Source organism: Oxyura jamaicensis, chromosome 6 (assembly GCF_011077185.1).
Source record: "Oxyura jamaicensis isolate SHBP4307 breed ruddy duck chromosome 6, BPBGC_Ojam_1.0, whole genome shotgun sequence".
Taxonomy (NCBI): Eukaryota; Metazoa; Chordata; class Aves; order Anseriformes; family Anatidae; genus Oxyura; species Oxyura jamaicensis.
Genome location: NC_048898.1, coordinates 25,627,870 through 25,698,412, shown reverse-complemented (window position 1 = coordinate 25,698,412; position 70,543 = coordinate 25,627,870). Strand labels below are relative to the sequence as shown.

Sequence of the window (70,543 nt, the reverse complement as noted above, 5' to 3'; positions counted from 1 at the left end):
TGTATGCTTTCCGATCTCGCACACCCCACATCCCCCACACACACACATAAAGAAAGATTGATTCTTCTTTTGGGTATGCCTCCCTCACACTTTGCACTTTCCTGACATCTATGATTAACCTGTCTCAAACACCAGCTTCCCAATAGCAACCCCCAGGCCGTTCAGCATTGTTTCAGCCTGGAAGATTCTTGCAGTGGGGCAGGCTGAAACCCTTCCTGGTCAATTGCACTGCACAGAGAACTTTTCTGTCCTGCAGGGAACGGTGGAAATTGAAACAGTATTGGATAGCAAGCATTCAAATTATTTTGCCAACTTATTCTTGCCGAAATGAGAGCTATCCAAGTGGAGGTCCCCAATACCCTCAGCTGTGTTAGAAGCACCACCTTAAGCAAGATTAGTTGTGCTTTAATGATGGTAGCAGCCTTACAGCCGAAGCCTAGGTAGGGTCCTAAGTTAACACTGCCATGAAAACAACTCTTCTAAACTCTCCTTTTGCCTCCCTCACACATATGCAGAGCAACAATCAGCAGGAGGATCCTAGATTTCTTTGTCTGCTCAACCTTTAATTACAGATTTGCATTAGGCTCTGTGTGTAAACTTGCTGCATGTGTAAATACTGGTCCCTGATTCACTCCAGCTACTCCCATGAATAAGCATTTGCAAGTTTCTTTGCCATGCAGATGCACTGCAAGTTGGTGAAAGCCTACACCACCATCCTGCTGGTCAGCAGCCACTGTGCGTAGACAGACTGCCATCCTAAACTGCAGCCCCTGATCTCAGCAAGCTGTTTGCTCAGAAGCACAGGAGGGCCATGGTGTCCTCTCAATGACCACTTCCCACTCATCCACTTCTTACAATAAAGCAGAGCATAGTTACGCAGGTGAGCCTAAGGAGATATTTCTTTGTACCCACATTCCCAGTATCTTTTGGTTTGAATCTTGAAAGCACTGTATAATTTTCCACAACCCAGCACCATTCCCAAGTCATGTCTGAAATTCCATATTGTTCTGAAAGCTTTTTCCATCATGAGATACAGATGAAGGGCGCTGTCTTTTCTTCCAGCTGGAGCATGCTCTGCATTTCATTTGTACGGATGCAATTAGCTCGTTTATCACTCCAAGCATTTCTAGTTCAATTGTCGGATACCAGAACTGGCCCAGGCATCAACAGCACCCTATCCCTGCCACAGCAGTGTCATTGCACTTGACATCTTGCATCAACTGACATTAAAGCACTTGAAAGTAAGGATTGGAGATGACCAATTTTCTTTTATTGAAGATCTTTAGTCAAAAATACCCCGACAAGAAGGCTGTCAGCTGACATCTTTACTGTCTCCAGCATAAGTTCAACACAAAGTTTGTGGAGCGAGGTCATCACTCACTGTATGGATATTTATAGTCACTTACTCTACCCTTATCCTAACAAGACCCTAATCAACAAAGCTTCTGATTATTTTTGAGGGACCTTTAAATATGAATAAAAGTTTTGTTTGTCTTGCTTTAAAAAGAATTATTTGAAAACTAATTTTTTAAAATTCAACTAATTCTTCTTTCCCTTTTCCTATGTAATTCAGCTAATGCTTCTCTTTCACCTTCCTGTGTAAAGATGGGTTCCAGGGAAGAAAGACTGGTTTTATGTAGCAAAGGATAAAGAGATGCATGACCACGCAGTAACTAATTTATCTTAGCCTCTTCTAGAAAGAGAAAAAATAGCTGTTTGTAAGAGCCCGCCTACGATCGCACCCCTTCCTCCCACACAGCCCCCTTCTCCCTTCAGCAAGGTAACACGCCAGGCTCCACCAAACAGAAAGTGCATCCTTGGCAAAGCAGTTCAGGTTTCCAAAAGAAACACACACAAACTTCATTAACTGCCCAAATTGGAGTTTGTTTCCAGAGCGCCTGCAGAAGGATCCAAATCCAAAGTATGACCAGAACCTCTCCTCTGGCTTTATTAGGCTGCCACGTGGGGCCCACGTGTGTAAGGAGCATTCTTCAGGGCTTAACACAGACAATATAACCATTACAGCACTGGTTTTAAGGTATGTTTATAGAGCCTAAAGTGGTCGTGGTCTCCAAGCCAGGCTTCCAGCTGCTGCAATAGCATCATCACCACCGAAACCCCTTACCCAAACGAAACGCCTGCTGCTCTCACTGCTGCCGCCCATGCTGGAGAAAAGGGTTCTTTTCTTAGCAAGGTGCTTACCCCGAGAACTGCCAGCTTTGCTACAGCTAAATAAATAAAATTACCTCAGAGATTTTAAATTAAGAGCTGTGTCTGTCTCTGACTTACAAGCTACTCTGTCATGTTTAAGCTTGAAGCAGCTTTTTTTCCCACCTCCCTTGGTCGTTCTGTTGTTTCTAACAAGCAGGGGCAAGCAGCAGGGGGTGAGAAGCGATGTACTCCAGGTCTCCATTCCTGAAATGTCTGGTGTCAGAACTGGAGCCCATCTGTCACAAGTCACACCCTTGGGAGCTCTCTGCCTTGTCCACTGGGAGAGCAGCAGCAAGCCCTCCTCCCACACCGTGCTGTTGGCACAAACTGCCACCGTGGAGTAAAACGTAGACACGGAGCTGATAGGGCGGCGTGCTTCTGGTGAGGGCTCCCTGGCATCCAGCTAAGAGGTGAGAAAACTAAATATAACAAACTTAAAACTACAATTATTGTAGGGGAGCCTGCCAGAGCTGCTCTGAAGCTCCTAATGGTCTGTTGGGGATTTATGGATCAGCTGTGAAAATTTACTCACGGCTAAAACTTGCCAGTCAAGTCTTTGGCTTTGGAACGCCGTTACCAACTTCCTCACAATACAGCTTGGAAGTGGAGAAGCAACCAAAGCAAAACCGTCAGTTTTAATGCTTTGAAGAAGGACATACAAAAGAAAAATCCATTATACTACACAGATCAATAAGAAAAGTGGGAGGAATCTCTTCTGCATGTTTCTGTCTTAGTATAAAAGGGCCTTCTATTGTACAGAGCAGGGGAGGACAAACAGCAGTGCCAAGAACTGAGAAATGCACAGTAAGAGGCACTATGCTGCACAGGAAAGGCTCCAAATGGCCCCGACTGCAGCTCGAAAGAGGCTGAGCTGCCACATATGCCCACAGCTGTGAAGTTTTACACTCCAGAATATTGCTCTTTAAACACCTCAGCTCATTAACATGCTATTAGAAAGCATACAGGAGTACAGGTCGATACTCCTCCCTGCACAGCAACATGCTCTCTTTTAGAATAAAGGCTTAAATGCTAGAATATAAGGTATCTATTTTATTTATTTATTGGCTTCCAATGTATTAGGTGTTTCCTATCAGTGCTCATTGTTCTTAATGCTTCTGTGCAAGACTCCCAGAGACCTGGCAAAGGAAAGTGAAGCAGGAAGCATTCATGAAGCCTCGGAGACTTAAATGATAGGATCTGATCCTTCAAAGCCTACACACAAAAATAATCCTCATGTGTACAAATGCTTTGCAAGCCCAGTCTCATAGTATACACACTATGTCCAAAGAGGAATTTAAGTCTTATTTACCTCTGCCAAACAAACTGGATTGGCTGCTTTAGATATTCATGTAATATATAAGATGGGTGTTGCTTTACTTTGCACCACTTAAACAAAATGAAATAAATAGCATCTAGTCCTTGAAAATTTCTATTTTACCTTTTTTATTTGATAAAGGAAATTCAATCCTTTAATACTTCGCAGTATAAAAAAAAAAAAAAAGTGATTCACTTAAATTTTATTGTCAAGTATGAAGTAGTTAGTCAGCACTTTTTACGTCTTCAGAAGCTGGAAAACAAAATATTCAGAAAACATCCCACACAGTATAGAAGACATAAGAGCTGACTTGGATTCAAGTACCGCTGAACTTTTTGCTTGCACCACTTCATCTATGAACCTCTTTGCCCATTGTGCTGACAGAGGTATCTACAAACACCATCCCAGTCAGCCACTGTTTTCCTGCATTACTTACAAATACGTTCACCTCCAGATACATCAGTGACTCTCCCAAGCATAATCCACATCAGGACAACCTGAGGAAAACCTCTTGGGCCATTTCAAGGAGTCAATGGAACGATGTCAGCAAAAGGGTAAGCCCTGCCTGTACAGGGAGGAGGTGTGGCTACAGAATAGAATGGTGACCTTGAATAAAGTGGCAAATACAGAGAAGAGCCCAACATTTGGTTGTTGGTTGGCAGGATGGTAGAAAGCTGTAGGTGACCTTACAAGAATGTGCCATGAGCAGGGCACAAATGGATGGCACAGAGCACATGGACAGCAGGGGTGTGAACATTAAGATGTGTTAATGGAAGAGCTTGGAAGATAACAGGAGCCTGGGGCAGAAAAATACCTCACCCTAGTTTGCTAATAGTTCTGTCTGAGGTTTTAGGAGGCAAGTGCCACATTTTCTTCAAATCCTAACCTCTCACTGAGTTGCACGTAACCTCTGGCAAAGAATTTTTATGTGAGGCAGTAGAGGAGATCCAGAACTACAAACAATGCAGATGGACATAATACAAAAGTGGACATAATACAAAAATACAGATGTCCCCTTTGGGACTGGAGGAAACTCCTCTGTACCAGAAGTTTTCTGCCCCCACTCTAATTCCAGACAGAACAGAAAGCAGGGTGACAAGTGTTCAGGATCCTGTGAGACATGATATGGCATTTTGTTCTCAATAAGTAATTTGCAGATTTTATTTTACATATAAAAAAGAGGCCAAAAAGAGCACAGAAACACTGGTCAGTGTAATGAGCTGTATGTGTCATCAACCTAATAAATTTACTTAGCGCATGTTCCCCTATGTTAATAAGCAAAGACAGAAATAACATTTTTTTACTGCAGAGACAGACTGCGCTCAATTAACTGCTGCTTTCCAATATACAATATGCAAAAGCCCACATAAGAGTATTTATTATCTCAGTAAAGTAAACCTCAGATGTAACCCCTCCTGTCAAGGCACTTGTTGGAGAAGCACTTAAAGCCTATTTCTTAAAACAAATATTCAAATGTAAGTAAAAATACAAGAGCATCTCCTGCACATCTCCAAGGCTGTTTGAGAAGCAGCCCTAGCTCACAGGTGCCATCACCACACACATCCCCCCCCTCCAGGAAAAAAGCCACAAGACATAAACTTTACTTTCTGATTGAACCAAATTCAAAATATTTTACATTGTCTGAATTCCAGTACTTTGCAACCTGCTGTACAGAAAACCAGAGGACTTATGGTAAGCTGAGGAAAGCTAGGACTAGAGAACGTCAACCGCTTCTGGCACCTCAAAAGCCAGCAAACCAGGCAAGGGACCAGGTGATCAGAAGTGGGCCAGGGAACTTACTTGTAGCCTGCCCACAACACATTTTCTCCATCCGTCCTGGCTGGTGGAAGACTCAAGGGGATTACTCGAGGGAACAGGTGTTAAACATTTCCTTTTCCTAACCTTGTCTTTTCCTAGTAGGAAGTATATCCATGACGGTGAAGCAGAATCCCCATTCTTCTTAAAGTAGTCACCATCATTAACATTTCATGTAGCACACTCTAGTTTTAGAGTTAACTCCACGCAGGAGAAGGACTGCACTTCACAACCCTTATAGCTACAGTTTCACATCACCCATGGAGTTAGGCAGGGATCATGGCATCCTTGCAGTCTTCTGCAGCAGCAGGTGAGACACCTGCACGTCTTTAAACTGAGAGGGCAGGTGACAAAACCAAACGGCACCATTTAGTGACACAGAACAACTCCACCCCAGCCCCACTCACTGCCAGTTCAGCTCATCTCCCAACACGGATTTGCAGAAATGAACAAATCTGGCTTCCTTGGAGCTCCTCAGCTGCACAGGATAAAATATACAGTGTGTGGTATCGGGATAGTATCAGTTAAAGTCACATTTCACAAGTTTGTGTTAAGAAATAAATAAAGCAGCAAGCCTGCCACAATAATGAATGCCTCTGTGCACTGATAATGAAACACTGATCCTTTACCAACACGAGCCTCTGCCCCCTTGCAACAGAACACGCAGCGCTTTCATTTTGCATTTGTTCCAAAGAGACAAGATGCATTTGTAAGGTAGGCTAGGCTCGTGTTGCCAGAACAGGACAGATATTAAACTTCTCCAAAAGCCAAAGGCGCAGGTTTTCTGGTTTCACCCAGCGTGTAGTGACAGCTTCGCAGTGACGGGTCATTAGTGTGACAAAGAGAAAGCAGCTGGATACAGAGGGGCAGAGGCTAACAGAGCGATTACATCCTTAAACCAACTGTACTAGGTTACAAAGAATGGGGCGGGGGGTGTATGTGTGCGTGTATGCAGGGGAATAAAGTCAGTCGGGTAATGTGCCTAGCTGCAAATCAGGTCCGAAGACTTGTTTAAAAAAAAAAAAAAAAAAAAAAAATCAAGACAGCATAATCTTCAGGAAGAGCAGTTTCTATTTGAAGAACAGAATTTTAAAGTGACTAAAATTAGTATTTCACACAAATAACCCATTTCTTACCCTCCTAAAGAAATTTCCGCAGCCCTCTATGAAATATAAATATACCTTTAAAGATTTTGTTCCTCCCATTTTGGCAGTCCCCAGAAAGGACCAGAACTAGCACTGAGGCTTTTACCCATCTCCATTCTCCTTTCCTCCAAATGGGCTTTTAGCATGGTGACCACAGAGCAGCATTAGCTCAGTTCCCTGCCTGCAGGTTTGAATAAATAAAGAGGAAAAAATGAAGAAGCCATTTCCCAGTCTTGCCATTGATGGGAGCAGTAGTATTAAGTTTCCAATAAAAGAGCGAGATCCAGGCAACTTAGTTACAGTAAGGAGGACTCCACTGCCATGTGTTGTGTTCCACAAACCGCTTACTACTCTGCTTCTCATCAACTATGGACTATTCCACTTCTTACTTAACTTGGTACTGCTGCTGTTAGCTCATTCTCCACTAAAATATGTGAAATAATTTTGACATTTCTGGGCAAATAAAAAATTATTGATAATTGATAATAAAAGCCAGACTATACAGAAATGTTCACATACAAGGCACTTCTTTCAATTCTTTTATTTTTTTTTCCCTAATCCCTTTCTAATTTGTACCTCTGTGCTCCCTCTTCAATCTTTAAACGCATTTTACTGAGTTCCTCGCCAACAGGCTGTTGGTTTAAAAAAAGATTTTTTAAAAAAATCAAAAGATTTCAAGACAAAAAAAAAAAAAATTTTGATCACTTTTGTTTAAATCGTAATATCTATGGAATTCATTCATCTTTGATCTTTAGGTCACACCTTATATAAGGGATGTGGTGGGGCTGTTACTGGTTCCTCCCCCTACTCCTCCTCCCTCTCCCCTCAAAAAAGGGTATCTTACATGAGAACCAGAAATGTTAAGAAAAATAAATCTGAAGATAAATGAGACATTTTTGTTACCTGACACTGAAGACAGTTACCATCCCTGATGCTACTTGCTACTTTTTGTGAGCAACTGAACCTAGAGGTGCAGCACCTCCAGGTGCCCTCCCCACACACATTTCAAGTCCTGGTTTTAAAGTCAGGTGAAGTATAGGAAGAGTCTCAATAATCACACAGCAAGTAGCCAGAAAATTCAGAGGAAAAACGAGGTTCCCTCGCTGTTTCCTAACATACAGAGGCAATGAATGGGAAATGCCAAGGGAAGTTCAATAACGTGGGTTTTAGTTCCCACATTCTCTAGCGAGTCCCACACCACACATATCGTGCTGGGTGCAGCTCCTTGCCCTTGTTTTGTTAACACCTCTCAGCTCACACAGCTACAGAACTTGGTTTTGTTTTCACTGCCATCCAGAGGAGTTGCAGTCATTACTACACAAACTAGATGAGTTTTCAGGGCTCTGCTGGTCAAGGAAGCAACTCAGATCTTGGAGATGTTCTTTAAAAGGCAAGTAAACATGCAAAGCCTGGATCAGTGAGAGCAAGAAGAGAAACAGTAAAACCAGTGTTTCTCTAATGTCCTCTTGTTAAGCATCCGTTTTGCCTTTGCCATATACGCCAAACTATTTGCCATGACTAATGTATATAATGGTAGTATATTTCATATTTTATCTCTCCTGAGAGAACTTGAGTTGGAAAAAAAAATGAAAACCCCACACTTTACATTAAACAGACAAAGAAAAATCAAAAAGCACCTGCTTAAAAATAATTGAGTTTAAAAAAAAAAAAAAAAGACATTTTTTCCAACAAGTTTCCTCCTTGCTACTACAGGAAATAAAGGACTCAAAGCATTCAGCACCAGCCTGCTTACTTCTGCCTGCCCCCAGAACTGGCACAAACTGATGATGACTCCGGCACAGATGTTGGAAATTCCATCCTGCTTCCAGAGGAGCTCAAAATCTCTGGGGCACAACCCCTTAGGAAAAAAAAAAAAAAAAAAAAAAAAAAAAAAAAAAAAAAGTATATTAACTTTGTTTTCCCCCCACTGTTTTTAGATGCCTTATTCAATGTGTAAAATAAATGTATAGTCCTATATCAACATGGGGAGCTCAGAAGTGCTCCGTTTCGACTGAGCGTGTATTACCCATGACAAATCATTAGAACTGAAATCACGCAGCTAGCCATTAAAACCTACAGAGGGATTGAATTTCAATAGTCAGGCCTCCTATAATTACAGAGGTTGCTTGTGGCATGTTTGAAGCGCGAACTTTCACAGAAAGCACTCGTCATGAAACATCTTTATAGTTAAGACCACAACCACCACTCGGTCTTTTCTCTCCCATTTCCAGACAGCTGCTCCAGCAGCCTGCAGTGAACCACACACCTGGGATTATGGGTGGGGGTGTCCACGCACAGCAGGCAATCCAACAACAGGTGATAAAATTTGTCAGACTGAGATGTCGTGTAAATATTGCATTTAGCAATGCCACCTCCAAATTATAAACAAAACTTTGCTTCTAACTAACAGCACACTTACCTGTAGTGGAAAAAAAACAAACAAAAAAGGCAATAAAACCTTTCTGTGCAGAGCAGGTATTTGAGGACTTCTCAGAGGTTTCCCACACTTGTTTCACTTGCCAGTGCTACAGGCCCTACCCTGCATTTCTACTCCTTCCACACCACTATAGTGGAAATAGATGATGAGCATTAACCAAAACCATTACAATTGTCCTTTTTCTTTCTTCTCAGTCTTCTGCCTTATTTCATATGCGAGCATATGTTTTTATCAGTCACCATCCAGAGTGTGCAAATTCAGGCTTTCACTTCCCCACCAGCTTATCATTCTCAGCCCTACAACATAAGGGCTTTGGAATACTTTTACTTCTGGAAAATTTGAATTATTTTCCCATCAAACAACACAACCACCTACTCAGATAAAAAGTCTTAACTGCTCTATAAATCTTATGATCGGACCTTTATTATCAACCACAATGACATTTTCACTCGGGGGGACAATACATACATACAGCATAGCTCATTTTAGATCTTATTGTATTTGGACAGGACTCAGATAGGAACTTCAAGGGATTCGGTTATATTTTAATATTAAAATTACATTTGAAGCGTTAAAACAACCAGTTGTTTTGCAGTACAATAAAACACCGCACATGCTCTCTGCATTGCGCGAGTTCAGCCAACGGAGCCAAAGACATTTCGGTTCTCCCGTTTTGCTAAATCTCAATCCCTATTCAGCGCTCAGTGTTCACAGTGAAATTTCACCAGCTGCCCACATAAGAAGTCATTTTTTTAAATGACGTAGGTCTTCACCTAACATCTGTAAAAGCTTTTAAAGTTTTCTGGGGGGTGGAGAGAGAAGGAATCCGGGGAGCTTTGTAAGTTTAAGTGGTATAATGAAAAATAGAAGCAGTGAAAGGTTCAGTTAACCAACACGCAGCGTTCTGAACCAGACCACTCAGAATTACCATTCTGTAACTGTACACTTGTTTACCACAGCTCACAAAGCAAAGAGACAACAATTGGGCTTTTGTTTTGTAGGAAAAAAAAAAAAAAAAAGCCATCAAGAAAATCAAAATCCTTGGGAAGACGCTGATATTTTATTTCCTAATAAGGAAACCATTATGTCTTCATTTTGTGCCGAGACAGAAGGATCGCCGCTTCCCTTTGCCTCTTCAAGTATCTTATGGTGCCAGCCATTACAACTACCCCAGCATACTGGAAATCAATTCAGAAGAGCAGTTTAAGACATGCCCTGATGCGTCCCTTCCTAATAACCACCAAATGCACTGAATATCCAATTCGGATTATAAAATACCAAGTTACTACCAGTAAAGTAAAATACAATTTGCTTGCATTTCCAAGTAAAACCAGGGCGGAGACATTATTTTAAGGTAAACAGAGGAGCACGCTGAATTATGTCACGCAGTTACAAAACAGCGTGATCAAGTTGCAGGACCTTAGATGGAGACACTCAACATGTGCCATTCTCTGTCACATCACCACGACAAAGAACAGTTAGGATGTGGGACCCCTCTCCAGTCTTTTCCCTGAAGATAAGCTCAAAAAGAAACCAATTTCAAGTTCCCACTACCTAGAATTAGGCAGTAGGCATGACTGGCGAAAATGGGATGGATGCCTGTGTAGATACCGTGCGCCGAAGGAGAAAATTAATCGTGAAGCAGTCCTGACAGATTCACCTGACCCGCACCCATGTGAAGTCTTGAGAAACATTAAATAAAGAGGGCCGACATTAGAGAGCACAGTTCAAGCTTTCAGGCTGATTTTGCACAAGCACGAGTTACCTTCTAGTTGCACTACAACTCACATGCGGCTCTTCAGCTACCCAGCCGAATTAGGAAGCCACCATTACTGTTTCAGTTTCAATGTGAACTTCCAAGTCTGTATTTCCGAACAGGAATAAAAACACGGATAATGAGGATTGTTAACAGATTAAGTTATAAAACTTGTCTGAAAAACATCCCCCCTAAAACAAAAGGAAAACTAAGCTCCGAGAAACGTAAAGGCCACCCTGCACGGCAACTTTACCCGCGCAGTTCCCTACGTGTTCACAAACGATAACGCAGCTCCCGACTTAAAATAAGCTCGCGGCAAAGCCGAAGCTCTGCGCGCACCGGTATTTATACAGCCGTGTGTTGGGCAAGTCCTCAGGGACGGGGCCGAAAGCGCTCCCTCCAGCCGCTCCATGGCTGCCTTAGCTGCCGGGCCGGCCGGGGAGGCGATCCCGGCCTCCCGGTGCCCCCTCGCAGCCCTCCCGCTCTGCTGGGAGCCTCCTCCGAGGATTTAGGGTTAGGGGGCCGGCACAGCTCGGGTCGCGCCGCCGCTTGTGCTTCCCATGCCCCGATCGGTTTGCCTCCCAGTTCTCCTTTGCCCCAAAAAGCACGGCTCGCCCTCCCCCCAAAAAAGTCCTTTTATTTTCCGTCCGCCTCCGGAGGGAGAAGGGAGCAGCGGGATGCCGCCGGTGCCGTGCCCTCCGAGGAGCGTGGGTTTGGGGACAGCCGGGCAGAGGTGCGGCACAGAGAGACCCCCCGGCCCCCCAGGGACCCGCGGGGGGCGAAGGAAACTTCCCTGAGCGCGCTCCCGCCCCCTCCCCTCCGGGACCCGCAGCGGCTTTGCGGGCGCCGGGCGCCGCTGTGGGAGCGTGGCCGGCGCCGGGCCCTTGAAGGGGGGACACCCCGGAGCGCTGCCATCCCCCGGCCGAGCCGAGCCGGGCCGGGCCGGGGGGCTGAGGCTGGCAGCGGCGGGGCCGGGCCGACCCCCGTCCGGGTGGCTGTCACTCTGGGAACGGAGGGTGGGGGGGGAGGCAAAAAGGAGGGAGGGAGGAAAAGAGGGAGGGAAGGAGAGCGCCCCGTGCCCGCCCTGCCCTCCCGTCCCCTCCCCGGCTCTTACTTGTGGAGGAGCTGGGGCAGGCTGGGCGGCGGCGGCATCCCTCTGCCGGGGCCCCGGCCGGGGGCCGCGCTGCGGGCATCGCTGCGGGCATCGCTCCCCGGCCGGGCGGCGCCGCGGGGGGCCGGGGCCTGGCTCATGGCAGCGGCGGGGACCATGCGGCGGGGGGGGCGCCCGGGAGGCAAGGACGGGGGGCCTGGAGGCGGCCGCTCTCCCCCCGCCGGGCTGCAGGAGGAGGAGGAGGAGGAGGGCCGGGAGCCCCCTGCGGCTGTGCCCGCCCTGCGGGAGGGCTGCCGACAGCGGCCGGGGGCGGCCGGCGCCGTGCGGGGCCTCGGCGGTGCTGGTGGGGCTGGGGGCGGGCGGCGGCGCCCCCTCCCCTGGCCCGGTCCGGCCCGGCCCAGCACGGCCGCGCCCGCCCGCCCCACCTGGGCCCGGCCCCTGCCGCCTCCTCCGTCTGGCTGGCTGGCTGGCTGGCTGGCTGTCCGGCACCTGCCGGGGCCCTAAAGGCAGAGCGCCCCGGAGTTTTACACGCCCCGGTGGGGGTTTTCCTGCGCCACCTCGCTCCCCTTCCTAAGCCGGGGGGGAAAAGTGTGCGTGTCGCGGTAATCCCCCGGCGGTAGCACCTCTGCAGCTATGCCATCAGTCATGTCCCCGACACGGGCTCTGTCAGCCGGCATGGGGCGGGAGGGGAGGCTGTGCCCCAGCCCCGCAGCCGGCCCGGAGCAGAAATTTCGGTGCTGGTGTCAGCTGGGGCTGGAGGTGTCCCCCGGGGTCTCCTCGTCCTGCTCAGGGCTGAGCATTGAGGCTGAGCACCTCGACACCTCCTCCTGCATCGCCTCTGGATGCCGGGCACCCTGCCCCCGGCAGACAGCCACCAGGGGAAAGCAGAAATGTCCAGTTTTTTACTACTGAAAATTTAATCTGAATTGAGGGGAAAGACAGGCGGGGGCCGGGGGCGTTCAGGCCCTCCTCCCCCCTGCACCTGGCGGAGTCACTTACAAGTGCACTGCCTTGTAAATGGGCACAAAATACTGCCACCAAGGACTGGAAAATTTACAGTTCTTCGCATTCAACACGTACTTCACCCTTAGCTCACAGATGGGAAGCACTAACCAGGTGCAAGGCAGTGGAGAACCAGGCTGTATTTCAACGGTTCCATTATTCAGGAGTAACACAACACCCAATGAACCTGCTAAAGAGGAAAGGCGAGCAGCACATGTGTATACACATGGATCTGCACACACAATGCTCTGACAAATACGTTCTGAGTAGTTTTGTAATGTCACTTGTTTTCGGTTCAGCTAGGGCTGAGGGATGGTCAGCACGGTGTAACCAGCAGATCTTCCAGCAAAAGAAAGGTACGGACCTGCAGGCAGGTGAGGCAAGGCATGGGATTCCCTTCTTGCCAGAGCAGCAGAGAAAGCCCTGAAGAGCCCCAGCGACAGCCCCTCTCTGCTGCCTGTAATTATTTGAGGAAGTGAAAGATGGTGACTCATGGCTCAGAGGGCAGCAAGAGCACAGCTATGACACCAATGCACGGCCGTGGATTAGAAGGTGGATAGTCACAAGAACGTGTTACTTCGCACAGACAGTTATATATTACATCACTTGTAAAAATGGATCAAGTGTGTTTTACTAGCACTACTATTCCTGCATTCAATGCGTACAGTGAAGAACCTGGCACTCAGAACGAGCGTTGGGTCTGGAAACTTTGTAAAGATTCGCTCCAGTCACTCTTTAAAGCCACAATCCTCGTTCCTACACGTCTGCTTTTTGTCAGGCTTTTGTCTCTTTTGCTGTCACACCAGGGTGTTTCACTTGGCACAACCTGATTTGGCAGGAGCACAGTCCTCTTGCCCCAGCTGGTCCCTGCTTACCTGAACACAGCTGCACGAGGCTCCCTCGGACACGCAGGGCATTAACTCGTTGTCTTAATTGCAAATAAATGAGAGGGTGTGTTACTGCTCAGGAGCAGGCAGTTACTTTCATGCAGGAAATCAGCATGAACTGTTTCTGTCCAAGCCTTGCAGTATATTAAAAATAAATATCTAATTTTAGATTAAAACTGCTGATTTTGTCAACGTGTGTTAATAAGCACTCAAAAAAAAACCAAAAAAAAAAAACATTGCTAGCTATTAATTTGGGCTGAGATAAAGATAATGACCATGTCCTCAAACGTGACTAAAAGAAAAGCCCCCTTTTACAATGCCTTTTTTGTTTGTTTGTTTGTTTTTTCAGATACAGCACTCTACGCTAAAACTGATCTCCTGATCTAACTGCTGCTCCAACTTGCATTACTATAAATCAGAAGCAGCACTCCAGTATACGTGAACTCACAGTCAGACTATTTTTTAGGAGGGTAGATTAACAAAGGCATGGGTAGGAAAGAGAAAGGGGCCATAAAGTAGAAAATTGATGGAGTCAGGCACACACGGGATACGCTGTCCCCAAATAGTTCAGTGTCAAATAACAAAAATAGCTGTAACTTCATTGCCTTAAGAGCTTGATTAACTGTAGGGTTAGACAGTAGGAAGGAAACACGTCTAAGAATAAAAGATTATATCAAGTCAATGTGCCCATTAGTCTAAGTAAGACCTTTCTTTGCTTCGTGCCTGAACCTGGCTGTATCTTCGCAACCTGCAATTTAATCCCCTGTGACTCTAATACGCTAAATGTAATCCTCTGTGAAATCAATATATAACCAACTCTCCATTATTAGGGGAAGGGGGGCTGGGGGGAATTGGAAAAAATGAATCATACGAGTACTTTGGGGCCTTAGTTGGCTATGGAAGAAACACGGTCCTTTCCGTAAGAGTTGTGCACTAGCAGGTAAGTCCTGCACGGCCAAGCTGGGAAGCACAGAACCAGCTTAGGCAGCACTGCATGCATAGCATGGCTTACTCACAAACTGGGTAATGAAGCTAGAAATAATGGACAATATACCTTTGTTGTTTTTGTTGTTGTTGTTTTTTCTGTTACTACTGAAAAAAAACAAACAAAACAAAACAAACAGTGTTAATTAATGTTTATAAAGTATTTTGAAGTGATCTGGACAGTGTTATTATGGTACCACAAGCAGAAATAAAATCATTATTAAAATGCAAAGATGATTTCATGAAGAATAAGATATTGGTTCTTAAATAGGATTGAAGTAACAGATGTATCCCGTTGCAGGAATAAAAGACTTCATCTAGGAAGAATGGTAACATCGTACTCCTTAACACACTGCGGAGGGAGGCAGGAAGGCACTCTCTTGCTTGACTCCCAAAGCTAATGAAGAAAAGTATCTACAATTTCCAGAAAATGGATGAAAAATTCTTCAGACCTGGCAGATTAAGATTATTAAGACATTATTTTTTTTGTTGTTGAATTACACTGAACTCTATTTTCAGAGCTTGCTGTGCATGTTTGCCTGTTATTCTCTCTGATCATTGTCTGGACAGAGAAGCTGAAGACTGCAGCAGAGCTTTCCAGTGTCTGGCTACGTGAAATCTGCCTTCTGGGTAAGTCACTGTCCAGTTTTATGAGCTTCTGCTATCAGCTTCTCCTGAAAAGGGTTTTAGCCAGTGCCACTTTTCACTTGTTCCTCTTCAGTGATTATTTTCATGGGATGTGAATGGAAACAGGTGGCCACAACTGGCAGCTCTTTTGCAGTAACTCTTGCTTGGCTTTTTCCTGCACCTGCATGGGCTCCACTGCCCATGACAGCATCAGTGGATGGCGATGTTCAGACGTACTCAGGGTACATTTACAAAGGACCAGGTAAAATTTAGCTCAGTACTGCAAGTTGCTGTATAAGCCAACAAACTAGCAACAACTAATCTGACATTTGAAAGCACCAGAAACAGTTTCCTAATGCTTTGAAAAGAAAATATAGGGGAGATCTAGTGCTTAAAAAATAATGGGTTACACAGCTGCTGTTTTTGTAGGTGAACAACATCACCTGAAGCATTTGCCTAAACGTATTAGGTTAGAAGGAGAGTAATCATCCCGTGAACAAGAAGAAAATGAAGCTTGTGACACACTGAGAAAGACGACCTTGTTTCAGATCTGCAAAATAAGAGCTCACGGGCTGGACTGACCACTGAAGTGTGCCTTCAAGATTCAAGAAGGTTAAGATGCAAAAAGATAACCTTTAGAGACAAGCTAGTGGACACTCAACCATGGATAGCTGAGGCTTTTCAACACGCCAGGGGCAGCCAGCTAATGTAAGGCGAATACTGTAGAATTTCAGTCGTGTTGCAGAACAGTGTTCAATAAATTAACATCGTCCTTGGCATTTACTGTGAAAAGCTGAATACCCCCTCAGCACCTCGAGCCAGTGACGGTGCAATCCTCAATTCACATATTGTAAATTTAGAAAAGATTGGAACGTGCAACTGATCATACCTAGGATGTTTACACATGCTGTTTGATCCCAAAATACTGGCTTATGTCATTAATGGCTTGTGTCATGCTCCCTTCTAGCCTGAGAAATGGCAAATGTTTACCATTTTAACTACATTAGCCAAGCGCTTAAAGAAAAGTGAAAAGCAAGCAAAGCAAACATAACGGGCATTGTAAACATGAAATTTAAATTTCTTTGAGGAAAAACTGTGTGCTAAAAAATCCTTTATGCTAGTTTTGGCTCTTGAGATAACCAAAACATGCATATTAATAACCCCACTTACCTTTCAATGCCTTCACTATTACATATTCCATTTCATATCATGACATAACCAGTCTGTTTCCAGTCATCCTCACTTCTCATTCTCATCTAATACAACCCAAGAAGCATGACAGAATTTACGATATTTGCTTATTTATTTGCTTACCCCACCCCTTTTTAATGCACGTGTGCTTATATTGGGGATTTGCTCTTCTCATCCCCAAATCTGTAGACAATAACTAATTTCTAGCACCCCTTTATTATTAATGGATATAGCCATAATGAATATATTTAGTACAGATTGTACTTCAGTCATTTTTACTTTTTTTTTTTTTAAATGTATAAGATTAGAAATAGTAAAGAACCCTCAAAAAGCTTAGTTTTTCAGATCTTTATGTACCAAGAGAGCCTTCTGAAATTTTATATGAAGGCAACCAATGTATAAGAGTAGAAAATAAGTAGTTCTGTACTGAAATATTACTCATCCTATGTGGCCATAACTGATGTTTGGCTGTACTGATTTTATCACTGTCTAGAGATGGACCCTTATTAACCAAGCAAAGGTTCATCATTCTAAGAGTCCTGAATGAATTGTTGTGCAAGTCATTTTAGAATCCAAACCAAATCCATCTCCACTTAGAGAAGAACTTGATTCTTGCTAGTTCTTGTACAATGGTACCGACGCTGAACATTGGCAGGGACTAAGCTGAGCATTTGTTTTTTTAAACATGAAAGAATGACCAGCTATCAAAAACAAAAACAAAAACTCATACACAAAACAACAACAACAAAAAGCTTGTATTTTCTCATGAGTTATGGTCCACGTGGATTTTGTGCGTGGCTTGCAGTCTCCAGTGGAAAAAAAAAAAAAAAAAAAAAAAAAACACTTTTTAAAAATTATTTTTCTGATGGAAATAATTCTCAGATCCACATATAAGAAACATCTGGCAATGGATGTAGTAGTCACAGCTACATTCTGCTTTGGTGTCCTCAAAGCCCAGTATGTGATGGGCAATAGGAAAAGGTACATATCGCCAAATGTAGCCAGGGAAAAGAGACATAACCCTGTCAGAAGGCTGGTCTGGGCTAAGATGACAGACACACACAGTGTTCTGGTCTGTGGCAAGCATCTATTTCTGGGGCTTCTCACTTGCAAAAGATGTTGTGCAGGACTGCGTTTCTGACAGGCCACTTGTCTGAGGCCCGCCTGCTGGTGTGACCTGCCTAAGGTGCTCTGACTCCGGGAAGGTGCAGAGCCGGGGCAGTGCGAACACCAGAGCTGCACTGCCTCCTGACGGACCAAGGGAGAGCTTTTTCCCTCTTGTCTGCTGACAAATTGCACAGCTGTGGTGTTACATGTCAGCACTTGCATTGCGGATCTCCAGAGACAAACCAGGAATGTTCTGCATGCCAGGCAGTGGCGCTGAGCCATTACATTGAGACAACCTTCTTGAGGGAGCCATGGGCCCTGGGTGAAAAAGACAAGTGGGGAATCCACCGATGCTCTGAGCTACAGCCTTGTAAAGAGAGGCAGCCTACTGCAATGAGGCTGGCTATAGAGTTTAAAGAGGAGACATCTTGCAAAAATGTGCTAAATCCATACGCTCTTTGATGTGTTGAAACTGATTTCAGACAACTTGCATGGTGTTCTTTGAAAGATAAGGTAGATGAGACTATAGTCTTTGAAGTCTAAGGCACGTTTACATCAACATTTGTGGTGATCGTGAAGTTGTTTGATGATATTTATCATCATCTGGAATGTTTCCAGTGGAAAACATGATCTTGCTGACCTGGAATCTAACTCAGCTCCTACGACCTATATATTCAGACTAAGAGTCAACAGACAGATTCACATTGATACTCAATGCAGAGAAGCAAAGGGCTGGAGTTACCTGAAATGAGCTGCTCACCCTTTGAGGTCATTTTCTAAAATTAACCTTTCATCAGGATATAAACTGACTTACAGTTCTTGCTTGTTTCACTGAAATACCAGTTGTTTTCCTTTTCCCAAATCCTTCCACTTTAGAAAAGCTAAAAGGGCTTTTAAAGTTATGTTCCTGCTGGGAATCTGGAGAATCTCTGAGAGACTGTAGAAATAAATTTTGTAAATAATTGTTTACTGAAGGAACTGAAAAATCACAAAGTAGTCTTGAGAGACAGACAATTATGGAGAAAAAAATAACCATCACTAAGTTTACATGACAGATTCAGATTCATTTATTGAAACATCTGACATCTGTGATGGGTTAATAATAGCAATAAATTTTTTTGACTTGATTCCTGGAGGATTTCTCTGTTACTTCTCAAGCTAGAAGGAAGTTTACCTTTTTTTTGTGTGTGTGTCAGCATCTTGTGAAAAAGGACGTAGAACACCAAGGACAACTATTGGAATAAAGAGAAACATGAATTGTGGGGTAAGGTGCTATGGGCAAACTGTGGCAGAGAAAGAGTTTTCAGATTGAATCCCATGTTTTCCAGACTCTTTCTTTGATCTCTTCAAATCAATTCAGCAATGACAGGTGCTAAGTCCTACACTTAGGAGAAGAAAATATTGTCTCAGAAAGTACAGAATGGGAATGACTGGAGAGAGAACAGTTGTTTTGATAGTAACCGGTGGAGTATTACAGAGGATCAAAGCTGAACATACGTCTGTTGCAAAGAAGGCATTCATCAGCCTGAGCTGTACAAATGGGAGTTTGGTCTGCCCATGACGTAATCAGCACCAATAAAAATAAGAAAATGTGGCCTCAGTAAGAACACGACATCCAGTCTGGCAGTTGAACTTTAAGTAGCAAGTGGACTGAGCAATTCAGAAAAAAGGACAGGGATAGTTAAAAGCCTACAAAAGGATAGGCACAAAAAAGGATGATGGAAATGGTATTGTTCAGTCTAGAAAGGAGACGACTGAAGACAGACATAAAAATAACCTTTAAAGAAGAATGGGATAAATTGTTTCCTGCATCCAGGATGGAGATGATGGAAAAAAAAGCAGACTTAAATTACACCCTTCAGCCAGGAAATGTCCTTACCTGACAATACTTACGAAATTACTTCTGATTTCCAGAAATAGAATCATAGAGTAGTTTGGGTTGGAAACGGCCTTAAAGATCACCTGGTTCCAAACCCCTTGCCACTTGACCACGTTGCTCAAAGCCCCATCCAGCCTGGCCTTAAACACTTCCAAAAATAGGACATCCACAGCTTCTTTGGGCAACCTGTTCCAGTGCCTCACCACCCTCACAGTAAAGAATTTCTTCCTTGTGTCCAATCTAAATCTACCTTCTGTTATGTGGGACAGTATAAAATGCTTTGGCATTAGAATGCAAAGTTATAAAGCCAAGAAAACTCACAGTAAGTCTCCTTGACCCAAACAACACACCATCCATTTTAGACACTGAAAACCCCTTTAGCTTTAGTAGTTTATAAGGAAATTAATTAGGTTGTATTATGAGTATGTTGACTTTTCCCTTTTTAACTAGACACCTGCAGGAGGAAAAACAATAAAATAAAATTTAAAAGCAGCTTTTAAAATTCTACCTTCCCTCTTCCTTTTCCCCCTTTCCACTTGTTCATACCGAGAGAACTTGACATTTCATATTTTTTTCCATTAAGAAGATCAATTAAAAAAGAACACACAAAAAAGAAGAAAAAAAAACTACTTCAGGCAAACTCATCAACCAGTTCATGTTGAACTTGGCCCATGAGAAAAGTAACATTTCTGACAGAATGATAATTCATCTTCATTTTTCTCAAAGTCACAGTTGTACCCTTACCCTCTCAGTTTCAAAAGAAAAGCTAAAATTTCAAGCAGTGTCAGAGACATTACAAGGAGGTCACATGCTCAAGAGGAGCAACAAAACTGCTCAGGACCACAATGACACAAACAAAAGCCCAATGTTAAGAACACAAACAGAGAAGGTCAGACAGACCCTGAAGGAAAAATTTAATCCTGAATAGTTTCAGTTTGATAAACTTGTAAATAACTAAAAACAGGTTCTTAGTAAAGAGAAACATCAGGAAAATACAAATTCCTCCTCTGTCTCTTCAGAGCATAGATTTGTACTGCATGCTCCCATCTCTCCAGATGAGAGACAGCTCTCTGGGTTTCTAGAACTGGTCTCTTTTTTCACGTTGAAGCTACTTTAGCTAATATAAACACGCAGAAGTCAAAGCAGCATGAATTCAACTCATATACATGTCAACTCTCCCTGGCACTCACTTCTCGTGGTCAGGCCAGAGATTGTTTTTCCTACTCTTTGGTTTGGAATGAATATCTAAGTGTAGCGCAACTTCTTTCAATCCCCCAAATATTCACATACTAGTTGGGTTTTGTGTCAAGGTGACACAACATGGAATTGAATTTTGTTTTGGCCAATGACCAGAAGCAGTTGTTTGGCTGCTGCATCTGCTTCCAGGGGATCTTTTGGAACATCTCCAGCTCAAATGTCTGTCCTTTCCTAGACACAATTACAGGACAATATGTTATTTGGTTCACATTGTGAAAAACAACTTTCTGAACTTGTTATTAAGAAACTCAAGCAGTTCCACACTGTGGAGAAGAGACGTGAAGAAGGCAAAAGATCCAGCTACTCTTCCTGTATTCATTTTTGGAGGGCATATTATGGACTGGGAGAAACAATTAGTAATAATAATAGTAATAACAATTAAAAAGTTCTTCAGTATGTAACCAAGCCTGTGGACCTCTTCAGTATGAATGGGTGATAAATGTCTGCCCAGCATGGCTTATATCACACACCCTACCTGCTTCTGCATCAACAGCAAAGGTGACAAACCAGCCACAGACCCTTCCCAGAAGACCCAGTGTCCAAACGGCACATGGGATTTGTAGACATGAATTAAGGCAGCTCATCTAACGCTGGCTGCAGCACACAAAGCTGCAGGCATCTCATATCCCAGAGAGCTGGGAATGATCTAAGGAGATAAAATCACCATGAATCTTTTTCCTGGCCCAGGTACCTGAGGTTCAGTGGAATCATCACCAGAGACACGTTCAAGTTAGGCAGTGAACTCCCTAGAAATACTGCTACATTGGCACAGATCATGATGTTCAAGCTGTCTATTAAACACTGCTACCTGATAGCATAGATGTTATCCCCTCTTCCTTGACTCTATTAGGAAATCTCCTCTGCTCTGTTTCTGATGGAGGCAGGAAAAGCCAAAAGCCCTAATTAACTTCTGACTGAACTTTCAGTAACTTAAATATCTAGGGCTTGCCGCCATTAACACAGCCTGGAAGCCTGCACTTGTTAGATATGTTAAAGTAAGCTGGCACCAGACTCACTAGAAAGCCTCAGGCAACCCAGGAGAATATCAGTAAACTTTTAGCTAGAAACAAAATCCTCTCTAAAGAGGGAATCAAAAAAATATTCAGAAACGGATAGCTCCATCTCCCTGTCTTTTTTGGCTGAAAGCTTGGAAAACTTTGCAATCTCTATGTTGCATTTCCATAACAGCTTCTTTTTCCTGGTAGTTCTTCTACCTTATTAATCTTATGTAAAATCAGTTTATCACCTGAACACTCTCCTGTGCTTTCACACACAACCTGGCTGAGCCATCAGATTCAGCTGGCAGCAATCGATACCCAGACAAGACACAGCCTATGCTGACTGGGTTCAGCCCAGAGCTGCCGACACTCATCCTGGCTTCCCAAAGCACCGTTGCTGCTGCTGTTCATGCCCAATGCCTCTGCCTGAGCAGCAGCGAAGCATTGCAGCAGAACTGGCACCCTGAATGTGGGATTCAGCAAGGCCTGGCAATTACAGCGATAGATATAAGGATATATATATGTTTTAAACCGGGACGGATGGCTAAAGCCAACAAGGCACTGGCCAGCCCCTGTAGCTTGCAGAGCCTTCTTGACACCACCAAAAGCACTGCCAGAGTTTATGAGTTGGAGCAGCTAGGAGGACCCCAGCCCAGCAGCTCTGAGGGTGCAGCACTCCCCAGGAGCTTCTGTCACTTCAGGGAAGTGGCCCCAGTTACATGGATTACAGACACCTCTGCTATTCCCCAGGCAGTTAGAAGAGACCCCCTTTCCTTAGGGAGCATCCATAGAAAGGTATGGCCAGATGACAACCCATAGTAAACGATACTATAAATTGCTTAACAGTAACATATCGTTCCACTGAGGTATCTGCTTCATTATTCCAGCTGGTGGTGAGTTTATGCTCTGAAACATGAGGATTCGTGGCCCCTGACATTTTATCCAAGCTGGTCTTACCACAGATGCTGTTCTTATAGGCATAAGTGCCTAAATTGACTTGACATCGTCCTAGGATAGGTTAAACATAAGTTATTATTTGTTTTGCATTAGCAGCTCATAACCCACTTCTGAAAAGAGCCCTAAAGTGTGAGGCTGCCTGGACAGCCTTTGGCACTCTCCTCCCTTTGAGCAATCTCATTACAATATCTGGCCCCCGTTCTGCATGGGCCCTGAGTGACTTGCCCTCAGCCATTCAAGAAATTTGTGATAAATCTGGGTATTGAAACTAGCTCTCCCAAGGGCTCACCCAAAGCTTATTTAAGTCAACAGAAGTCTTTCCAATTGATTTCAATTAACTTTTGAGCAGGTTCCGAGTCTCAGGGCACTGCCTTTGCCATGACAGCATGCTTTTTATACCGCTCATTTTATACACCTATCAGATTTCTTCCAACAATTCTTTCCAAATTAAATTGCCTTAGGGTGTAAGGGAACATTTCAGAGAGATGAGGGACTGTAAGCTATCCCATTCTTATTGAAAATCAATGCGGCTTGGATACCTAACGCAAATTTGTGCCATTTAAAATGTTCCCATTAATCAATCCAGTCTGTTCTGTACTGCCTTTCCCTATTTTTCTCTCTTTCCTATCAATCTCTTTTTCTATCTTTTCTGTTGCAGAATGGAAAGATGACAGGAGATCCTAGCACAGCTGGACACTAGGCAAGTCTGAGAGACTGGTACAAATGAGTACCTCAAAGAGTGCAATCCCCCAAAAAGGATTTATTAAAAATAGATGAAATTGGGTATTATCTTAGTTGAGATGTGCTCCTCCATATTTATCCTCTGATTTCGGTAGTACATAAAAAACCTGGAGTGCTGCCATGACAAACTAGGCCTATCATTTTCCAGTGGCTTTAATATGGGTCAAAACATTTAATCAACAAATATTCATTTATTTTAGTATTCTCTGGGGAGTCCCAGGGTGACTTTAACATAGAGCTCCTTCTAGCTGTTTAAACAAAGAAGAAGAAGTGGAAGGACATCCGCTGTGATTTATTTTCTCTGGATGATCAGTGGGGAAATTGGATACGCATGACACACATTCATTTAGTCCTCACTTCCCTTTGATGATTAGGGCTGAATTTTCATTCTGGTGTATGGGGATTTGTGTGTGTCACTCTACACAACAAGTGTCATACATCTAAGTCCAAACTTAACTTTCCAAGAGTGAGATTCAGAGATACAAAACTCTAGTGTAAGTGGCAAAAACAGAATATTATAATTACATGCAAGTCCTATTTCTGTTATAAAGTTGAAGCCTGAGCCTCAAAGAGGCTTAGCTGAGTCTGTGGTTAAGATCTTTGCCCCAGCTTTTACAAAAATAAAAAACAGAATAATAATAATTAAAAAATGAAATATTGAAAAGATGTGGAGGCATCAACTTAATTAAATCTATAACAACTGATTAACCATTTCAAAACATCTGTTACTTGGTCCTTTGTACATTATTGCAAATAACCTCAATAATGAGGTGTGACCAATGGTTTTATTGTGTGAGCATTGCAGCCTCAGCAGAGGAAGGATGAAGAGGCATAGCTGTAGCTCAAACTGACGTCAGTGAAATGCTAGGTCTGTGTAGCCAAACTATGGAAATTAATTTGTTTTTAACCTTTATTTATTAATAAAACTTTTTTGCAGACTATGATAAGACTGAAATGTGAGCAACTCTTTTTCAGAAAAAGCCCTTTTGTCCTTCCACAACTACCAGACATTAACTAGCAGAAATGAGTTCTCCAAGCAAAAGCTAATGGAAGGATGAAATAAAGCTTTGTAATGGATTATGAAGCTTTGCAATCGCTGCTGGCAACCCCAGCGGTGATTTGAAAGGCTACTACTATGGTGTAATATTTTCCAGTTTTCACGTAGTCCCAATGATAAGTGATACAAGCAATAAAGCTCCCCCTTCCCTTCCCCTGTAAGACTATTCCATACATCACATTGTGAGCAAGTTTTATTTTTGGACTGTGATGAACATCTCACAGGATCAGGCCAGTAGCGAGGCCCTGAGCACGTGGTAGTGATAGCATCACATGGATTCAAAAACAACTGCCTTCTGCCACTGCAGCACCTGGCAAACTCATTGAAACGACCACAGAATTAAAACCAAAACAACCAACTAAACAAGTAAAAGAGAACTATCAGACTGCAGTATAAAACCCGAAGAAATATAACCTTGACTAAATAATCAAAGTGCACTCAGATACTAAACATCTGGTGGATCTATTTTAAATACAGACGTGTCACCCCCAGACAGGTCTCGGCACTAGAGTGGGGATTCTGTCCCAAGGAATTGGATACGAGTGTTCACACACACATATGCACTAAGAGAATGGGAAAGACTGACCTTGAATGTGCCGAGCTGCTTCTGGCAAAAGATAAGTGGCAACAGCAAGCAGCTGAGGCTGTACTTCTAGGAGGCAGCAACCTCAGAGCTGCTTCTGCTCCATTTGCAGATAACCATCCTTGATCCATCTCAGGAGGGGGTGCTAGTACACTAGGTATCTGAAACACCTCAGTCTTGTATATACTTATGTTTACACATAAATCTGGAGAAAGATAAAAAAATAAATAAAAATGAAATGTAATTCTTTGTTACCCACGGTTTATATCTGTCCACTTAAGAAAACAGAACAATTCCGAGCTGGAACAATGCCGTGGCTCTTTTTCAACTGGGCAGCTTAAAACAAAATGCTTGAGGGAAGTGAGATAAGAGCAAAGGTTTTAAACAGGCAATGTCATGCATTAGGAGTGAAACTGAGAAAACATTATCTTCTGTTACTCCTCAGCACAGTTCAAATTTCTCTATTTCGGGCATTAGTGTTACAAAACCTTTGGAAGGGAAGCTCCAGAGAATCTCTGTGCCAACAGGAGGCCTGGACTGCCATACACCGAGAAAACATAAGTCCGATAATCCTCACAAAAAATTTCCATGCTGGAGCATTTAATATTGTAATTTCCAGTACACATGGATAAACCCCTGCTGGAAGGATAACACAAAACAAAATCATTCCCACTGGACAGGCTATTTCAGCTCTGATTCCACATAATAGATTGCATAATACACTTGGGGAACTTGTTTTTTCAGCATCTTCACTGAATATTCCAGAAGAACTGAAGTGGAAACCCTAATAATAACAGCACCAAGTGCACAAAAGCAAGAGATGGGCAGGCCTACAAATTCACAGTAAACACACTGTCGAGCTGGAATTCTTCCTCTGAGGCTTTCCTCAACCCATCCTTTCCCTCCCACCTATCCCAGATAGTTTTCTTGACAGACTAGACAGAAGGTGAGTGACCTTTTCCTCTGACCTTTGCTGCTATAAATGGGACTCCAACAGTAAATGACTAGTCTTAAAACCATTTGAAATCATCTATGATAATATTTTTCATTAGGGCACAGATTCTGGTGCTATTATAGGGATGTTGATTTTGGTGGAAATTTTAAAACAAAGAGAATACATAATTCCCAAATCCATAAGTCATCTCAGATATACATCGACAAGAATCCCATCAATGAACATGATTTATGGACTACGGATACGGTTAAACCTTACCATAGAGAGCTATTAACCCCCATGAGTTTTATTGGGCTTCAAAATTATTTTTAAGAGCTGAGCTTTTAGGTCATAGATTATATATGAAATTTTGGAAACAATTTTGGACATTTAACACCCAGTTATTTAACATCTTATACAGTTTTCTTTCTGATTTCTTTCTCTCTTTTTTCTGCAAATCCTACAATTAGATGGGTAAACCAGCACATTTTGAATGGATTATTGCACCGGTTGGGGTTGAAAGCACTTGACCTACAGCCTTGTATCTCATTGCATGCCCAAGACCTCCGATAATCCTTCAGAAATACACTGTCTTGAATCTTGTTGCTTCATTGGAGGCATAGTTTCACTGTCTGCTTTCCAAAAATCTTTCAAGGCATCCAGTAGCTGCATTGTAAGCCACTCAAATCACAGGTGGCGAAGGACGGATAAATCAGCCTTAAGTAAACTTACACATGTTTGCCTGCAGCTTTCTGATTTTTGACTGTAATTACTTTCCTTCTTAGGGGTCCTTCCCCAATGCCTGTGACCCAAATCATTGTATAGAAATTAAAGAAGGGTTGAACGTTCCATAGAACATTAATGAGTTATTAGCATTCAGACACTTCCACAATGTCAGTCTCTGCTCCTTCATCTTGTGTCCACACCTGATTCTATGGAAAGCACATTTCTCCTACCTTCTTAATTTTAAGTAATTGTTAAAATATTTCAATACCATTTTTCCACAGTAGGGTGTAGATCAAGTCTGCAAAAGGTATATAATTAATTTCCTAAGCAAAAATGATTAAAGTTCTCACATCTCTCTGGACTTAAACTGGAAAATGATAGGTAAGCATCCTGAAGAATTTTACTCAAAACTGACTGGTTATAAAACATATTTCAACTTCTTACAACAGCCTCATATCACTGCTCTATATATATCAATCTTACTGAAAGATGAAGCAAAATGAGGGATCAGCTCTTGTGGTAGAGAGAACCCACCATTACAAAGGTCTTTGGAAAAAGGCATGTTTTTAGCAATCTCTGACACCCAGCTCGCACTTAGGTCTCTCATTTCTGAATGAGCACTTGAAGTATTGAATTTCCCAATTCTGTTCTCAAAAATGGGGTTGTAATTTTCCTAGATCCCAAGTTTGCAGAGAGAAAACTCAAAGAGAGAAATAGATGTTTTCTTCAAAGTCTTATTGAAAAAAAAAAAAAAAAAAAAAAAAAGTATTTTTCAAGCTCTTTGTTAGGACAGGATCATTTGCATAAATATCTCATGAGTGGTTTTAAGTAAGATAATGTATTTTAAACTGAGATAAATTTTAAATTCATTTAATTAATTGTAACAGTAATTACGACTACTAAAATCGAGCTCCAACACTTCTAAGCCTGTAACACGTGTAGTACAGACAGTGGAATTAACTTACTGTGTATTCCAGAAAGTTCAACTTACATCTCTGTCACAGTTTACAGCTCCAGCTTTTATACCCTTATCCAGGCATAATGCCACTCTCTTTTGCAGTACAGTGACATGAAGGCAGCTGTTAGCATTATAGCCACGTGACAATTTCCAATAAATTTCCAAATTAAATAAGCCCCTTTCCAGTGATTCTTTGATGTCATCTAATTTTCTGCCAGTTGGTAAAGTCAGAGAGACAGAAGTCTCAAAGTAATCTGAATTTTATGGTTCCCAACTTCAGTTCCCTGCAAGGAGCAAACCATTTTCTGCTTCAGTCTTTGAGGGCTTATTAAGACAGAGGAACTATTATAACAACAACGAAGAGAATGTTTGATTTTTTTGTCAACTCATAAGTCTGTCTCAGTTGTTGAAACCAAGATCCCTTATGCTGTGGTATACACGGAGAACTGAACAAAAGCCACCCAATCTCACAGACTCATTAACACTTCAAGAACAAGAAGAATGTTGTCTTTTCCCTAGGTTACTCCTTACTGAGAACCACCCTGTAAAGTCATACAGGGAGAGGACTGAGGGTTTTTAAATTAAATCCCAGCAGAAGAAACTGAGGCTATGCGTGTGCTGCTTTTGTTTAGAGGAGCAAGGCCCCCCCCATGGCAGATTTACTCACTCTCTGTTACAAGTGCCTCTGAACGTATACTTTGTGCCATGTGTCAGGAGGTAGAATGGCAGTCAACTCACAGTGCAGCTGCTTTGTGTGCCAAGGTGGGCAGGCAAAAGGACTCGCTTGCCTTTGACCACTCTAAGGCCAGCCTTTCAGTGCAGCATAGACAAGGCCTCATCTTAGAGCAGGAATCTCTACTGTCAGCAGGCAACCACAGCTGCGTCTAGGCAGGCTCTGATCCTTAAAGGAAGATGGCCACTTCTGAAGGGCTGAGAGCTGATATTTCTGTTTGTAGTTATTATCCTTGAGCATCAACTTCTTCAGCTGCTTCACCTTAGACAGGACTGCTTGGACCTACAAGACAAACCTCTGAATTCTGCAGGCAAAACAGGTGTGAAAACATGTACTTGAAATTAGCCAAGTGAAAAAGAAAGACTAAATCTAATGACCCTTTGAAGCTAAATAATATTGTGCATAAAACTTCCATAGCACCACTCCTAATATTTCCTGTCAGAGGTAATCCTGATCTACTTCCACAGGAAAGTTACCTGTTCCCAGACATCCTACACCTGCTCTGTTGTCAGATGCTGTGTTTTGCTTTCCATGTGTGGGAATTTTCCCTTCTTCCTCATTGCTGGTCTACTCCATTAAATCTCATTCCATCATCCCTTCCTCTAGCTCAGTATCACCTCTTCCTAAAATGTTAATGCAAATCTCATGATATTCTGTAGCATCTTATAGCCCTATATGATGGAGTCATATCCCTGCATGAGAATTCCAGGTTTAAATTAAGAAGTTCCTAGTCTTCCTGTGTCAACTGCTTCACGGTATGGTTTGCATGCAGCTTTAAAGGCTAAAACAGAGACAGCAAACAAAAAGAGCCCATGGTCTTCAGTTTAAAAATAAACAAAGCTCCATAGTCTTATTTTTTCTTTATTTTTTAATAAACTTGACTCATCATTTTGTAACACAACTGGCAAAACTGCTAAAATCCCTTCCCTGTGGAATGGCATCCCTGTTATGACTGCCAACAGCAGTAAATAAGTCTGCCAGTCTTGCACTCATGCTAAAGACCTAGATGTTTACAAAAAGTTACAAAAAGCTTCTCAAAGATTCCCCAAGTGCTCACAGAGATCTTTACCACCGCAGGCTGCTACATAAAGTCTTTTGTATCTATGCACTTAATCCAAAACCCAATAAAATCAGTAATTCTGAGTTTGAATTCCCATTAATCTCAGAAGACTTTGGATCATGTTCCTCAGTCACTAATGCTACCTCGGTTTATAGGGGTAAATCTTCATATATTTGGCTGCTGATACTTATGTCTCTATCATAGATTTTTGTTTCAGGCAGGGGACAAAATGGGATGAGCCAAGACAAATTTACTCGACATTCTATTTCTGTTCCACCAAAGCTTCCATCTGTCTCAGTGGTATCTTAAATGTGTCTATACTGAACATTTTCAGACCTGTGTTTAATTCATTTGATTTCACGTGTCCTCTGACATTTGTGGTACAAGTTGGCAAGTGTCCCGTTTATGCTTTGAGAAACACCCCTAACTCCCTAATTTTAGGCCTAAATAAAGTACTCTTCAAATATTAACTGCTATTAACTGAAGGAAGTTCCTATCACTGTGTTCCTGATGTTATTGTAAGTGGATCCCTCCTCCTTGCATGGCATCTCAGACCTGTGGGTGCATAACATACTGGAGAATTACCCTAGAAAACAAGGACTGAGCCACCATGGACTGAGCAGTGAAGGTCACAGACCTGGGTTCCAGACCTTGACCTTGACTGACTGAGCGATGGTGCCAACATACCAGAAAAGTGGAGAGTGGAGGGAAGGGTCAGCAGACACTGGAGACTGGAAACAGATGGACTAATTCATCACCCACCAGAAATAAATTAAAAAAAAAAAAAAAAAGCTGTTCCGAGCATTGTAGACAGCGATGATTGTAAATTCCACAACTGTGGAGACCTGCCAAGCCGTTATACACATACCAATACTGCAGCCTCTGTGCATAGCTCCAGAAAGGTGAAGTCAGGAGAAGATACAAAGCATAAAGGGTGTTCAGCTCTCAGGAAATTGGTTCATAAAACGATTATCCAAGCCCTGGTGGAACGAAAAGCATGTAGAAGTGAAGGACTGACAGGATATTACAGTTTATACGTAAACAATGCCTTTATGCAATGCATAATTTAGTTATCCATGGATGTGTTTCTAGATATTATAGCTAATCAGCTTCTTTCAACACCATTTATTTGTTTTTACTCTTAGTAGTTTCCCAGTTGAAGCTGCTAGATTGCGTGTCTTGCTAAATAAAGTTCAGTAGTCACCAAGCAGAGTACCTCACAGGAACTGGCAATGCTCTGCAATGCTGCTCAGAAGGGAGAGCATGCAGACCAAAAAGAGTTTTTCCCCAGACAGCATTATTTGGTTTCTCTGCAAAGAGAAACAAGGACCAGACTGGATGCTACCTTGGATTTTTTAGCACCTGAAAGTTCACAGGGAGCAAGGAAACAGTTGCAACAGTGGCATGGTTAGTAGCAGAGGCTGAGTGCTTTAAGTGGCCTTGTGAGTACAACTTGCCCAGATTTTAAGACAATAGCAGCCATTGAATTGCTGAATGTCACCAAGCAAGTGCCAGAGAGCTTGATCATGGCCTTTGTCCAGCCCTTTCGCTCTCTTTCCACACAGGCCAACATCTATGCGCTACACAACAAAGAGTTACTAATTCCATCTCCACAGTCAGGCAGTGAATAAACCCACATGGAGACCCTAGGGCTCCACTCAGGGTTTTATTAGGAGGATAATGGTGTAGACAACTTCATTTATTGTGTCACTGATCAGAAATTGCAATCTACTGAGCAGCCCTTTTTGTTTTGCTGCCAGGTGACCTTGAAAGGATGAGACAGGAGAAGGGATATGCTCTGTGTAAGCAGATTCAATAAGCAAACACACTTGACAATCAAAGCGTCCTTATCAGACTGCCAGCGTCTGAGTGATCCTGGGTTGCTCACTAGAAGCTGGTGGCATGTCAAGAGAACCAGCACAACACACCCTACCGCCACCTCAGAGCCCCTGTGGGCTTCCCACAATGAAGCCATCCATGTCTGTTGAACTCTGATGGAGTTGAGATAAAAAGAACACCCTGAAAGTGCTGGGAACCTCCTCTTGTTTTATCACACCAGCTGTTTCCATCCATGCTTTGCCCTTGCCTCACTGCACATTCCAGAGATCATCCCAAGCGGCCTCACTCACCAGCTCAAAAGCAGGGAGGACTCAGACAACAAAGCAGAAACTGTGCTGAATATCATTAGCCAACCCCTGTTCTAACGGGATGTTATACTCACTGAAGAACTACCCTGCATCCAGAGTGTCACAGCCTCCTGAGGAAGGGGGAGAAGAGGAGGGAGGGAGAGAGGACTCTCATCTTCCCTTGCTTATTCCAGCTACCCACCTTGAACATGTAATCTAGGTGTGATTCTCTTACAGTTCTTATGTAGAAGATGGAGATAGGCTGGTTCCTGCCCCAAGAGGGAACTCCACATGTGACTCACAGTAGTACAGCCCCAGTTATTTTACTTCCCCAACTCTTTTGAATTAAGGAGCAACACTGTGTTAGTTCCCTTCATTTATCCTGAAATTTACAAGAGACTTTTTACAGATTTAATCTAGAAACAGACCTTTGTGCATATCTTTTTCATATATTTTGTAAATACAGTAAGTAGCCACCAAGCAATGGGAACACAATTTATTCCCAAGTAACCAGTGTTGCAACCTACAGCTATGCCTGAGAGATCTGGCTACAGAGTTCGGAAGTTGGAATTCTAAAACTAATCACACATGCACTTATACGCACAGACCCCCCCACCCCAAGTTTGTGCAATACTACAGCTCTGTGAGGGTCTGCATCCAGCTGGGAGGACTTTGTTGGGGTGATCTGAACAACGAAAGTCAAGGATACATTTTTGTTCTTAGTTAAAAAAAAAAAAGTCTGAGTTGTTTTGGATAGAGGCAGAATTTCATTGTGTTCCAAGCTCCAGCAGCATCTGCCTACAACCTTAAATGGGATCAGCTGCAACTAAAAGTACTTCAACTCAAACACACACTCTGCCTGGAACGGTTATTTATGTAAAGCACAGTATAGACAGATGCTGTAATACCCAGGGCCATGCAACAAGCGTCTTGCTGATACCTCCTTGAGGACATGGTTGCAGAAGTGGATTCTAAATGCTGATCCTGCCTGCTGTAAATCTTATTTCTAGACTGGTGGGAACTGTCAGGCATCAGAATGTGAGAATGTGCATGTCATTTCTCACATCTTTACATTTCTACCCAGAGAAAGAAAGCTATTCCAAGTGCAAGACATAGCTATAAGAAACTGAGTTCTTTGCTTGACGGAATAAAAATTTTGAGGTATTTCTGAAAAATAATTTAGTTCTCCTATAAGTGAAGTGCAACATGAAGCAGCTGCTGATTCAATAGCACTGAAAACTGATGCTAGCTCAGCATGATGATAAAAAGTCACAGGCTAGATGTATCATGTTTGAACACAGTTAACACTTAGCTCAAACTGCAGCAACAGAGGAATCCAAGGACTACTGAACAATGGCTTTAACTATTACTGCTGCATTAACAAGAAATACCTGGGCAAAATAAGCAGGGAGAGGAGATACTAAAATTAAAAAGCTGAACTTGAGACAATCAAGGTTAACAATAGCCACATGAAATGCCCCCTCGTGGTTACAGTCAAAATGTAGCAAAAAAGAGACAATGGGGAAGGAAAGAGAAAAAACGAGTGAAGGAAGAGCTATGCAGAATAACTGGAAATTAGGATCTCAGCCAAACTAGCTTCTCTACATTTCATCTCACTGTAACAGGGAGAAAAGAGAAATCGTGCCAGAACTGAGGTGAAAAATGCTTCCAATTAAAACAATCCCCAAATGTAGTCATTCTTGTACTAAAACAAAATATGCTTTTGCTTTTCTATAAGACCAAATCCACTCTTTCATAAGCTTCTTTGAAAAATAAGATAGTATCAGTAGTGAAATAAATTTAAGTGCACATGTGAAAAGATCTAGATTTTGTTACTCGGAATGCTTTCATTGCCAGTTAGGGAGATAGTAAAAAGCATCCATTGTGTCTAATGAGGAATGAAAGCAGATGCTGGAAATAAAGTCCTTTCCAGGGTCTAAGGTTACCTTTCCCTAGGAAAATATTTTGAAACAGTATCTGAAGACTCTCAGCTTGTAAAATCAGCAGGTCTCCATTAACCGTCAATGAAAAAAAAAAAAAAGTGCTTTCCCAGGTTAAAAGCTGTTATCTATTACAACCTGGTGCTCTACAGTCAGAGTTGTTTCAGATGTGTTCTTGCATGCCTATCAATAAACATGCTCAGGTGGGAACAACTGAGGGGATCCCAGCAGTCACCAACTTGAGCAGTCAGGGTTACTCCCTCCATCCATACCTCCAGTCTGACAGATGAATTGACAGAATCATTGTCCCCTCTGTTCATCCTTGCCTCAGGGATGATCACCTTCTGTGCTCACAGGTTCAGCTACAAGGAGAGAATGATTACTCCACCAGAAGTTTTCTAAAAACAATTATTAGTCATTTCTCATGGCATATTTTTACACTTCCGTGACAGTTTTTCAGAACTTTTTACTGCACCTGTACAGTGCTGAGGGGTATTTTTTGTTTGTTTCTTGTTGGTGGTGGTTGTTTTGACTTTTTTTTAGATAAATTTATTCATAATTCTACCTATCGGTAACATTTTAGCAAATTACACGTGTTTAACTAAAATTGTGATTTATTCCCATTTTCCTACATTCTTCTGTATATAAAACCACTTTTTGTATTTCTCTACTTGTTCAGGGTCCTTGTGACCAATAAAATAATCTCTGAAATTCAGAAAACTTCATAAAAAATACTGAATTCTGCCCTCAACTTCAGTACGAGGGCAAATTTCATTTTGTTATTTGGTCCAGTTTGACTCCATCTGCTGTCCAAAGCTAGAAACTACATCTTGTAAACTTTACCTAAGATACTAAAAATATGAAACTCAAAAGCATTAAATTTTGCAAAGCACTTGAACATTTGCTAGAGATCAGAACTCTCCTAAGATACTAGAAATGATCAGATTCAGCTGAAGAAGAAATTTCACATATTGGCAATTAAGAAAATGAGCAGCCAAACACATATATACTGGAGTTATTCAGCAATTACATTACAGCGCTGGTATTTCCCAGATGACTTTCAAGTTTGTAGTAAGGGACACAGTCCCAGTTAGACATTCAGGCAACAACAGCTGTTTTATTGGAAGGACTAATATAACCAGGGGGGAAAAAAAAAAAAAAAAAAAAAAAAGCAATGTTTAAATTTTCTGGATTTTCATCAGTAATTTCCTCCAGCACATATAAAACAGAAGCTGCTCTCCTGATACTGACACAGAAGACAACCAGGAGCCCTATGATGCCGTGTTACTGAGATGCATCTACCAGAGCTACCACATAGATCCTGCAGCCAACATACCTGAGCCCAGGCTCCCTGGGCACAAAGAGTAGGTGCACGATACGGCATCCAGATATTCTACAAGTTCTGCGATGCACTACAGTCCAGAGCAGATAAACAGTTTCACTGAACTTTGCCTTTCCAGACAGAAAACCTGGACCCATTTGAAGAAACTGATGGATACAGTAATGTTGACCAAAGGTTACTTTTCAGACCCCAGGATTTATAGCATGAGACAACAGAAAACACAACCATGAATTACAGTATTAAGCAGAACAGATGTGAGCCACCAAAAACAGAACACAAGTGCATGTACCTTGGAAGCCTATCACTTTGATGTTACATCTCCAAGTTTATGTAGCAAGCGGAAACAAGTCATTACAGGAAGAGAGTAAACTTATTTTTCTGCCACTCCTGACCTCAACTACAGCCCAAAACAGGCTGGGAAATCCAAAATCCCCCTTCGCATTGTGTGTACTGGAAAGGTATCAGACAATTCTTCCTCCTTTATTTAAGGACTTCCCTTTAAAAATACAGCAAGGGATAAGGGTCTGTTCTTTCACAGTTCTCTCATGCCAGTTTTTTCCAATGCAGCGAGCTCATACATATTTTGCCTACCTTATGAGTCTCTTTTTGAAACCCTTCAGTTCTAACTTCAGTTTTATATACACTCAGCAACCCAAGCTCACTGTAGGATGTTAGTATCTGGAAGGAGGTGTTTTTTTTTCCAGCATTTCCTATTCTACTTCTGTGCATAGTGGCATTACTAGTAACACTCAGTGAAGTCTCAAATCTCCCGTTACGTGCAAGCAGTAGTTCTAAACCTTAGTCTTTAGCGTGTAACAATTTGAGGCCATAGCTACAGGCTTGTCTAGTCTTATCTCACATAGTGTCAACCCACTATGTTTTCACCAGCTTGCCAATTACCCATTTTCCTACTGTGCTTGATAACAAACTTGGTTGATAGACAACCCCATGGTAAACTTCTAACATAGCTGAAGCTACTGAGGTTATTCAGTTACATTTAGGCTCTATGACACTGAACAGCATGCAGTGAACAGAAGCTCTACTAATCTATTTCCCCTTTAATGAGATTATAATTTGATAAACTTCTTGATCAGAGGGATTTAGGCTGACACTTTTTTAATAAGCACAGCAATTAGAGTCATTACCTGTGAACTGCATATCTTCCAAAATTCAAACAACTGTCAAGCCATTGCACTGGCAAGCCTAACAAGAGAGAGCAGCCTGCTACCACCACAGGAAAGTTCTGTACCTGCTGGTCATAGGTCACAGGTATTTAACATATAGGCACATGCAATAGACAAAATAGCATGCAATCACTAACTTTAGTTAAAAATCTGTTTGACCTGCCTCTTTAAGTACCGCTCAAGATTTTGAGTTCACTTGTTTCACCTGCAAGCACATTTAAGAATGCTCTGTTCTGTAATCAATATAAACACATAGTAAGAGCTCTCTACATTGAGGATTAATTTCAAATTCTTCAGGGTTATCAAACAGAAGCCCAGTTATATGCTAAAAGCATAAGGAGGCTGGGTAAAAGTTACTTTGGCTTCAAGAGTTTGTTTCAGGTTTTGTACCCTCTATCCTCTTTTCACTGGAAGGTATCTACTATGCAGCTAATGATTCCACAGCAAAGCTTTCCCTAGATCCTGTGTCAGGTACAATCTACTCCACCTTCTGGCTTCTGAAATTTACTGCCAGTAGTGATTTCCTACTGGATTATCAGTCCCAGGGAGAAGTTACTCCACACCAACTTTTCTACTCTTACCCTGCTTTGTAGTGTAAGTATATGCTTTCCAGCTCCGGAAACTTGCATTCAGTTCACACACTCCTCTCCTGCACTTCATGTAGAGGAAGCAGCATCAACTGGTTCTCAGTGGGCAGCAGGGACACCAAGCAGCTGATGAAAACCTATCAGACAGCTTTAGTCTTCTGTTTCACTGAAGTGCCCTACAGAGTAAGTGCAGTATTACAAGTTCACAGTTCCTCAGTGTACTATTTATATGCCATTCAAGGTATTTTATTTATATGTGAATAGAGCTATGTTATTGCAACTTTTCCCCAGTACAAGTACTTGGTAATTTTAAATAAGAAATACATGGCTCACAGAAAAGCCTCAAGTTTTCCAGAACAGCACAGCAAGTTATACAACAACCCTTTGTCAGAAGTCTCTTGGTTTGATTTGGGACTGACAGGCTAGCTCAGGTTATGCTGGTCCTTCAGGTTGACAGAATGTGGAAGAACTGTTACAGGGATGAAAGAATGGGGTGGAGCAGTGTCTTGGTATTATTCTAGGGTCTTTTCAGACTTCAATATCTTCTGATACTGAGCTTTTTCAGTTCAATAACCAGAACACTATGAATTTGAACAAAGATCAGGGGTGAGTTTCTGCTGGCACTTGCAGTGTGAAGAAAATGGAAGAAGTACAGATCACCTGAAAAAAAGGTTTTGGCTTGTACTTCTGAAATGAACAGCTCCAATATGACCAACAGTATTTACTTTGTCTCAGCAGAATTCTATGAAGACAGACGACATACACCATACACTTGGCATACAAGTTACAGCAATAAAACCCATCATTTTAATTGAAGGCATTAAAAAAAACAGGTGAGGCAGTATAAATGATAAAGTTATACTTAGGAAGGAAGAGCTAGCACTTTCTAGAAAGCTTTAAAACAGCAACAGCCACTTTACAAAAGATTTCAGGGAAGAGAAAGTTTTGTAAACTACAGGTACTGTATAAAGGTAACATTAACAATTATCTTATAAAATACAGCAACAGGGACAAAATGGATACTCTAGCTCCTTTGAAACTAAGCCTTCTGGGGTCTTGGTTAAAACGTATGTTCAAAAACTGTTTTAAACAAGGACTAAATGCTTCATATTTTTAATTTACAGTTCCGTGGCATAAACATCGCACTATACACATCTTCCAAACAAGCAGTAAATACAATTTTGTTTAACCATGCGTGGTGTCATCTTCTACAAAGTCTTTGGCCATTTCTGCTGTGATCACATCAATATGACTAACCTGGTGGAACAAGAAGAAATACAATTATAAGTAGCTGCCTACAGAATAAAACAGCCTTATTTACAAAAGCTTCAGTCGACTCAGCAATAAGCTTACAATGAATTTATAGTCTCCTTTTAAAGAGAAGAGACGATTGCAGATATTTAAACTTGGAAGGAGAAAACTCCAACACTAGACTGTAATATTTCAGTGTTGCATTTCTAGTTATTAGACAGATTCCCTTCCAACTCTTTTGGTAATGCACAAATGCAAGGGTTAGTAGCATTCTCAGTAAACACCGTAACTAAAAATTGTTTACCTTGTTTCTGAATTTTACACCATAGAACTTGTCAGCTGACTCCAGCAGTTCAGGCCTAAAAGTTGTTGTAATAAACTGAGCGTGTTCAGCGAGTTCCATAATCATATCTAAAAAAGAACATAAGATTCTTTATTAAATGTCATATTTCTACTAAAGTAGGGTATGTCTTAATACGAGACAAGCAGAAGGTTGCTATTCCTTATTTAAAATGAATATTTGGTTAACATGAAAAACAGTCAAGAAAGGACCAATGCCAAATTTAAGTATTATCATTAATTCCAGTCTTAACTCTGATAGATTCAACCATTCAGCAAGAACCACTGGGTATCAAACTTTATAATAGAAAACAGATAAAGCACATTTCCAAATTAAAGTGGTGAGCTAGAAGTTCACTTTTCAAGCTACTTTATTTCAAAACCAGGACTATTTCTACCATGCTAAAGCATAGTAAGGAGACTCTTTAGAAGCTGTAATGCCATTACAGAGCTTCTACCCAAAACCTGAGTCCACAAAGTTTTGGAAAGCACAAAGTTAAATTCTAATGTGCTGGGATATTTGAAAGTGTGCCTTCGTGATTAAAGCAGCTCTCACCTGAGATAGCAAGTATTAGAAGACAGATTAATGTGTCATTTCAAACTCACAAAAGATGAGTGCAAGGTAGATAGTTACCTGAAACAGCTTTTCTGTGCTGAGCATCCAGGGCTTGGTCAATTTCATCAAACAAGTAAAATGGAGCTGGATCACATTTCTGGATAGCAAATATCAAGGCTAGAGCTACTAAGGATTTCTGTCCACCTGAAAGTTGCTGCATTTCTCTCATTTCACCCTGCTTCCCTGTGAACGATACCTAGAGGAAAACAATGCAACAGGAAGAGGATTTCAAAATACTAAACCACACTATCACTTGCTATTATACTGAACAAACAGCACTAATTATTACTTTTTTTTTAAATGGGGAAAGTGTCATTTAAAAGAATACTCACACTATTGAAACACAAATACTTCTCCTTACCCTTATGCCAACTCCAGTGAACTGGTCTACAGATGGAACGCTGCTCTGTGATCCAGATCCCCTTTCACTCTCCGTACTGCCTTCGCCTTCATCCTGGGACTGACTGCCTTCCACATCTCCTTTCTTCATCACTAATGTGGCCTTGCCACCAGGGACTAACTTCTGGAATACTTCACTGAAATTTTTTGACACCTTCAAGGAGACATTCGTTTTTATATCATGAAATCAAGTGCAAACAACAGCTGTTTTTACATGCGCTCTCACACTATTTGTTTAAAAAATTGGAAGATCCACATTCAAACTTAAGCACTAGTTAACAGGACACAACACTTGGTCTAAAAACATGGCCTAAGCCAACTGCTTTTGTAGTACAACATTTTTCACCATTTTTCCCTTCAACAAAATGGTAGAATTCAAATGGAAAACCCCCAAAGCTGTTTGATAAGTGATTTACTTCAGTAAGCTTTAGATAAGATGTCAGTTAGGCAAATGATGTGTAGGAAAAGCCTTCACACACTTTGCACTTATGATCCTTTAATAGCGTTAGGAAAGGTTTCACTAAAATCTAGAGAATGCATCACCAGACCTTCCCCAGCAAGGGCCGTACACAGTGAACAGAAAGGAAGCATTTAAAAAGTTTAAAAAGCAGCTAGAATGTCAACAGTCAACACGAGCAGCTACTTAAAATGCCAGCTTTTTGCTTTTTTCAGCATTAAACCCACAAAACAAGTTACACGATGCTGTCTTCTATTACTACGTAACAGCCACACTTTGTGTATGTTTCTTCTCATATAGCTATGGGGACTATTTGATTTCAACTAGTTTCTACTACAGTTGTCATTTTGTTACCTGTTTGAAAGTCAGCTGAATAGCCTCATATTTCCTAAGCTCTAGCACATTCATCAGCTCCATGATGGATTTGTAGCCCCTGTCCAGTTCCTCTTGTCTTTTTATCAGTTTTTCCTTCTGCTCTGAGAAATTTACAAACTGGTCTAAAGCTTTTTTATTAACATGACTGTACTTCTTCAGTTCTGTATTGCACTGCTCCAGCTTGCGGAATAACTGTGTATAGAAAAACAGTAACAAAGTTATTTGCAATTCTAGCCACATTTGACACTCAAGATGTAGGTGAAACTAGTATTTTCCATCAGTATATTTTTTGCCTTTTCCCCCCCCTCAATAGCATGAAACCAACCACATTTCTTACCTGCTTTAAACTTAGAGTCTGATATTTTTCAAAAGCCTCCTGTGGAAGTGAACCCAGTTCTCGGATTTTCTTCATGCATTCTTCCTTCTTCTTGAGGAGCATGCCTTGCCTGTTAGTCATTTTTTCAAGTTCTTTTGTGTCATGGTTAATGGCATCCATATGCTCCTTTTCCATGTTCTTCCAGCGCTCCATGCTCTTTTGCAGCTCTTTAATTCCTGCTTCTGTTTTATCAATTGAATTATCCAGATCTGAGATATTGGGGAAAAGCACAAAGTGGTAAGTCTACATAAAATCCACATAAATCTCTGCATAAAATCCGCAATTACCCATCCAACAGTTTATGAAAAAGAAACAATTTAAAGAAAGATCTATTATGAAATGAACAGAAAATTAACTTCAAGACAAAAAGGCAAGATTCCCTCTTCTCTTCCACCGTAAGTATATAGCTTAAAAACAAAGATTGTCATTGTTAAAAGTCTAGAAATTCTAGACAAGCAAAAATGAGCATGAACCTCACAGATACTATTTCCCATTTGATAGTAACTTAGTTTTAGACTGATAAGGCAAAATTCAAAAATAACTGTACAAAATCATGACTTGTACAAAGGTTGCCTCATAAGCACTACACCCTGGAGCCAAAATTCTGTTATCACTAACACCTACTTGTTGGTATTACAGTGTGCAATTGCAGACACTCTCACTTGTTTGATTTGCACAAAATGTTGCTTCATTTATCTTTAGAATCATGTTCCAAAAAGTCTGTTGCACATTATGCAATTACTATAGCATACTCAAAATTTATCATTACTTCTCATATTACAATATGTATGAACTTTCAAAACACTGGAGATTTTTCTTTGAGTAAGCAGTGTTACTAACCATCTGACCGTGCCAGTGTATCTTTCACTCGTTTGTTGATAGCCTCAAGTTCTGATGTTGTGGCTGTAAGAACTGTGCCTCCTTCTGTTTCTCGTAGTTCATTCAGTTCCTATAGAACAAAGTAAATGCCATCAAGCTTCCACATTGGAAGAGAACAGAAGTGTAAACCAGATAACCAGCTTATCTTCCACTATTCTACATGTAGCTCAAAATATTTTAGTACCATTTTAGAGAATAGTTAATTCTTTATACTTCAATCAAATCATCATTATGATAGCTCTGTTCTATATATACTGTGCCTACACATATGCAGTATATATAGACAGGATTTTTTTGGTGAGTATCTCACATGTTCCTCAAATAGTATGATGAGATTTAAGTAAAACACACAACTCAGCTTGGATTAAGGGTAGCAAGAAATACTGCCGATTACAGAGAAAGATGAATACATACTTGTCAAATCATTAATATATCGAAGCTCTGGTAATAAAAAATAGACTGCAAAGATGCACTGAAAACAAAATCCTTACTTGTTCCACTTGGTCTAAGCGTTTTCTCAGATTTTCATTGAGATATGTTTCAACTCTTGTGATAATGCCTTCTAGTTTAATCCTCTCATTCAAAAGCTGTCTGTTTTCCTGTAAAAAAAAGGAAGTATATTCATTGTCTCAACTGACTCTTAATTAATTTTCCCCTTGTTAAAAATTAAAATAAACCCCTTCTTCACAGAATTCTGCATATGAGAATATTGCACATCTCTGGATTCTCACTCTAATTTTAGCAGGTAGAAATAATCAAAACTGTATGTTGTAAAATTCACCCAGCATTTAAGAAAATCATATAAATATACTTAGCAGATGAGAGAACTCCAGATGTACCAACCCCCACCTGGCAGAATACTACTCATTCAGCACTAGTGACTTTTCACACAAAAGGACCAAAATAAGTTTTTACTGGGAAGGTACCACAGTCAATGACAAGACATTTTCATTTCTCCTCTTACTTGCTGTAGTTGTCGAATTTCATCATTAAGAGCATCCACACGTTTCTGATCTTCAAGACTGAGTTGAGACAACAAATCGGTCCCCAGTTCTGCTTTTAGTGATTCTCTAGTTGATTCCATAGCGTGTAAACTTGCTTCCAAGCTCTGTAAGCTGCGTTGCTATGGAACAGGCATTAGACAGAATAATTCCTCAGAGCAGCCCACAAATTTATGAACTTTACTTTTCTATTTATGTAAATATTTACTGTGACTGATCTCTAATCATCTTTTCATATTTCAATTATGAAGTTAACCAGAAAGGAATGCAAATTTATCAATCACATCAATGAAACAGTAATACAAAAACTATAATGACATTCAGTATTATCTTCCTGTACCTTAGGCATAAATGTCTTTTCAGACTGTTGCCTCTTCTCCTTCAGCATTTTCATTTCTGACAAAATACTGTCTCGAGAGGCTTTGAACTTTCTCTGCTGCGTTTCAATTTGCTGCATTTGGTTCATTAGCTGGTCAATTTCATTATTAATCCATACTGTGGGCTAAGGAAAATTCCATCTTAAAGGCATTTCATATCTACTAATAACTTTAGTTTTTACTCCCTTTGCCATATTCATCTGAACTCACAAAAGAAATCAAAATATTCAGTTGCACAGAATAAATCAAGAACTATCAGCAAAAATATCTTCATGACCATTATCAACACCAAGAACAAAGCGTAAGGCTTGATTTTCACGTTACTTTTCCAGCACAGCACTCAGAATATAGACACATTTAAACTTGTAAGAAAAACCTTGGATCTTGCAAAATATATAACTATAGATATAACAATGCAATTAACCCGTACTCAAATCTGAGGCAAAGAGTAATTTTTATGCTAACTGTCATACAGGTCAAAAAGGACTTAATGACCTCAATAACAGAAAATTGCATAAACCACTTCTGCCCCCAAATTCTAGATACTAGACCTCAAGATGATGCTACAGCATTAAAGAGCTTCCAGAAAAAGGTGACAGCTATTTGATTTTTCATACAAAGAGGCTAAATGACCAGGACTGTCAAACAACTCTCAGCTTGATTATAGTATAGTGCTCTCCACCACCATCCCCAGCATACGCTGGCTATGTAATGTATGTAATTCAGGACACAAGTACTAAAAATATAGCACAAGTCTGAAGAGGCAGTGAAGGTTACTACAGGTAACAAGAATACCTGGTTATAGTAGTTACTGTAACAAACAAGTAGAAAGCATCATAGTGTTTAACCTCATCTCTAAGCTTGAAAGACCAAGACCAAACATTAACGGTGACCTATTTACAAAGCTCCCTTGTTCTGAAGCCTACAGCGACCAGCCTCTCAGAAGCAAAATATTGGACAATATGCATTACAGGCACTCTGCATCAAATCCACATGTGCTCCTATTTTCTTCAAAGCAAGCAAGGTAAAGTCCTGATTGTATTAAGGTCAGTTAGTATTACTGAGTCACGGATGACAGCTTAGAAGCACTCAATGCTTCAATTACTATGTTTCAGTTATATTTCCCTAGTACAGAAATGTTATCAACAGCAGTTGTATAAAAAACTATTTCTTAACTATTTGCATCGATTTAATGATTAGTTTAAAAAAATGCAATTCTGAAATGAAAATAATGTACTTTAGAATCTGTTATTTTCACTGGTGATACCAATTTCCACATGCAGGGTTTCTGTTTGTTTCTACTTTGACTTTTGTTATTAAAATCCATACAATAACACAGAGAACCAGGCTGCACAAGCAGTCATACCAAATGCCACCACTAATGCGTAACATTTACAAAAGTCAATCTGTTTCTCATCCATTACTGCAACTGCAAAATGAAAGCAGTCATCACACAACCTTTCCCAAGAAAAAAAGAAAGGATATTTTCAATGTTTCTACGCAAGTTTTCATTGAGTTTTGCTTCAAGTTCACCAAGTTCTTCTTCTGCCTTTCTAACATCTTTTTGCAATTCTAGCCGAGACTTTCTTGTGTCATAATAACCTCCAGTCAAAGCACCACGATGGCTGACTTGATCACCTAAACAACATAACAGAATGAGACTATAAATTGCACATCATGTATTCTCCATAATATTTAGAGTTTTTATAATACAACTTTGCAGAAAAACTGGAACATTTCAACCAACCTGAAGAAATGCTGCATTAGTGTCATGCATCAGTGTCACAGATCACATTAGTTAAAAATAAATATATAAAGCATTTATTATAAGTTAAACGTGTGTTTTTGTATTCAACTGAAAGTATTTCATTCCTCAAGACCAATAGATTGCTATTACTGCCTTTTTAAAAAAGGCTAACGCTTAAAATTAAAAAAGAAACTATGCAGCTTACAAGAAAGTGTTTCTATAAGGAGAAAATGTAAATGCCTAGAACTACCAGCTTTAAAAGTCTTAGACTTATGGGCAGGGGAGACAAACAATACGAGTCCATGGAATCTGCCCTCCAGGAGTAGGCAATTACCAAGAGGTATAAATAATTTTAGAGAACATAACATGCACCTGGCATGTGGAATAGTCCACCTTGCACTTAACAGTAATTAAAACCATGCATTCACACCCTCAAAGCTATTTCAAGTTGGTGGAATACACCAGAAATATTCCAGGGAACACATGCCTGCTACACTTGAAAGAAGATGCCTATAAACCTAACCTGCTTTGCAATTCTCGGGATGGAAATACATAGCTACTAACTTTTAGATCATAAGATAATTCAGGGACTTGTGAAGATATTCTGTATTTTTAGTACTCTGCCAAGTGCAGCCTTGTATATCTCAGTCAGGTATATTATTTAAAACAACCTTATTTCAACAACACTAATAGACCATGCTTAATGAACCTCAACACTTGCATTTTTCCAATAAGTAATTTATAAAATTGCAACATTTACCTTCCAGAGTAATACAGTCCATGGTGAAAGCTCTGGCCAGCTGGGTAGATACTTCCATGCTACGGCAAATTAGAGTCTTTCCAAATACATGTTTGAAAGCTTTGTCAAATCTTGGATTGTATCTCAGTTTACTGATCATAGGAATGGCATCCTGAAATTACAGTGATTTTAATGAGAAGAGTGTAGTAATATAAATATGGCAAGCATATTGCAACTAATTAAACACATTTCAAAAGAGCCCTAGAAACAAAAGCTACATCATGAGTAAAAATGCAATACAATCTGCCTTATAACACTACTCTTTAAAGTTAAGTGTATCTCTAAATCACTGAAGATGAACATTTGTCTTCACAGATTTCTAGAATGAAGACTTCTGGAGCTCTGCATATCATGATATAGAGAACTGTCAAACCCCGAACTCAAAGCACAATATTGTGAATGATTGTTTTGGAAATAGGTAACAGGATGACATACTGACTGAACATTCAAGACAAACACCGTATAGAAATCAAGTGCAAGATTTTGCAATTTTAGTCTTCAACAGCTGGGCTCGAGCATTAAGTCAACTATGAGTCTGCTGGGAATCTCATCTAAGTATTAAATTACTACAGAAACAAGTTTAATATGTATCATTTATTGGCAACAAAAAAATCCTACTCCAAAAAGAGACCTTTCTGTAGGGAACAAATTACAAACATTAATAGTTAATTATTACTAATAAAGTCCTCCCAAAATAAACACACTAGAAATCTGATTGCTTTGTTTGCTTTTTCCTACATTTATCCAAGGAAAAAATGAAAGTAGCAATTTTTAAATAACTCACTCTACCATGATTATTGTAGGAAGTCATTGTATTTAAATAATTAATTCACTAAGTTTTGAATATGAGCATATCATTTCTTGAAATATGTTTGAGCTACTTTTTAAATAGTTGTCACTGAAGATTTTTTTTTTTTAATATAAAAGGACAATTCATTTCAAATAACTTTGAGAAAGTATCCACGGCTGTGACAGGACACGATCATTCTATTCACCTTTCATCCATGGCAGGCTTTCAGATTAAAGAATTAAAATTTAATAGTCTGTGCAATTAGTTGTCAGGTTATAGGAAAACTCTTCCTTTAATTAACACCTATGTACTCAGAAAGTGAAGTTCAACTTTGAAGAAGAAATACCTGGTAAAAAACAGTGTTTTGCTATCAAAGGGTTTTCAATATTGGGAAGTGATACATTAGTTGCAGTATTTAATTGCAAACATTCAACAGCAAAGAATATAATGGACAACAGGCACACACAGTTCAAACAACAAAGGCTTGTATTTACAGAAAAAATAGAGGAAGGCTCACAATGAACACTCACATTAGTTTCAGGATAAGCAGTATCTCGAACATCCAGCTTGTTCAAAGGGAGGAAAGTAACTTCTCCAGGAAGGTTCATTTTGTTAAATTCCATTAAGATTTTTGTACTGACTTCATCAGAATCCACAATGTGATAAAACAACCTAATTTACAAGTCCAAGAAACAAGCAAAAGTATTATGGTGCTAGAAGCACAAATATATTTATTTGTATGTGAACATTAAGCATGCAGGTAATGTCACATATCACTAACTGTACAGCCACACTGCATTTGCTCCAGTTCATTTTTGTGCCTTAAGATTAAGTAAGCAGATGGTATTAGTCTTATTAGAACAAGATCACTGAAGATTTTTACATTCTACTATTCAGTCACAAAAGCAGCTCACTACATGCACAGTTTCAACGTGTACACAGCCTTTTTTGGTCCAACTGTTAGCCTCCATCCTCCATACCACTTCAACTCACCCACTGTTCAGCTTTCTTTGCATGAGTTTACAGAGTTTGTCTCAACCCTCAGTACACAAACATGAGAAAAGACGACTACATCTATAACCCTGTGCATGACAGACTAGCATCAGAAGGACTGAAATGTGATCTCTCCTTTGCAAGTTGAATTAGTTTGCTTATTATTGCTTTTTTCCAAACCACAGGTGACAAAAGGATTCAGGAAGAGCCATGAAGTACTTTAAAAAATAAAAACTTTCACATACACAGGTGTTTCAGATGAGGGGCAGCATTTCAAATTTTTGAACAAGTGTTAGCATGAACTGGACCAGGGACTGATTACATACACAAAAAGAGACTAATTAATTCAGAACTTCAGATGGTGCCAATGGACACTCCTGGAATATATTACTTAAAGACTCATTGAACACACCTTTTTTTCCGGTGTCTAAACTGGCAACTGCTCCTTCAAAGCTATGCTAGAAAATCGCATGGGCAAGGATAAGTGAAATAACTCCTATCGTCATCAGTGAAACATCAGTATTACTTACTGTAGAATGTTCTACCATAGACAGCTTCTGGAAAGTTTCTGGAGCATGGGTCTTGGGCCTTGCCTCCCTGCTCCCCCCAGGCCCCTTCCCACCCTGGAACAAGTTTAAGAGAGGCTAGGACCAAGTTTTTAAAACAGGAAGAGCTCTTCTTAGTTCCTTTTTGAAGTTTTAATGATGCTACCTAACAGTGTTTGACAAGAGGAGGACCAAAGCTCGAGATTACAAGGAGAGCAAAAAAAAAAATAATTAAAAAATAGCAGGAAGGAGTACCAGATTTGACTGCAACACTGCAGCTGCATCTATGTAAGTAACACTGAAGAGTAATTACCTGTTCCCCGCAGTAACTTCAACACAAGTATAGAAAGCTGGTTCACATTCAAAGTTGTTCATCACAATGCCGTGATAGCCATTTAGAACATGCTGGTTTATGCCTTTTCGGCGGAAGTGCTCCAAAACCTTGTTGATGCTGTCTATACCATTCAAAATGGCCTGTTAAAGCATAATTCATTATTGCACTGCAATTATAAATGCTAGAAAACACATCCATTTTATCTTCAACTTCTAGAAAGAGGTAACCTTTCTCAAACTCCTGCTAATCAGGAGTTGCTGCTTTAAAGTAAGATACCTAAATAGTTAAGCATACCAACCACATACATCTTAGGGTCTGTTTCTCTTTTTTTTTTTAAAGAAAAAACATATCACAAGTATTGAGAAGTATTCCATTTCTACCTGGTCTCCTCACCTCTCCTCTATTATCTTAAGCTTACAAAACTAATTTCAAAATACTTCTAGAGCTAGAAATATTTTAAAAACTCAGCCTACATATACAATTTATCCATCTTAGTTACTTGGTTATTCTTACCATCATAGCTATCTTTAGGAAATTACTCTGACTTTTCTTTCCCATCAGAATGGGAAAGAAAAGCTTCCACATGGAATTATCACAAGGCATCTTACCTTTCCTGTTGCTGCTCTGAGAAGCTGCTGTTTCTTTTCTAAGTCCTCCCGCTTTGCAGCAAGAGCTTGTTGCTCTGCATTCTCCTCTCTCCATAGATAACTGCATACATAAAGCATAAGTATTTTAAAGGTGAATAAAATCTATTATTTTTCTGTATTTTTTTTTTTAATCTAAAGACTGCTAATTGAATGGGAAGGCTAAGTGCAGAAGTTCAGACATGGCTATACTTAAAAACATACCTACATGCCATGTTAATAACTACACAGTTGGGGTCCTTCACATTAAGTGAGGTTCAGACATATTTCAATTAATTACTAACTTTCTTTCGCTCTGTAGTTCATCCTTTTTATTTTTCACTTCATAGTACTTTCTGTCCAGTTCTTCAACACGAGCCTTCACTTCATTAAGATCCTGGTCCAGTTTCTAACACAAAGAAAAGATCACTATGAAACTACAGCTCTTTTCAGGTAAAATTCCACCCCCATCCCCCATCAAATTCAATACTAAGAATTACTATTTAGAATTCAGAAACAATTCTTACAAAGCTTTTCACAAAATACATAGTTACAAACTATAAAAGCACTAAGAATAAAAGCATCTTTGGCAGGAAGGAAGCAGTAGCAAGTTGAAGTGATCAGACTGCAAAGGAGGCACAGCTCACTAGGTCACTGTAAGAAACTATATCAAAATAGTAACTATCATAAACAACCAGTGTGCCATGTTCTGAAGTAACACGTCTGATAAGAACATACACACCAGTCTTGTGTATCATGCCATACTGCTATTAGTCCAAATTTTAGCCTGCTTTCCAGCAGTATTTGCGCTTTATCACAGCTGCTATCAAAAGCATGCTGTTGAAGCAAATGCACGGACCTCTCCCCTTCCTCATTGTAACACCTGCCATTCTCAAAGCAGCTCGGGGCTAGCATTCAGATTACATTTTCAGTTATCTACATCCAGGAGGACCAGCTACTCTCTCAAGTAACAGAAGTTTTTCCAACCCAACTTTGCAAGTTCCCCATGGAGTTTCACCCAAGACACCTTATGTAACTCCTTTACCTTAAGCATAAATCAACCTTCCTTCAGGAGAAGAAAGGTGAGATATTTTAATTAAAGGAATCAAATTTAACATTTTCAGTTCTATCTAATAATTCCTATCGAGCCATACAACAACATCACAGTCCGTGGTAAATGTTACTTGTTTCAAAAATCAACTCAGAATCATTACTTACGCTACATGGGTGAGGCCTACATCAGCTATTTTACCAGAACACCATTCTTTTTAAATTGCATTCCTAGATTTTTTCCCCAGACTGATCCTTGATTTCAGTAGATATATTACACAAAGACAACAAATGTTGTCCATCAGCACACGCAGGGTAACAGCATTAGCTCTTCTACCCTAAGTGAAAGATTACCCCAAGTTTTACTCCTACAGCTCCTAGCAAAAGTGATGTTTTTGGAGTGCACTGCTGTATGTGAAGTTAGAGCTGTTTCTGAATGCACGGGAACTAAAATCTAAAAGTTATGCAAATAATACTGAAAGCTTAACCTTCTGCCACTGATAGGGATCCAACCGCTAACCAGCTGCAGTTGTGGTACAAAGGTAAAGAAAGCATTGGCAGCAGAGTTTGAAAGATACTGTTCTCTTGCCTTCCCTGAAGAGAGGGAAAGCACCCAACATTCACCTCTATAAAAACATAACAAATTGTTATCCACATGGAATGGCCACATTCATCATAAACAAGGGCAAAGCAGATTATGTCTCTTTCAGAAAAACTTAGTCCAAACACCTTTTTGGAAAAAAAACAACAACAACAAAAAAGTAAATATAAACAAAGTTTGAGGCAGTGTTGAGGGGATTTCAGAGTTTATCTGCAGGCATTTCCAAAAACAGATTTTTTAAAAGACTACACCCCATCAGAAAATCCTGTATTCATTATAGTTATACTTACACTATACTGTTCCAAATTTTTCTCCTTATTTGCCTCTGTATCCTCCAAATCCTTGTGTATAGCTGCAATCTGCCGCTTCTTGTCATTGATGGCTTGATCTAGAGACTTCAGTTCTTTCTTTATCCACTTATCCCTTTCTTCTTTGGATGTGAACTGGCTTCCCCGACCTTGTTTTGCATAAAGATCTGTTCTTTCCTGCGTAGCCTGTGCAAGTCTATTTTGAGAAGAGGAACACATGCTGTATTATGAAGAACTCTTGAATATATGAAGAAAAAGCACTGAGAATTACCATAAGAAATTTCCAGAACTGTCAAACCATGCTCTAAAGATTAAGCACCAAATCAGTAACAAAAAGAGAAGGATCACACTATAAACAATAAAACCACCCAAAAAAACTTCATAAACAGTAAGCCCATAAAATTCCACAAAATGGTGAAGACTGAAAATTAAGTTCACTGAATACTCACTTCCCCCAACCTTAACACCCAACACTAAAGGAGGCTTATTTACAGGAGGACATACAGACACCCCTTTCTGAAATACTAAGTACAACTCTGAACATATCACACACGTGGCTGTTCTGCTAGTTATCTTGGTTCTTTCTAAAATGCTTTGAGTTCCCATTATAGAGCACCACAGACCTAGCAATTCCTCTCTCTTCTTTTTCTTTTACACTGTTGAATTTTGGCTCCGTTTCTGCTAGTTCTTTCTGTTTCTCCTCAATTTTCTCAAGAAGCTTTTGCCTCTCTTTTAACAGTCTTTTCTGAAAGTGAAACAAAGCGTATTTAAAGTGAGGTAGTATCAAACACTCTGTATCATTAGAAAAATATGTAATACTGAAGAATACTTCAAGCAATGGAGTTTTACAGTCTTACAATTATCTGATACTACATTGTTTCAACGCTTAAGTGAATTCAGTTACAATTAGGACTAAGACATGCCAAAAACTTAAGATACCTGTTCTGCAAAGCTTACAGAGTAATGAAAAGCTACAGCTGAAAAACAAAACTTAGAATTTAGAGCTGAAATGTCTTCAAGGTACAGATATACTACCTTGCACCAACCACCTTTTATCACTCATAGTTACGTACCCTTTGTTCACTGTTGCCAGCTAATTCATCCTGCAGGTCTTTAGCCTTAAGCTCTAGTTTAGTCCTCTGTTTAATCTGCTCCTGTCTTTCAGCACTAAGTTGTTCTTTCTCTTCTTTCATTGCAGAAATCTTTGTCTTCAGCTCACGAACTTGCCGTTCTATTTCCTATGCAAATTTAAGTATGCAGAATTTTAAACACTGTATGCACATTTTAGTATCTAAGTCACGAGCATTACGTAGATCAAGATACACCAAGAAATACAATAAATTACTCCCATTTCCAGGCAGGATGAACGCATAGGTTAGAAATTAACTTTTAATTTTATTGGTTCAAGCTCTGAGCGTAAGAGCTCTTTTCATTTGGAGTCAAATAACTCTGGAGTCTGTGTCTAAATTCAGACTTAGATAAAATGTTCACATACAAGAAAAATACACACAATAAAAATAAAGCAATCTAACAGAAAGGAAAAAGACATCCCTCATTTTAAGTATTTTTACCTCCATTTTATCTCTAGCATCTTGCTGTGCATCTCTCAGCTGCCTGGACTTCTCTCCACTTGTCTCTCTTTTGGCAGAAAGCTGCAGAGAAAGTAGCTTAATTATCAAAACTGTTTTAGTAAACTTCTGGTTTCATAAAGACAAGCATAATTTGCTTAATTAGCAAAGGACATGGACAGGATTTTATTGAGGAACATAAGTAGGTATCAGCAAAAAGCAAAACAGCTCACATTAAATTTTGTAATAGAGAATATATTTTACCTCATCAAGCTTAGCTCGGGTTTCATTAAGCTCCTGATTATAAATTGTATATTCTAATGCTCTCCTCATTTTATCCCATTTCTGGTACTGAGCCAACTCTTCTTTCTCCTCCTCAAGGGTATGAAGTCGTTCTTCAATGTATTTCAACAACTCATTGATCTTCTCTCGCTTACCCTCTTTAGAAAACACAAGACAGAAGTTCAGTTAAACACTTCATCCTCCTCCAGTGATTGACTATTTGTCAGCAGTTATGAGAACAAAGGAGAACCAGTGTCCAGAAGATTTTTACCTGTTTCTTTCATTAGTGAAATACTCTCTTCTTTACGTTCATCATACACTCTGGTACCAGCTACTTCTCTTAGTAACTTCAGTCTTTGAGAGTCAGGAGCTGTGGCCATCTGGTTGATCTGAAAATTCAAGATCTGTAATTTCAATATCCTGCTCTAGAGATATGGCTTAGTACAACAGATCAAAGATTGTACTTTGTTTTTTTGCTGTGCCTGCTTGCATAAGGTTTTGGGAAGATCTCTACCATGCTGCTTTCCTTAAAAGGAAATTACTTCAGAATTGCTAGTATCCCGTTTGTAATTCATTTTGTTATTTTTCAAATGCTACCAGTTCTTAATAGAACTCAGGAGCTCCTATGTTATGTAAACCACAAAAACTTTTACCACCTCAAAAACATATTTAGAAGAGCTAAAGTTCGGGCCACCTTTATTCCTGCTACTAAATCAGCTAGTTTAAGCACCTCCATAAAAAAACACACTAAAAACATTACACTTAAAACAGGAAGGGGGAGAGGCTGTTAAATGTTAAAACAATTCAGTTCAAGGAACACTCATTACAGCCAAAACACACAAAGCTAAGGTAGAACTCATTTTCCTTTAATACAGTTTGAGAAGTTGCATTATTTCAAAAGTAGTTAACTGTTTCCAATTTGCATTATGCTAAAATCTAATACTAGTATTTTGACTTTGTGCTTGCTCTAAGTGTCACAGGCACCAATCTCCACTACAAAACAGCGATTTTCCAGCGGAAGGCTATCATTTTTTTAAAATATACATTCAGCCGTGTTGAAGGATTTGTTACTAAACATTTGAGAGGCTGTACTGGGTCAGCGTTTTTGCCATCCAGTCTTCCTCAAAGTCTCCTGTATTCCCCTTTTGAGTAGGCTTTTCAGTAATCTCTTGGAGCTGGATATAATCAGTGTCTCCATCAAGTCCCACTGATATGAGCCATTAGAAGTCATTCCTGTCCTTTGTCTCTAGATCTGATATTCTTTGCTACACTCTTGGGTCCTGAAAGACATCTAATCTGGGTGCCATTAACACAGGTCACACTGTGAGCCCTTTCCAGTTCCAAACATTTCCATTCATCCACTATTCATAGTGGTTTTAGCTTAATAAACAGTTTTCTACAGTCAGCATCTCATCTTGAAGCCCGGAAATGCATTAATTTAAACCAAAATAGTCATATGAATTAAGTTTATTTTGCATGCAATTGCAAAGGTGATTGTATCATTTCTAAATATCAACATTAACTGCATTAAAGCATTTTTTTTAATTTTAAAGTCAACATGCACTACTCCAACACCTGCAATGATGCATCTACAAGAATTGTTTCAAACTAAAACAGATTTAAGTTTTGGTTTACTGCTGTAATAACTAACATTTGCCAACCAGGATACATAGTATTTTTGATAGTAATTTCTTTCACTTTCTGAAAACGAATCTTACCTTTCCTTGTTTGACAATATAGTACGGGTTACTGCGAGAAAATCCAGCACTTTCCAGAAGATTCATTACATCATTTTTCCTGAAACATTATTGTGAATTTATTAAAAACACAGCAAAAGTGACAGTGAAGTATCACAACAATGTATCACATACTATGATCACTGTATGCAATGCATGCTCTTTTCAAAAAACTGTAAGATAATACCTAATTCTAAAGTGAAATAGGGAAAGAAAAGGAAACCAGCTAAAATCCTACAGCTTTGGAAAAAAAGATGAAGAAACAAACACCTCGCAGCACAGAGGTGGCAAATACAGGTATGTATCATACAGAAGGATAAGAAACAACCTTAAGTCTAGTGGCTCTTATTTTAAAAAAATAAGAAAAAGACAGGCCTGAAAAATACTATATAAGCAGTTAAACAGGATATTAATGAACGGATTAAAATGTAATTCAAAGAAGTCTGCTGTCTATTACACAAGGACTGATGTCCTTAATGTCAAACTACTAGTACTCTGTATTACACAACTAAATCAGTATTGCTCATAGAACTCATGAGAAATTGTTTCAGACTAGAGATCCAAGTGTTTACTATGACTATGTAATTTTACAGAAATACTGCTCAGCTCATTCAGCTAAGGAAAAGTACCACCTACGTCACCATTTTCTTGTCTAAGAAATATTGGTCCTTCTTGGCTCCAATGACTCTGCGAAGTGAGACTTCCTCTTTATCAATCTTAAGAAAAGAAAGACAAGTAAATTTAACTGTTTGCAGTAGGTATAACTAATCCAAATGTTTACTGCACTTTTTACAGGAAAAAATCAAAAGCAGCTCCCATACTATTTTTAATAATACTGAGAACTGGAGTCCAAAATAATCATCTATTTCTGAAGCATTTGACTTACCGGTAATCTGTTGTCTGAATTGTCAAATATAATTTCCACAAAAGCTGAAATAACACGAGGGCCCGTACCTTCCTACAAAAGGAGAGCATCTATGTAAGTTCCTGTATATATATTTTTAGTTCTGAAAATCTTGGATAGATATCCACAGGCATGCATTAACTACCAATATATAAATAGCATTTATATATATATAATGCATTTGTTCTGATGTCTTATTATCATACACCTCACTTACATGCAACAAAGCCAACCTCTGCTCTGGGCGAAGATGACTGAACTCATCACTGAGGACAAACTGAATTGCTGTAATAAAAAAAACAGAGGATTTGTTCTGTCCTTTAGAGAGAGATGCAGCAGTTCCTAATGTAAAACAAACCATTGTGCATTAGTGTCATACCACTACTACTATCTTGGTGTTCTTTTCACAAAAAAAAAAAAAAACCTTAACACTCAGCCTGCTGTACACTAGAATTTCTCAGAAGAAATTTAATTGTCGCCATCATACTAGTTCATTGCATAAGCAATTAACAATGCTGAACGACCTAGGATTCACATGCTTTTCTCTACAAATACATAGTACACAAGCCTGGGTAAAAACACTAAACTGCAAATATTACAATCAGTTTTCAAGGTGGTGATGCTTAGAAGCATTTTCCTCCCGTAAATACTTTTTTGCCATTTAAAAAAAATCTTAGAAGACTCTTAAGAGAAACTGAATAGTGATGATAAACCTGAAGGTAACTAGTAAGTGCATTAAGATCTTTCTTTTCATCACTGTCATATAATGATCTATCTGCTGGTACCATAAAGGCTGGTCAAAGAAACTCTCTAAGATTCAATTTGGAGTTTTAGAAAGCAGGCCTTTTTAAATTGTGGCGCCGGATGCATGGGGGATCGCTCTACCTGAACTGTCCAGGCTACAGGGGTTATATAATCAATCAAAACATACATATCAGGTTTCCGAGAAATAATTCTCACATTCATACTATTTCCCATAATTTATTAAAATATGGAAACGTTCCTGACATATGCGCATGTTTCCACTGGTGGTCGTCAGCAGTCTTCCTCACTATGTTTGCTGCTTGAACCCAGTTCTTGTGCTCGCTCCAACCATCTCCTTCTTTCTTGTCTTGTTGTTCCAACTTAGCCATGTATACTAAACTAAGTCATTGACGTATCCAAAGATGTACCTTGAGTTCCGCACCTATTCTTTACAGGCACATCCTCCGGGCCTAGGTTATCTTGCCCTCTTCTCTTCCCCTGTCCTGTGTTACAATTATGTATGGCTTTACAGATAAGGCTGATCTCCTTTAGTAAGGTAGCATTAAACATAAAAAGTTTCTAGTCTTCTTTCTAACTGAACACAGTAAAATATTTCAAATTTTGTTCTGTTATTCTGTCAGGGAGAGAACCATATGTCCTTCTGACTCGCTATCATGCCACTCCTTGTTAAGGAAGAACATATGGTAAACCAATTTATGGAAAAAGAAAAAAACACAAACACCCTTGTATCACCACCATCCCAATGATATTACATAAAGTTCATCCTTACCATAAAAGAAGTTGCTTTTTCCAGATCCATTTCTTCCCACTGAAGATTAAAACACAAAGTTTATTACTACAAACTGAAATCAATTAACGTGGCAACATATGTTAAATTTTGCACATAAAAATTCAAGAACAGAACCCAAACAAAACAGAAATCTCAAGGGAATGAGATAAATTTAGTAGATGGATCACTTTGTTACTCTCTACAAACAGGACTGAGCAATCCTTTCCCCATTCAAATGACAAATTACAACACTATTCTATACAAGTAGAATAATGGTTAAACCAATCCTATGTAACCCCATCCTTTTATTTTTTTAATACTGGTTTCCTGGTGGAATCAACCAGTAGATGCTGGTCCCAACATCAATCTTTTATATTTAACAAGAAAAATTACATTCTTGCACACTCAGGTTGACTTGGGTTGGGTTAGGCATTCCCCACTTGCTAATTCAGCAACATTTTGTTTTTAAAAGATTGGAAGTACCATTTATATTTCAAAGCAAAAGTTTCAAACACATTCTGAAGTGCTTTAGCAAGGGTCAGTATCGGCATCTACTGTATCAACTTCAAAACCACTCGCCTTCCAGCAACAAGCATCCTAGGCTTTTCATCCCTTCCTGCCTGCATGACCTCTGCATTAACTACCACACTGCCTCCAAAGCCCTCTGGATTCACCTCTTCCACAAAATTATTTGCCTTTTTTTTTTTTTTTTTTTTTTTTAAGTCAAGCAATAGTGAAGAGCTAGATTCTCCAGCACTCCTCCCCCCCTTTTTTTTAAGAAAAAACTTCATCCTATCTGAATTAAGTTTTAGCTCCTGCTGAAGTAACATTACTTAATACAACACGCTATTCAAGTCATATCTAGTTTACCAGTTCTCAGAGCAAAGCCTACCTACTACATTTCTATGTCCAAAATTAACTTTTTTATTGGGTCAGCAGAATCAAAGTTGCTGCACAATCACTAAATTCAGTAAAAATGAGAAAGCAGGAGCAGACGTCCATGTACAAAAATAGGAAGAGACATGAGAATCGAGCAGAACAACATGCTCTTAAATTAGATACTATATAAAAAAAACATTTTGAAGCTTGCGTCACACTTTTTGAAGATCCACGTTGCAGAAATTCAACCATCCAAAGCTGGAAAAAAGATTATCTTTACTGTTTTTTCTCTTCAGCAGTTTATGGTAGCTAGTGTGCTTGCTTAAAAATTATCACACATACACACAAAAAAAGTATCCCATACAAGGTCTCTGCTCTTGGTCCTAGCAAATACAGCCTTTACAAGAGGACTGTATATGCCTGAATGAACGATTCACTCAGTTACTAAAGACCTATACTGTTGCCACAGCAAAAACTGAATGCTTGAATTCTTTGCTGTAAATTGAACCCTCCTTGTGACAGACTACAGATAAATGTAAACAAGTTTCCAATACAGAAAATATAAATAAATTAATCAAGGTGGGAAGAATATTTAAAACTGTTAGGGACTAATTTGATCATCATCTGAAACAGCAGTACAACTTGAGTTAATGTTAGAAGAGAGGCATCAGAACTTACCAATGACATTATGCTTTGAGCTGAATGGATCCACAATGGTTTGGTCCCTGTAGCTTCGGAAGCCTTGAATGATTACCTAACGAGAAAAATGAGAGACTTACTTCTGTTCTTAAGGACTTTTAAAACTACAAGATTTCAGAATGTTTACATCAATATTGATAATACACTTGATTCCTCTCCCTTTCCCTGGCCTCCCCTTTAACTTTCCAGCTCCAGATCAGCATCTTGCAACAGAAGACTTGTCCCTCACCTAAATATTACTTTATGATGTAGGAAAAAAAAAACCTGTCCCTAGGAGATGCTGGCACCTATCTAGGTCAAAGCGCAGCAAATAAAAGAGTTCTAAGAGTATTTTTGTAACAGTCTGAAACTACACAAGAAAATGTATTTGGATCAAATATCACATACAGGAAAGAAACCCCCAGCATATCAAGTACTTATTGTACCAGGGCCAGATTTACAGTTAATTTTATAACACTATCCACATACAGCATAAGAACTCTACCTGCAAGTTCTTCAAGTACGGGAATTAGAGACTGTAAACACTATATCGGATTCTCCCTATTTCATACGCAAGACAGTCTTATCTTTGTTTTATTGTGCCTAAAGACAGAAAAGTAAAACAAAGAAGTCTTGGTTCTGGGTAATTCACTTCCTAAATAAACATATACGACCTACACAACCAATTTAGCCAGGGAGCTACACAGCAAGCAGGGATCTAGAAGCACATTAAATTTCAACCATTCTAGTAGTGATTTGAGTTTGTCAGTCCAGATATACACAGTGCAGTGTCAGCATCTCTACTTCGATCCCCCATAGCAGCAAAACTGATCCAGCTTCCAGCACAACTCAGCATTAATTAACCCTTCCCAAACATCAAAAGCTGTGCTAGAAGACTATACGCAGGCTTTCTTCTGCTCAATAAGACATCAGAAAGACACCAAACACCTGAAAAGTTTTGACACTTGCTGATCTTTTAGCAATAACCTTTACAGAAGAACCAGAACTGACATTTAATCTCTTATGCCTTTCCCCCAGCTTTTTCCCACCAGAAGCAAGATATTGTTAAAAACAATGCCATCGATGTTTCATCATCATAACTAATACAAAGGAGGAATTAGTTGTTGGGAAGACAGCAGGATATGTTAGAAGGTATTTCTCAACAGTGTAACTGCTGCAGTTTAGAAAGCAAAGTGAAATTTTGTACATGCATTGCATTCAGATCTAAATCTGAAGTAGCTGCATTGGAAGCAACTAAGGATTTCAGAATTTAATGGATCAAACTACAGAAAGCAAGTTGAAGACGATGTACTAGGTGAAGACTTCCCAATCACAGCATCTGTTAACATGGGACCCAACCCCTCACCCTACGAAAACCAGTCCATCCCATCTACCGAACAGGACATTTTCACAAGAGTAAGCTCTGCCTTATGGCTTTCAACAAGGAAAGCAGCCACAGAAAATCCTATTCAGATCTGGGCCCGGTCTAGGCCAAAGCAACTACATTCACTCATTCTGGTTTATAACTAAAAATAAAATTAAAAGTTTGTAAATGATGTTGCTTACCAGTTCACCAAACTTCAGGGAAAAACAGAATGAGCAAAAGTTTGGTCTCTAGTATTTTTCCAGCTTCTCCTATACTACCATAAAAATGCCCCAACTGGAATAATTCATCTTTATTCTCATAAAAACTTGAAAGCCTCTACAAAGAGCTAAAAACCACCCATCATTATTTCTTGGACGTTACTACAGAGGTACAAACTTTTCCCACCCACATACCCAGGCAACACTTCAAATACAGGTGGGCTCTGAATATCATTTTCCCCTACTACACAGCTTTTTTTCTAGATAGCTTCTCACTTTATCCACCCTACACATCCTGAAGTCTCAGAACTTCCTCACTGCCTTGCATAGCCTCACTTTGAGACCTCAATCACTTGAATCTTTAGAGCCAATGATGTTGGGAAGCAGTAAGATAAGGGTTATTGGCAAAGTCACCCCTCAATGGCTTCACACTCAACACGTTGTTATACATCTCTTCTATGGCTGCTAGGACACTTGCTAACAGGCCACCTAAAATTCTCCCTCCCAATGAAATTCCTTTCCCCTGCTTTGACTTAACTTGGACTTCTTACTACAACTCTAGGTACTTTCACTACTGTTTACTTCTTTGCAGTTTAAGTCTGTAGAACAAGAATTCTTATTCAAAGTCTTTAAAACAACGTGTATCATATACCTAGTGTTCATTTAAAAAAATGTTAATTTAAATGAATATATATACAGATAGATAGATACGTATAGTAGCAGTAAGTAATCGGCCAAAAAAGTCAACCATGATATGCAACGTTACGTATTAGTGCAGGTATCTACCAACTACAGTAACCTTAGCTGTAACCATAACCTTACAAAGTAGAAAAGGTACACGTGAGAACGTTCTTGTTATCTGAACTTTAGCTGCAGATGGCTCTTCAAGGCTGATGCACACAGGTAAAGTGGTCCATGCCCGGGGGTCCAGGGCTCCTCCCCAGTTCAAGGAGTAACTATTGTTCCTCCCAGGGGAAGGGGCAGAGAAGCACTTGGAATTCAGCCACATTTTCTCAGTGCACCCACAGCAGATTTTAAAAAATAAAGAGCTAATGGCTGAAGGACTCCTGACAGCCTTTCGTGTCCGTGCCCGGGGTGGGTGCAAGCCCACGGCCCGAGGCCGCCCGCAGGGCCGGCACACCGATGCTGCCCGGCCGCAGGGTCCCCAAGGAGCCCTCAGGCCGGTCCCGGGCCCAGCCCGTCCCCGGCACCGAGCGAAGCGGCAAGGGTAGAGCCCGCAGCGCCCGAGCCAGGCCCTGGCGGGCGTTTTGAACGCCACAGCCTTACCTGCTTGATGTACATGGCCGCGGAGGGTGCGGGAGGCGCCCGCCCGGCTGCCCACACCGCCTCGAACCGGCACAAGCGCCCGGCGCCTCCCCGCACCGCCGCCGCCCCTCAGCCCCCAGCCGCCCCTCTGCGCGTAGCGCCCCGCTCCCCGCACACAAACAAAATGGCGGCGGGGCCTCCCCCGGCCCGGCCCGGCGCGAACCACTGGGCACCAGAGGAAGGGGGTGAGAGGGGAGGGGAGCGCTCCGCTGGGCGGCCGAAGAAGGGACCGCGCAAGGCACACCGAAAGAACAGCTTTTAAATCCTACATAAATATCTTCTTGGCCTTTTAAGTGCTTTATGGCGGAGAAGGAGTCCGATACCGTCCCCCTCACCCTAAGGGTCTCCCCCGGAGAGTTGGGAAAAATGGTTCCTCTCGCCGGGGGGCGGGTTGGGCGCCAAAGGCAAGTGTGAGCGAGCGGCCGAGCGCGGCACGGCGGGGGGGGGGGGGGGGGCTGCGGGGGAGGCGCCTGAAGGGGGGACTGGGGCCAAGGCCAAGTGTCCGCACAAGGCGTAAAATAAATGCTTGAGCTTCAGCCGCGCCTTGTTATCCAAACACCTCACACACCATCCCACCCAAACCTCGGCACCCCCCGCAGGGAGCTTTGCCCGTTTTCCCGTTGTTGCCACTCACTTTTTTCACCCCGTGCCCCCAGGGAGCTGTGAGCCCGCAGCGGTGGCATGGCTGCCCCAAGAGACGGCAGCTTCAGCTCCCTCGGAGCCGCGGAATTCCTGTGCTCGTCCTCTTCACGCTAATAAAAATCATTTAAGCCGGACGGCCTGGTTCCTGCCTCTCCCAGAGCAATAGGAGGACGGATTGCTTCCCCCGGGGAACACGACAATCTGCCCGTCCCGGCCATCCGTAACGGCCACCTAATGAAATGCCCCTAAGAAAGGCCCATCAGGAGGCTGTTGGAATGGATTTCAGCAGCACGTTTAAAGAAATGGCTCGCTGCTTCCTCCACAAATACAGTGCTTAAAAACCTAAAGCCCGTAGATGGGTCTGCAAAGAAAATCCCCATCCAACTGTTCTGCCTTTACTACCAAACAGCTTGGTTCAGTGGCACCTGGGGGAAAAGATTTCGCGCTATTTGCATTCCCCAAATTCCCATTGCTTTAGGATTTCACAGAGTTTGCCATCCCTCATGAGTCCTACCACACGTTTTGGGGCTGCTTCGCACAGGAGCATTTTCCCAGGAGCAGTGAGGTGCAGGACGGCAGGGAGGAGGCCTACAGGGCCCCATTTTGTCCCACACTGCCCATCCACCTGGTTCAAACACCTCCTCCAAGCCATTTTTGTGTTAATATTTGCATGTAAATATTGTGTGAGGGTTCACTCATTCCAGATGGACTCGTAACTATAAAACCAACAGAGTGAGATACCCAGGCAGATCTGTTTTAGAGGCATAGGATGCCTTGAGTCATGCTTTCCAGCTGCCTTTTGCAGTTTAGAAACTTATTTTCACTCAATCTTAGACTCCCAGAGCTCAGACTTATTCTTTCCCCCCTAAAGAGGGGATTCAGGACCACCCAGTGGCCACAAGCTAAGGGAGATTTTGCCTTTTGTCTTGCTTGATGCATTGATGTTATTGTGACTGCCGACACCAAGTCCTCCTGAAAACCCTGGCTCCAGTCAGAGCCCCAGGAGCCAGCCTCCTGCGACCCCCTGGGCTGCTTCGAGTGCCCCAAAAACGTGCTCTTGGCACGGTGCAACAAGTGCACCAGCCTCTGTGTTAAGAGCAGACACAAAGACCCCAGATCTTTATTATCCGTGTGTTCATTTCCTCTGTGCAACATCCTCCTGCAGTCTGGAGGTGATTTGTGTGTGTAAGATGTGCGCAGACACCAGGTTATGTTTATTTAAAGGAATAAAATCAAATCTCACTGATATTTCATCAAAAGATGCCCCCAATAATGTGGCATTGGAAAAATAATGATTTTATTCATTAAGGGTTAAGCAGTAAATAGTAGCTTAGTTCTCAGACCGCTTCAAATCCACCTGTTGGCCCCTGCATACAGGTTCTGCCACGTACCTTTTGTCTCTGTACAGATTTGCATTTGAGGCAGGATAGCGGTGGGGTGGGATGGGGTGGAGGAGGCATTATTTTTTGTTGTTGTTGTTCTTTTGGTTTTGTACCCCATGCTGAAAATAAGCACCCAACCCAAGGGCAGTGCAGGTTTGTCTTTATCCTGCCAAACTGCTGCTGCTGTAGGAGTGCTGGAAGCTGGCAGCCAGGAAAACAGCACACTTTGTTCAGTACCTGCAAACACAATCAGCGCTTGCTACGCGTGGATTTCACCTCGCATCAATAGGTTCCTCAGAGCTTTTCTCTATGGCCCTGTTTTATAAGCAGTGTTTTTTAATAAATATGCCAGAACTAAACATTAGCATTAGAAAGGGGAATAGTGGGAACAAGCTTTAATTCATTCAGGCTTCATCAGCATAAAATGTACGTCAGGTATTTCTTTCATGAGGCTTAATAGAACATGTAGATGGAATTTCAAGTCTATAGAACTTCTATATTTTTTTCCATCTTCTCAAATAGCTAGATTTCTTTTAAAAATATTCTAAAGGGAATGTGGGGGGTGGGAGGGGAGGAAGATTAAACTCTCCTGTTAAAGTTGCAGTTGTGAACCAACACATCTATAGACTGCTTTCATTCATTACAGAGGTTTTTATTGCCAGGTTTAGGTGACTGGAGGAACTGGTAGGCGCATCCATCACTTGTGCTTCATCACGCAGAGTCAGCAGCGAGTGGCAGGGAAGGCAGCAGAGCACTCCCAGGGCCACTTCTCACCACTGCTGCTGCAGCAGCATCTTGTGGGCAAACTGGAACCCGGGTCTGGTTGTGTTAGACACTGCAGAGCCGTGTCCCAAAGATCTTTTTCTCGCTCTTTTTTTTTTTTTTTTGTCTCTGGTGCTGATGTTGTGGCAAGGCAGTGGACATATTGGCCAGAAAGCATCACAGCTATATGTGACAGCAGTGACAGCAGTGTCACCGGCACCCAGTTCTGGGCTGCTGCTGGGTCTCTGCTGAGCAGTGCTACCCAGGCTGACCGCTGCTTGCTGCCCACACAGACAGTGCAGGGAGTGGCAGTAATGCTACCTAGGACTCGGGAGCACCCAAGTGCCACCAGCCATCACTCCTGCAGGAGCACAGAACAGGACCAGCTCATTCACCCCTCCCGCTCTGGGTCAGCGTGCATTCGTCTATTTCTCTTCACTTTAAACCACTCACAGCAGTCAGGCAATTTCTTTTTGAAGAAGAATGTTTCTCTTGCTCTTTATGGTCTGTTCAATGCTTAAAGGTAAATAATTGTAGTTGACTATTGAGTATTGATCCATAAAGTAATTCATCCGACAACCTTTTTACAAAGCTAACACTCTTCAGGAAGAGTGGCAGGGTACAGAGCTGTGGTAGGGCCACATGGGACAGACGGCGGATGCCTTGGGGGCTGCAGGGAGAGACGAGGCTGCCTCAGGAGATGAGCCCAGAGGCATGGAGAAGTGTGGAGTACTGGGAAGTTGAGCTGTGGGGCAAGGGGGACCTGGTGACCTGCACCACCTCTCTCCCAAGCAGCTTTTGCAGCCCCATGACAGCATTAGGTTTTGCAGCCCCGTTACAGACAACATGAGGTTTTGCACGATTTTAGCTGACCGCTCTGTCCACACGCAGCAAAGCGGTGCACATCCAAACAGACATGGTGTATGTTATCCCCCGGCCGGGATGTCACTCCTCCTTTTCCCAGGAGTGAGCCGCTGTCCTCACGCCTGTGACCGACCTCCACGAGCTGCAGCAGCCTCACCCTGCACCAGGGGGCCTCCTACAAGTGTGACATTCCTCCCGTCCTTTGCAATCGAAGGAAAGCAAAGATAACTTCCCGCTTCATCACACACGCAAGCTGGAGGGTTTCACCGCTGCGGCTTTTCACAGCCTGGTCTACTTACTGGGCATCTTTTAATTTGTTTTCCAGCTCTCCCAGCTCTCACACCACGACCTCCCCGGCCCCTGTCAGAGGCAAAGAGTGCATCCTTGTCTTGTACGAGTCCCTCGGCTGTGCTGCTCAAATTTAGCTGACATAAAACTCCTGGTGGCAGCAGGTTGCACAAAACCGATGGCACCTCACCTGGACTGCTTCAGTCTGCAGAGGCTTCTGTGGCAGGGGCTGCGGAAAGGGGCCACACAAAGGGCTCATTTGTATGCTCCTTCCCAGAGGGGTCTAAAGAGAAGGAAATGAGAAGAGAAAGCAAGTGATCGAGATGGGAACACTGAAGGGAAAGGCTCAGCAGCTCCTCCTGCTGCCTGAGATCCCCACTTGACCAGATGACCTTCCCCAGGGTGCCACAAGCTTCCAGCAGCAGGGCAGTGGCCAGCTATGCGGAGCCTTCTGCTTTCCCCTTCCTCCAGATTTCCCCACACACATGTAGCTGGAGCATCTCCCTATCAGATGTCACACAAATCCAGAAAAGCAATCGCCCCTCGCAGCTGGGTTTGGTAATCCCAGCTGTCAGGAGCCACTTTGGCACTTGGTAGCACACAGGAGAGCACACTGCCCTTCTCCCTGCTCCCCACCGGCGGCCCCTGATCAATTCTCTCCACCATATCCACCCGCGTATGTCGAGCTGCCGGCCAGAAGACCAGCTGCTCTTCACAGCTGGATTTAGGAAGCTGAGCCATGGCAATGCTTTAGCACTCGGTAGCACAGTGCAGATTTCTCGCCACCCACCTGGGGCTGCCATTGTCCGCTTCCTGGCAGAGCGGCGGGCACACCCCGTGGTGGTGGTCTGACAGCGCTGCCTGCTCCCTTTTGGTTTTAACCACGTACAACATTATAGCCTGGGGGGAAACAAAAGCAAACTCTCTCCTGTGATATGGAACATACGGCCCCACAACCACAGAGTACAATAAATACATCACGGTAACAAGATTTTGTGCTCAGGACATCCTTTGTCGGGGGTCTAATGCGCACTGCAAACACGTGAAAAAAGCCTTGTGCCTTTCTCAGAATGAGATCAATATCATTATCCCTGGTGCGAGGCAGGATGCAGAGACATACGGATAAGCCTGCAAGAAATGCTTAGGGAGAAATTCAGGTCCACTCTAGCAGCAAAATGCTCCTTGCGTGAGCAGAGCCACATCAGCAAGGCTCTGCTTTGTACCAGCAGAGCAGAAATATCCTCTGCAGGACAAATGAGCTGTGCTGGGGAAAACACAGTTTTGCTGCTACAGTCCTTTTATGTACACTCAAGGGATCCATCTGGTCAGCTCGGTCACTTCAGGTCTCACTTACTTCCTTTACGCCTCTGACAAATGTAAGAAGTGCACAGTGCACTCTACATCACTTGCCCTCAAAGCTGGGGGCAGAGCCCACAACCCACCCCGGAGCGCCTTGCCCCCAGGCTCCCGTTAGCCGCAGTAATTATGCAGGGCAGCAACAGCACCAGGGAGACCACAGGCTGGAAGCATCTCTAGGAGATGTGGTGCATGGATCTGCTCTGTCCCTGTTAGAAATCTGCTTCATCTTGGCAAGCCTCTGTGGGCTCAGTCGGATAGCAGCTCCCAGTCATGCTGGCACTCCTGTCGATTGATTTTCCGGCTAACTTGACTTAATTTGACCGGAGGCATTAGAGCAGATAGCATACACCCGTTGTTCCACTTTGAGTCCTGGAGACCTCATATTCCATTTCAGCACAGCAGCAATTTTAGTTCCAATTAGAACAAACAGTTCCTTAAAATACAGACTTAAAGATTCACCCAGAGCCCGACCCAACACCCTTCATGTCCAGGAGCCATCCTCCCCACTGAAGTCAGTAGGCGCTGGATCGGGGCCTGCAGGCAGCTCGCAATGTATGGGCAATTTAATAACGAGAGATGACTCACTATCAAACGCCGTCTGCTTTACAAAGGAGTCTCAGAAATGGAGTATCTGTGCGCCAGAAATAAACCCGTATTCATAAAGGGAGAGAAGAGAGAGCGTGCCCAAGAACAACTACATTATCAGTTCACTTGGGAGAATTAAGCCTGGTCTAATGAATACTTACTCATGTGAGTAACTTTACTAACATGAGTAACTCGACAAAACCCAGTCTGGAAAATTGTTGTGCCAAAGATGTCTGAGGTCCTTACCACTTTGGCTACCATTTCTGGCCATCCAAGAGTCCCAACAGGGTCCCTGTGTCACCAGCTGAGTGTGGCCCTGGGCTGCCAGCCACTGTTGGATTTACACCTCAAGTGTTTCCCACTTCTGCTCATGTACAGCAGATCCACTGGGTCCCATGAATCCCAAGCACACTCATCTCCTACAGATGCTTTTCCTAGCCTGGGACCCATTGTGATATATGCAGCAATCCATGGCACAGACACAAGTGTCCTTATGGCAATGCTGTCCCCTTGCATCTTTGTGCTTCTTCCTCCCCTTTCATGTACCACAATCACTCCTGGACTCAAAGTGCTCTCTCTGATTTTGTGTGCTGTTGGTACAGCTCCCAGTACAACCGGTCCTGCTAGGATTCCCAGGAGCTACAAATAATAGCCAGGGACTTCCACAGGGGAAGCTAGTACTTGAAAGGGATATCTAGGGGCCATAAATCCTCCTTAATAGCTAGACGATGCTAAAAGAAGTGCTGAGCATTTCAACTCTAGCCACAGAGGACATTTCTCTTGGTAACCTTTACATTCCCTGTGAGTGCTCATGGGCAGGAGGGATGCAGCATGAGTGCTAGCAGAAAAATGGATCCATTTGGGAAGCCTTAAAATCACCTAGATGGCAGAGTACTTGGAATTTATAAGCTGAAATAATCAGATTGAAGAGACCCTGTAGTTTATAATGTGACTGTAAAACAAAGTAGGACTTTACAACTGAGGCCCCGGTATCAGAGCTTCATTTGATTTTCTCTGATGACTCAACCTATTTCACAAGCTATTTTCATATTCCTTATTTAGAGAACTTACTCATGTCTCGGTAAAAGCCTATGATGTGATAAAGCCGAGGAACCATAATGTGTGGTGCTGGTAACACCTCCCACGCCAAAAAAAATCCTACTTCCATATTTATGTGGCTCTTCAAATTGGTTCCTGCAGTTTTCTCCCCAGAGAGTGAGCTGGCATCACATCTCCTCTGCAATTAGCACAAAGCCGTGAAAAGTGGAGCCGGGGGGTCAGACCCATCCCGCCTTACTTTTGCCGCATTGCCGGTCACATTTGGTCCTCTGACTTCCCAGCAAGGGAAGTGTTGTTTTTAACATACAAACAACAACGCTTTGCAGAATGCCCTGTTCGTTCAGGCTCTGTCTCCTGAAAAAGCAGCTTGTCGCCACAAAGGATGGGGGTCAGAGCAGTGCTGGCATCAGGGATGCATGGGCACCCTGGTACACGCTGGGCAGGTGAGCCTGATCCATCACAGCCCGGTACAAGCCGGTGCTGTACCCTCAGTCTGCACGGCCAGGGGTGAAGGACAGCCACAAACGCTGCGTTTTGGTGCTTTGGAAGGACAGACACTGCCTTGAGGCAGCCTTTTGGAGGGTTCTCTGTAAGCAGCACAGGCTGCAAATCCCACCAGCAAATGCCTGGCTTAAAAGAAGATTCAGGGACACTTAAGGACAGCGCCCACCCACCCACCCCCGCCCCAGATCTCTTCACAATCTGATTTGCAGCCACGTAAAGACATTTATTCTTCGTGGCAGCTTTTTGAGGGGTTGGTTTGTCTCGGAGGCAGAAAGGAGAGGCAGCCTGTGCAAAGCAGAAACAGGGGCTGAGCAACGGCACTCGTGCCTGCAACATGACTGCTCACTGCCAGGCTGAAAACACGGCACCAAAAGCTGCGTGGCACAAATGTTGATTACATACCCACACCAGGAGCTCAGACAGCCCCCAGCTGGTGCTGAGGGGCGCAGGACCATCAGGAACATCAGTGGCGTGAGACACTTGCATCCTAGCACAGCCCTGGCCCAGCACTTCTGTGGGCAGCAGATCCCACAAAACCCCTCTTTCTATGTCATTTCCTTTCATCTTCTTTGGATTCAGGTGTTGTAAAATACAAGCTTTTATCAAAGCTTTGCCTGAGGGCGCAGCATTTGTGGCATCTTCCCCTCACATACATTTTCCAGTGTCTAAAATCACCCTGCTTTGGCCTCCCCCTTGCTGCTACAGCTACTCAGGTCCCTATTTTCCATCAAAACCACCAGAGGTTTATCTGTGAGATCCACACGCCCGCCGAGCTGGCTGGCAGAGGGCACAGGCACCCTGAACCAGCCGGTTCAGCCACAACCACTATCAGCCCCCATCCTTCAGCTCGGGCGCTTCCCACACACCTGGGCTTGTGCCCATCAGACTGATCTGAGCTTCCACACGTGGGAGCGAGCTACCTGAACCACAGGCCCACACGGGCTACAAAAGCCCCCGGATCTCTCCATCCTATTCACCCCGGTGAACTTGCCCAGCATAAACCCCCATCAGGGCCGTTTCTTTCCCTAAGGGTGGTGGGAGCTGTTGGGTGCTGGTTTCCAGGACGTGGAAAACTACCCTGCCTGTGCAGGTTCAGCCACACATCTCACCTCCCAGGTAGGAGCCATCCTGCTTTGTCAGCTGTGCCCAGGCACAACGACGGCCCTGCTTCAGGCTCCTGCAGGGCTCTGACTCCCCATCGCTGCTGAAGCACAGCCGAGCGGCTCCCTCTGCCAACAACATCCACCAACACACTGCGTACAGCCCAGGATCACAGCCCCTCTCCAAAACCAGAGCAGCTGCCTCCACTCCCTGCTAAATACCTGGCTCCTCCGCCAGGCCCTGATCTCCTCCAGCTGCTGTGCTCAGCTCCGCCAGGCAGCAGACCCCGGTTAACCCCATCAGCCCTGCCTGGGCAGAACATCATCAGCTCTGTGGAGGGCTTGCTGCTCCTCAGAAACAGCCTGGTCCCACCACAGAAGATATCTTATGCTGGTTTATTGAGAGTTGGTTGCTCTGTTTCCATCAAGGTTGCAGGTCTCCTCCTTGCTCAGGATACGGCCCCCTTTGCCAGGCCTTGTGGTCTTTCTGCTCCAAAGCTCGTGCCTTTGCACTGCAACTGGCCCTGGTGTTTCCTGAGAGCACTTTCCCCAGCTCCCCAAAGGAGGCAATCAGCTCTCTGAGAGAATTAATTGATCTGCTCTTCCTACATTACCTCACCCCTCTCACCTCCCCAGCTGCTGGCTCCCGTGCTCCGGTTTCCCAAGGAAACAGAAAGGAAAGCCAAGGCTCCTCTCCGGGGACAGCTTCTCACCTGAGATTTGGTTCCCAAGGAGGATGTTACAAATGGGTTAACCCCACAGGGAACAGGTGATTTATGACCCACCCAAAGCTTTGGCATTCTCAGCCCAATAACCTGAAAACACAACTCTTAGATGTGCCACAGCAACAAGCCAGAGAGAGCTGAAGAGCTTCCAGCTGAGGCGAGGTGTGAAATGGCTTGGAGATGTTGGCACACCTTTTTATTAATAAAAAACACACCAAACACCTCCTGCAGTGGGTGAGTCCTGCAGGCTGCCCACATGCCCTATGCCTGGT

General features: G+C 41.8%; 2 protein-coding genes and 2 long non-coding RNA genes across 8 annotated transcripts in view; 1 reads left to right on the top strand and 3 right to left on the bottom strand.

Moving 5' to 3' along the window:
• The window catches only part of RBM20 (RNA binding motif protein 20), a 103,943-nt gene extending 91,868 nt beyond the window's left edge, over positions 1-12,075 (bottom strand). For 2 of the 3 annotated variants that reach the window (XM_035330365.1, XM_035330366.1), the window contains exon 1: positions 11,794-12,061. In XM_035330365.1, coding sequence (XP_035186256.1) covers positions 11,794-11,948 — 155 coding nt within the window. In that variant the 5' untranslated portion in view covers positions 11,949-12,061. Of the gene's footprint in view, positions 1-11,793 lie in introns of all 3 variants that reach the window. The other variant, XM_035330369.1, reaches the window with a different exon arrangement.
• Positions 12,076-14,086: 2,011 nt separating this feature from the next.
• LOC118169241 lies at positions 14,087-24,650 on the top strand. Of its 3 annotated transcripts, XR_004751974.1 has the most exons (4): positions 14,087-14,598; positions 14,965-15,293; positions 17,364-17,462; positions 24,358-24,650. It is a non-coding gene; the product is annotated as an uncharacterized LOC118169241 (long non-coding RNA). The 3 variants fall into 3 exon arrangements; XR_004751971.1 differs by lacking the exon at positions 14,087-14,598 and having other exon boundaries at positions 14,689-15,293; XR_004751972.1 differs by lacking the exons at positions 14,087-14,598; positions 24,358-24,650 and adding an exon at positions 17,626-18,850 and having other exon boundaries at positions 14,689-15,293.
• A 3,862-nt stretch (positions 24,651-28,512) lies between these two features.
• LOC118169243 lies at positions 28,513-31,508 on the bottom strand. Its single transcript, XR_004751976.1, has 3 exons — positions 30,688-31,508; positions 30,340-30,451; positions 28,513-28,715 (listed from the first exon to the last, which is right to left on the bottom strand). It is a non-coding gene; the product is annotated as an uncharacterized LOC118169243 (long non-coding RNA).
• Positions 31,509-37,356: 5,848 nt separating this feature from the next.
• SMC3 (structural maintenance of chromosomes 3) lies at positions 37,357-61,130 on the bottom strand. The gene is made up of 29 exons (XM_035330370.1): positions 60,963-61,130; positions 58,092-58,167; positions 56,535-56,573; positions 55,218-55,285; positions 54,983-55,054; positions 54,733-54,812; positions 54,079-54,157; positions 52,632-52,749; positions 52,343-52,518; positions 52,082-52,162; positions 51,584-51,748; positions 51,134-51,255; positions 50,493-50,706; positions 48,857-48,960; positions 48,537-48,636; positions 47,908-48,068; positions 46,587-46,728; positions 45,228-45,378; positions 44,206-44,358; positions 42,684-42,835; positions 42,307-42,465; positions 41,834-41,941; positions 41,304-41,412; positions 40,425-40,672; positions 40,067-40,279; positions 39,218-39,409; positions 38,875-39,052; positions 38,206-38,312; positions 37,357-37,907 (listed from the first exon to the last, which is right to left on the bottom strand). Exons 1-29 carry the CDS (start codon positions 60,975-60,977, stop codon positions 37,836-37,838), a joined length of 3,654 nt encoding a protein of 1,217 aa, XP_035186261.1. The 5' UTR covers positions 60,978-61,130; the 3' UTR covers positions 37,357-37,835.
• Positions 61,131-70,543: the final 9,413 nt, after the last annotated feature.

Bases quoted from the DNA above. Each gene is read 5' to 3' on its own strand.
- SMC3 (XM_035330370.1), bottom strand. The intron at 42,466-42,683 runs GTACAGGAAGAT...CCTGTTCCATAG, and splicing joins AAAAGACATTTATGCCTAAG to CAACGCAGCTTACAGAGCTT. The intron at 41,413-41,833 runs GTAAGGATTTTG...TTTGTTCTATAG, and splicing joins GCTTAGACCAAGTGGAACAA to GAACTGAATGAACTACGAGA.